This window comes from Cupressus sempervirens, chromosome 6, assembly GCF_028749045.1.
Source record: "Cupressus sempervirens isolate cs-2001-9-10 chromosome 6, ASM2874904v1, whole genome shotgun sequence".
Classification (NCBI taxonomy): domain Eukaryota; kingdom Viridiplantae; phylum Streptophyta; class Pinopsida; order Cupressales; family Cupressaceae; genus Cupressus; species Cupressus sempervirens.
In genome coordinates this window covers 37,718,452-37,790,540 of record NC_143123.1, presented here as the reverse complement: position 1 = coordinate 37,790,540, position 72,089 = coordinate 37,718,452, and the positions used below count along the sequence as shown (strand labels likewise).

Sequence of the window (72,089 nt, the reverse complement as noted above, 5' to 3'; positions counted from 1 at the left end):
AGGGAGATCATTTGTTTGAAGTTTTGAATGGTCTTCGGCTCCAGATAACTACTAGGTACGGTCATCTCATTGCCATACATATATTCAAAGATATTAATATTTATACTTCTCATTTTCAAAATAGCTTTAAACCAAAAAGATTGTGAGGTGAAACCTCTTTTTGGATTATTTTGTGAACATGCATGATATTGATTCTAGGATAGAAGTTTGAGTTCATCTAGATGCCCAAGATTCACTTTCTGCACGCATCCATAGGGCACCAACATCTGCATCAAAATAAATCTGCTTCCAAATCCACGATAGGATGTTGCAAATCAATAACTTAGGCCTCATCCATTAATTCCACACCTACACCACTGATAACACACATCTATTGTCATATAGCCAAAATTTCTTTTGTTAAAGAATAATTTCCATTTTGGATGACTTGGGGCTAATGAATCCAGCAAGAGTGAGCTATGGTGGAATTTTTTGAACTCCACATTTTGGCTAGTTGAATAAGGACACTAGACTAAATGTATGTTAATCAGCCTTTGGTTCACTGGTAATGTCTTCTTGGCTATTTTGTCCACTAATTTCCATTAGGAATAATTCTAGACCAAGAACATGTTTAAAAGGGTTGGGCTTGTATCTTCTATCTTGTGCTAATTTTGAAGGAATAGTTACTCTTCTTGCCTTACACAGTATGAATTATCAATAATATAGCCACCTAGAAATCTATGCAATTCCCAACACTCAAAGGTATTTATACCAAAACCATTGCAAAAAAAACATCCAACCAAACCTTGAAAATGTGCAGATTATTCCCAGGATCTGGTTGTTAAAGCCTAAGGTGCATCATTCAAGACTACCCAAACAAATTTCTTGCTTGAGAATGTGCTCATGTCAATTTCTTTGTTAGCCTTGCCAAACATTTTAAAATATGATGATCCAATAGGTTAAGCTCAGACGTATACTTTCAAGCATATTCCAAAGGTAATGGATGTGTTTCTTACTTGGTGTTTATTTGAGGGAATCTGTTGTTGGTTGCTGATTTCCTATAAAATTGAATCTAGTGGAAGCTCTTTCTGTAATGTAACAATTCTTCAATTGATAATGCTATTTAAAAATTGGTGCTTTGTCAGCTTCCGTTCATAACTGTCATTTGATATTATGTTGGTCCCTTTTTATTGAAAGAATCTTGCTTAATTGACATTTCCACATAAATATAACTAATATTGGTTGTTGCTATAGAATGTCTACATCTGTTACTATAGTCTTGTTGCCTGAGAATGTGCTCATGTAAATTTCTTTGTTAGCCTTGCCAAACATTATAAAATTTGATTGTGGGTGTTCTTGGCTTGAATGCAAATGTTTTTTTTATTGTTAACATCTTGCTCTTCCCTTATCTAAAATTTCAGAGAGATGAATGAGAATTACAAAAATGTGTCATTTATTGGAGTTGCTATTTTTTCAAGAAGTTCCATTACAGATATCATTATCTCATTCAACTTTTGAGATGTTGCCTATCAAATTTCAAATGTTGTTGGGCTATTGCCCACTTGGCCAACAATGCATTTGCCTCCCAGTATTTCAATTTTGTAGTGTGTAGATTATTATTTTCCTTTTTTGTTAACCGTGTTGGTTATGGGCTTCTTGGCTTCTATTGACACTCATCAGTAATAAATGAATGGAAATGTTGCATATTGTGTCTATAATTACTTGGTTTTCACTGTCAAAGTTTTTGGGTATGATTTTAATGAAATAATCATTTATACTTGATGTTTCTTTCATATGCACTAACATGCATCTAGATAAATGATAAACTATTAGAACATACACTTGGTTTATATGTGTTTCTTTTTTTTCTCTTTTTGGTAAAAAAGTATTGGGTTATGCATTTATATTCCTATTTTTTATAGTGAACTTTGACTAATTTTATTCTCTTGCAGAGAGGAATGTTGTCTTGTGATATGACACAATTTGATGGTATTCTTCAGATAATTACTAAATTTAGTAGCACTTTGGCATCAGATGAGGTAGTACTTTTAGGAAAAAAAAGGGTCCTCATTAAAGATCATTTCTATTAGATTGAAATTAAAGTACTATACAACCTAGATGCTGAATAATAATATTGTTGTTTTTTATTGTAGTTATCTTCTTGTGAAAATGTATACTCCTTTCACATCCATTATTTTCATAAGAGAACATCTCAAAAAACAAGGCCTTGAAGTACTTTGAAACCTTTAGATTAGCCAAATCAATGCATACCACATGAGTTTCAAAGATTTGGTCTATTGATTTGGAGTCTTAAGTGGGTGTATGGAAAGATATAATGATTATAAAGGCAACATTCATCTGATTGGTTAGTGATGTGATAAGGGAAAGCAATTGTTTCCCAAGTACCATGTACCCACATTTGTAGTCCATCTGGTTGTCTATTTTAGGTCTTTTTGGCTTCTATTGGTATGCAGTTATAGGGAGATAGTTGCCAAAACATATCATGTAGTAGAGTTGTCTATTTCACAAAATATGTTAATTTAATAATTTAAAGAGCCATCTTTTACGTGTATAGGTCATTGGTTTCTTTCTTTTTTCAAGCCTTCTTCGCTATTATTGGTATTGAGTTTTGTAGTGAAGGGATAATGCAACCTAAGATTAACATCTATCTTTTAGGATAAATAATTAAAAACTCTTTTTTTGTGGACTATAGTTCTGCTTTGCATGCAATCAAAACAAACGCATTATGTATATAATATTCATTTTCCTAATCTTCTTTTCATTATGCATATGGTATCCATGAACATACCTATTTTTAAGGTTTTTACTACATTTTGTTCCCATACTAGTCTAATGGTAGTTGGTATATATGAGAAATGCATAACAAAGAGTTGATTTGTGGAATATGTGCTTCTATGGATATTTATTGTACTCAATGGGAAGATGGTGAAAGAAAATTTGGGCATGTTGAAGCTTTAGCGTGTGAGGTGAAGAGCACAAAAGAAGTATTGAGAGGGTTGTTGAAGCTTTGCATAAAGAGAGTCCTATCAATTCTTGGAGCATGTGTAAGGAGCTCAAGATTTGGCTAACTATGATTCTTCTTATCATGTGTGTACTAAGTGAGTATCCATTTGGGTATAAGTCTTCTATATATCCAGCTCTTGGAGAATATAGTTGTTGTTTTATTACTATGAATGAGTCAAGTCAAGCATATGATGTAGTAAGAGTAGATATACACAGATAAGAATTTTATTGCAGACTGGGAGGTGAAAATATACATTAAAGGAGAAATGAATGAGTTGTGTGATAGATATTATTTGATTTTGTGCATTTCATTGCAGTTGAGATGTTGTCATTGAAGATGATATTTTCAGTGCAACATTCATTTTTCTGTTATTGCTGATAAAAAAGGGGTGTTATCTAAAATGTTGAGAATATTCTAAAAAGTGGTATTAAGTTCTGCATTTGGGTTGGTGTTCACATTTTTATTTTGGGTTGTTGGTGGCCATTTTTCATTTTGTTTAATAAAAAGCTCTTGTATGTTGTGGTTTTTTACCCATGAGGGTTTTACGTGAATAAATTAATGTATGCATCTTTATGCTCACTCTCTTTATTCTTTAATACTTTATGTTTTTTAATGTGCATTGAAAAGTTCTAACAGCTCTGAAATACTAATTCACGCCCATAACAAAGATGAAGAATCACATAGGAGATAGGAGCCCACAATAAAGATGAAGACAGTTTAATTTTTTGACTCACATAGGAGATAGGAACCCACAACAAAGATGAAGATCGTCAGTCTATTGTGTAAGTTAATCAGTGATGAAGCGGACAATGAAGAAGTGCCCTCTCCACAACCTTACAACCACAATGTCAACCTCGTGGAGATTAGAAACCTTATATTAATTGGTGTCTTTGACCCCCAAAAATTTGGCTGCATCACTCACATAATTGACGGTGCCCTATGCATAAATGTCCATTTGTTCCATGTTGTATCAAGCAATTGTTTCTTATCCAAGCCATTTAATTTGCAACCTTTTAAATCTCTACAAAGATAAAGTTAGAGCAAGAGAATTTTTCTTCTCAAAGGTGTCCTCTGATTGTAAAGCATCCATTTCATTATCTATTTAACTAGATATATCTTGTTTGTTGAACAAATAATGGAATGGACGCTTTACAATTAGAGGACACCTTTGAGAAGAAATTTTTTCCTGCTCTAACTTTATCTTTGCAGAGATTTAGAAGGTTGCAAATTAAATGGCTTGGATAAGAAACAATTGCTTGATATAGTATTAAAAAAAAAAAAATTGAACAAACATTGGTGGAAATTTTGACCAACTCTTGATAGTTTTCTACCAAGAATTGGTCAAAATTTCCACCAATTATGAAACATTTTCGACCAAACATTGGTGGAAATTTTGACCAATTCTTGATAGTACCAAGACTTGGTCGAAATTTCCACCAATTCTAAAAAAAGTTGGTGGAAATTTCAACCAACAACGACAAATCAGAGCTAGCAAAAAATATAATTTTTTGACGAATGTATTGGTCGAAATATCGATCAACCTGCAGGTTGGTTGAAATTTTGACGACAAAAATTACCATGAACTACTTGGTCGAAATTTTGACCAACTTGGGTCAAAATTTTGACCAAAATTCATCGAAAATTTAGTTCAAATTTACTAGTGTGCTATTGAATGAGCCATGATATTAAGTCGTGACCTTGCTTGTTAATATCATTATGTGCCTGCTATTCTTGCTCTATTGTCCTACCATGAAACCACCCCTGGTTTCACTATGGATAGCTTTCCTGTAAGATAGATTCAAGCCACTTGCCCTACTGTCGTGCCTCCTTCTTACACTCACAGGTTATCATGCCCTATCGTGTTGTTGTGCCTCCCTACTTATCTTCTATCATGACCTTCCCCTTCCATTGTAGCCTGCTACAGCTCCTTCCTTGCATGAGTTGAGCCAAACGGCTTCCTTCCACCTCCCTTCATGTCGATGTGTCGTGCTTAGTCAGTAAACAACTACCATTTGCATTTTACCTTCCTTCTACCTTGCATGCCCTATCTCATGCCTCTTCTCAATGGTGCGGCTTGAGCCTCCCTTGGTTTAAGTTTTTTTGTGTGTTGTTTGAACAATATAAGTTGACAATTTTTTTTTTTTTGTTGTATTGATTATGCTAAGTTTGGATTTTTTTAATAATTTTTTATTAGGGTTGTTTGAAAGTTATAAGTTGACAATCACTTCTTAGTATTCATACTTAGTTGGATACGTCTACCTTTAGTTTTTTTTTTAATCATTCCTTTTTAAGTTACTATTTTAAGTTTCTTCTAGATTCTTTGCACATTTAATCATTTCATAATGTTTCTACATTTTTTTTCCATACGTTGTAGGTTAATAATTTCACTAACATTTTCTTGCAGGGTTGCATTATTTTCATTAGTTCAACATTTATTTTAAGTTATTTTCTAACAAGTTTCTTTTCACTTGAGTTTAATCTTTTAGAATCCTATTCATTATTTTAATCAAAAAGTTTTTTTTTTCAATTCACGCTAACTTTTAAGTTATATTTCTCTAAGGGGAACATTTTTCCATAAAGATGTCAACCTTAGTTCCAGAAATAAAACTTAATAGTTCTAATTACCACTCTTGGAAAACACATTTTTCATTTTAGACACATGTTAGACATAGCCACTAATCCTTCAGTTGTACCTGGTTTAGTAGCTACCCAAGATGAAAAGATGCTTGGAAAATAAAAAAATGAAGAAGCTTTAAGTTTAATTGGTATTTCTATCATTCCTGATTTATATGTATTAATTGCAAATTGTTCCAAAGCTCATGAAGACTAGACAATTCTGCAAACCACTTATGATAGTGCAAATGAATCCCACAAAATACAGTTGTAGGATCAACTTGAAGACCTCAGTTATACAGATTTCAAAACCATGGATGATTTTTTGTTAAAATTTGATGCTATTAAAAGTCATTTAGTTGGTTTAGGTTTTCAATTAGCTGACATTCATTTGATTCATATTATTCTTAAAAAGTGTCTTCCTAGACAGTTTCAGTAGTTTATAACTAATATACATGCTCAACTTGCAATTCCTACTTTAATTGCTCAATTGACGTATGTTATTTTTCAAAACTTATCGTGACAGGAAGAAGCTAATCTAATTTAATTTGGTAATCTTAAATCAAGTGAACATGCATTTATGTCTAGGGATTCAAATAATTATAACTTTCATTCAAATAATAATCATCATCATCATAATAATAACAACTCTAATCATTCAAATAATAAATCTAATGTTAAACATAACAATAATAAAAATAATCATAATAATAACTGTAATAATTCCAACTATAATAATAATAATCAAAGCAATATTTCAAATTCCAAACATCATTGTTCTTATTGTGACAAAGATGGTCATGTTGCTAATAACTGTTCTTAAAAGAAAAAAGAAAAACAACCTATCAATAACAATAATCAAAACTTAGTCACAATGTATCTAAACAATTAGAATGGATTATTGATATTGGTGCTTCTCAACATGTCACATCTCATAAAGAAGTGTTTGATTCTTTGCAACTCGATCCTTCTAATATTCCAATTCAATTAGTTGATAATCATAGTTGCGAAGTTGAAGGATTTGGTAATGTTAGTGTTTTGAATGGAAAATTACGTGATGTTCTTTATGCTCCTGATTTGAAATACAATCTTCTTTTTTGTTGTTAAATATGTCAAGATTATGAAGTTGAATTTCATAGAGACATGTGCTATGTTATTGATCCTAACACTAATGAAGTTGTTGATGATGCTAAGTTAGGCCATGGTAACTTATTTAAAATTTCTGGATTTACCTCTTTAAGACATTCTTTACATGAAAATATTGCTTTTAATATGGAGCATGAAAGGCTTGGTCATTTGAATATTGATCGTATCTCATCTAATATGTTTGAAAATTTACCTCCTATTTCCATCTAAGATTGCATGTACTGGGTGCATGAGTGAAAACATGCAAAATACCAAAGGTTATCAAGCTTATAATCTTATTACTAACAAGGTGCAAATAGCACGAAATGTTTGTATTGCAAAAAATGATGCGCATGATTCATCTAATACTCAAATTGAACAACTTAGTGGAAGAAATATTGTGTTAGTGGAGGACCAACCTCCTTCTCTAAATCCTACTCCTCGTATATCTACCTTTATTCCTCCTATTCTTTCTTATAGTGGTAATGGTAATGATGCATTTACAGATAATGGTAATAATGCTAATGTTGATGCAAATGATACATTCATACATCATGACTCTTCTTCTAGTGATAAATTTGTTAAGAGAAAAACTAAATGGTTTCAAAAATTGCTTAGTAAATGAGATCAATTTCTAGAATGGGTGGACTTCAATCTAGGAGGATTAATTAGTGCAAATATGGATGTTTTATCTTATGAATTATAATGATCTGCATTCATCATCTTTGGTATTTCTCTTTAGTATGTTGTAAAGCCTATAAATTATGTTCTATTAACTATTGACTTTATCTGACTTTGATATGATCTTAATTATATTTGCATGATTTTAGACCATGATATTTTAGGTATATTTATTCATGTATATATATGGGGGACCACATATATATCCTTATAAATATACAAATTCTTGTGTCTTTTGTGACTCGTCAATTATGAGTGCGTTCTTATATATTTCACATATGTAAATGTTTTTTTCACTCTTTCTTATTCCTTGGGATTATGAGTTATTATACACTATTCCCTTCAACATTTTTTTTGTTCTAATGATTGGCACATAGGTGCAGTTTATGCTTTTCTAGCATCATTCTATTCCCATGTTGGCACTTTATGGTTTATACAATTTATTCTTGGAGTTTCCCTCCAATTTTAGTTAATTTGACCCATCATGAAGGCATTTTACTCCTATTTGAAGGAAATTTGTTGTTAATACTCATATTCATTCCCTTTGGTATCTTTGAAATCATGTCATATTATGTCCAGCATACTTCATTGTTGAAATCATGAGTCATGCAGGTTATGGATTGATCACCCATTAACCTGCAGTGAAATGACTTATTAGTGGACTGTCTATATCCACATGATTGATGCATTGTTGATGTTGGGCTCATTATTTGGCCCTGTCTATTCATTTGTGCCTTGTATATTCCTTTCTTGAGAGCTTTGATAACATATTTTTTCTTTGAAGAATGTGATTTATCTTGATTACTTTACATTTATATTTATCACTCTATCCCAATTTAATCTATGCGAGTTTACTTATACTTACAAATTTTCTAACTTGAATATAAGGTAAAATTCTCCTCGTGGATAGTTTCCTTATTTCTTATTTCCATGTTTCAGGCAATACATCATGGCACATAGAAGACCTCTTGAAGATGTATCACACTTGAAGGACTATCCCATTCTCTTGGATCTCCAACGATGTACCCATGCTAATACAAGACCTCTTGTACGATTGAAGATGTTTCAAAACATACAGTTGTACTATTGTAAATTGGGTTTTAACTCCCTTTGATGTAAGCTCCCCAAGTCAAGAATAAGGGGGTGTGTTAGAATTATTAATCTTTCCTTGGATCCCTACATGTAGTTTGTCCCATTGTACACATGTGGAGGACATGTCATTTAAACTTGTCCTTTAGTCCACATGTGAGGACAACTCATTTTATAATTCTATTTGATAAGGAATTTAGTTTATCCTCCTTAAGAGAATCTTCACACTTTGCACACACTTATTATGATTGTAGCATTCATAGAAATGGGAGTTACACATGCGAACACATGCAACTCCTTTCTCATCTCTTTAAAATAGATGCTTATTTCTCTTTCTTAAACACACATCACCTTGATGTTATTGTATTGAGCTATTTTGCTCCACAACTTTCCTTTCTCTCTTCTCTAGGCATTTGCCTTCATTCATAATACTCACAAGGGGTTTTTTTTGCCTTCCCCTTTCAAATCCTTGTCTCCATTATTGATCTACTTTGGTGTATGCTCTTGGATCTTGTTTACCTCATGGTAACATTATTTCTTGCTTAACTCACTTGGATTGTTTTCTTTTCCTTGCTCTAGTTTATAATTTCTTACAATAATTTTCTAATTTTTCTACAGTTTTCCTTAGTTACATTTTCTTGATTAATAAGTTTTCCTTTTCAAAATCTACAACATAATTCTTTATCCAAAAATTAATACAATAAATTAATAAGAATTATGCAAGCACCCAAGAAGACACAAACTAGACATATCTTTTAATAAAATTCTACAATGAGTTTTCAAACCCTACCTCAAAACAACAACAAAAATCTAAGACAACCTATGAATGCATGCAAATCCAAACCCTCTGAAACTTTCAACAATTCTTTTGCTCCAATTCCAAATTTTGCTTCCCAAAACCCATGTGTGTAAGAATAAACTTGGATCTCTTAATAAAGAGTTTAACTCTACCTAGGGTTTCCAGTTTATGAACATGCAAAGGCCTCTACTTAAAATAAACTTTTATTATTTTAATTTATTTAGTTCCCTTGTGCATGCTTTTTGCCTTTAATTAAAATAAACTTTATTTAAATTATTCACACTTCATTTTTTAATAAGAAAGACGTTTTTAGAAAACATATTTGTTAATTTAACTAATAATAATATTTAAAGTTCATTATTTAAATGCAACTTCTAAATTTATTATTATTAAATTAAATAAACATAATTGCGCCAAATTTAGTCTTTTAATTAAATCTTTAAAAAAAAAAATCTTCCATTTTATTAATTTATTAATTAATTAAATATAATAAAATTAATTTTTCTTTATAAATTATTTGTTTAATTAAATCATTTAATAATCTCTTTGGTTGGTTTAATTATACTTGAAAATCATAACATATCCACAAACTCAATAACATAAAACTCGACCAAAAAGATAAAGTACGAATCAAACTCAAAGGTTAAAATCTTGAATTCATGTCACTTTGACGAATTCCAAAAGGTGAAGAACTTAGGTACATGTCCTTTATTCTAGTACAATTAGGCTCGGGTTTAGGATTTGGACTTGAGAACTATCTCCCCTCTTTTACTATTGAGATACTACGATAGGGCACACTCATCTTGGTAATTCAGGGAAGTCAATGTCTGGTACTTATAATTTGCATAAAAGTCGAACATGTACATATGCATATATATTTAAACTAAACATACAATGGTGGAGAGTGGTGCATCATGTAGATCCCAACTAGCAGGTGACTACAACTCCCTCCGTTAACTACATTAGATACATCAAACATAAAGTAAAACATATACGTAAACCATACACATGCAAGTATGGTTAAGTAAAAATAAAACCATATATACTTGTCATCATGAAAGTAACTAAAATCACTATATGAAGCATGAAAAATATCATCATCAAAAGAATAACCGTGAACACATCAAATATCAGACTATAAAGTAGCTCATCAAATATATAATCCAAACATGTAAATAGTATCAACCAAATCAGGTAACCAAGTGCCAGTAAATCAAATCACATAACCATGAAAATTGGACTAAAATAACTCAGCAATATGACAAAAAACAAACTAGGGATAGGGACAACATTGGAAGTGTTATTCTTAGAGAAGAAATTGATAGGAAAAGATTAGGTGGATTTGCACTAGACAATGTTTTGAGTGCAAAAAGGATAAAATCAAAGGAGTGAGAAAATAATTCTAGAAGTTGTGGGAAGTCACGAGGAAAGTTAGAGGGAAAGAGGTCTTAATCCAAAATATAGTGAGATTATATATCTCTTTACCTAGATAATGCTAATAATCTATGGAATTTAGATTCAAAGGCCTTATTTCATGCTACAATGTCACATATAAATTATTTTCATGATCATGTCCAAGGGGATTTCGGGTTGGTTTATTTAGGAGATGATGAACCTTATTAGATTGTTGGAAAGAGAAGAGTTAAGATTAAGTTGTGGAATGAGAACCATTCATTGCTACAAGAGATAACAAATGTTCCAAGGTTGATTAAGAATTTAATTGTAGTAGGACAATTAGGTGATGAAGGTTATTGAGTTGCTTTTTATGATAAAAACTAGAAAGTTTCAAAAGGTATCTTAGTTGTAGAAAAATGAGTAGAAGTAGGCACCTTTTATATTTACATAGGTCATCCTATTACTTCTACTTTAATTATTGTACAAAAAATCCAAATTTTGGGATGAATTTATAGTTGATTATGTGAAACATAGAAAAATCATTGTGAATTTTCAAACAACAATATGCCATAATAGACTTGGGCACAAGTGAAAAAAGTATGAAATTAATTCATTCAAATAATTTTTTATCATATCTAAAATGTGTGCATGGAAAACAAAAGAGAGTTAGTTTTCTAAAGGGAGGGGAGGAAAAGAAAGATTATAATTGAAGCTTGTGCATATATATGTATGAGAAATTGACTAGTTTAGGTATCTTCCTTTGGTACTTCTTTGTATTATGTTAAATTCATTACCAACACAACTAGGAAAGTGTAAATTTATTTACTTAGGTATAAATTTGATGTATTTGGAACTTTTAAAGAATATTTTTTTTGGTTGAGATTGAGAATGATAAAAGAATAAAATATCTCAAATCTTGTAATAGTGAAGGGCATTGCAACAAAGAGTTTGAATATTAGTCTTTCTCTAATGGTTATTAAGGGGAAAAAATGGTTCACAAGACTTTGCAAGTAAATGGAAAGGTTGAATGCATGAATAGATGATAATGGAGCTTGTAAAGAGTACGAGGTTGCATGTCACCCTTAAACATGTAGGAAGAGGCTATAAACATTCTTGTTTATTTAATTTATTAAAGTCCCTCTACTCTTTTGGGTCATGGTATCCCGGAGAAAATATGGATAGGTAAGAAGGCAGATTATTATTTTCCTAGAACCTTTGGTTGTAAGGCATTTACATGTAGATTTTGAAAATAGAACCAAATCGGAAGTTAAATCTATAGGATTTGAGCAATACAAATCCACAAACCTTGAAGAATACCTACATACAAGAACCTGTCCCAAAGAGGAAAAGACAAAGAGAAGGCAAGGGTTTAGCTTTGAAAATATGAAAGAATATATTATTAGACTAAAGGAAAATGAGAGATATTTACAAAAGATCAATCTTTATAGAAGGAGATCAAAAAACCTAAAGGGAAACCCTAAGAGGTAAATGGCATTTAATAATTACTATTTAATAATTAAATGGAAATGCAAGTGCATAAAGAGAAATCTTAAGAAGGGAGTAAAGGTAATTTAATAAATTAAATTAAATTAATGTTTTACTCTAACACCCCTCTTAAGATGAGCAACAATGCAACTACAAACAATGCATGGAAAAAGCAAGGAAACTACAATGCTGAAAGCAAACTTGGGTCTCAGCAAAAAGGATTGATGAGGTACCCAATCACAACCAAATCTCTATGAAACAGAGAAATAGAGAAAACCACACGGGAAAAGCCCTACTCCAAAAAGATATGGTAAGAAAAGAAGAAAGGAAGGACTCATCACTAAGACCCCCCAAGGACAACTTCCTTCACCCCAAGCATAGAATGCAACTATAGATACCACAAGGATGCAAAAGGTTTAGTGAAGATGTCTGCAACCTACTTAGTAGTGGGAATGTACTCCAAGCTCAGATAGCCATCCTGAATCAGATGCCTGATGAAGTGCATGTGAAGCTCAATGTGCTTGTTATGTTCATGCTCAACAGGGTTGCAGGAAATATTTATAGCACTCTAATTGTCACACCAAAGAAAGGTGGGCCTATTAGGAGGAAATCCAAACTTTTTCATCAATTGTCAGAGCCATAAAACCTCTTGACTAGCTAACACAGTTGCCACATACTCTAACTTTGTAGATGATAATGCGTGAGCATACTACTTCTTGCAAGACCATCTAATAGGACCATAACCAAGACAAAAAAAAAATCCACAAGTAGACTTGCAATCATCAATATCACCAACCCAATATGAGTTTGTGTAACCAACAATGTGAGGATCCTCTAATGTGTAGTGAATGCCATAACATGTAGTACCTTAAATGTACCTCAAGATACATTTGGAGGCTTGCCAATGACTCTCATGTGGATCATGTGAGAATTAAGAGATGAGGCCAACCATAAAGGAAATATCAAGACATGTGTGTGTCAGGTACAAAAAACTACCCACGAGTTGTCTGTATAAAGTGGAATCCATTGTAGGAGTAGTGAAAGTGGTAGATAAAACTACACCCAATTGAAAAGATGTGGGAGTGGGCTTGCAATCAAGCATGTTGAATCTTTGAAGCATATAAAGAGCATAATTCTGTTGGAGTATGTGTTGGTGTAAATAATTATTTACTATTTACACTTACTTAAGTTTACTTAGTTTGATGCATATTTTTTATTATTTATTTATTAGCCACCTAGGAGTATGCGTACTCTTGTGAGTTGTCATGTTGACAACACAGGAGTCCACACCTCTTTTATGCACATGGTGTTTGCAACATAGGAGTTAGCACACTAATTAAGCACGTGGTGTCTACAACCTTGTCATTCTTATTCACTCATCTAGAATGATGGATAAGGCATGTGCTTAGTTGTCATGATGCTTATCTTCTCTCCTGGTTTTTTCTAGAGACATTATAGGTGCTTCCTGAGAGGCCTTTATATACAGGCACTCCTAGTGTGTTTGCACATCATATACCGAATAGAGAAATGTATTAGGACATACTCTGATTAATTGATCATATCCATTTTTGGTTTACAGTTGTGCTTGTGTTTGAGTTCTTAGTTTATGGGTGAATTTTGCTCTAAGGCATATTTTTACATGGTATAAGAGCTCTTGGAGAATTCCTCTTCATTACCACAGCCTGACTTTGGAGTATTGCAGAAATTGGGAGTGTCTAGAGCCAGATTTGACCTCGCCATTATGTCTGGAATGTTGATTCAGTGAAAATTGGCTATAAAGTTGCCTACACTAGGCCAAAGTCGATTGTGAGGCAAAACAAATTTGCAACCCAGCACCCAAAGGGCCGATTTGCAGAATTAGTATGATCATTTCAGATCTGTACATCTAATTTCTAGATCTGCATTTTTTTTCATCTATATCTCTACTATTTTTTTCGGATCTGCATTATTTTTTGGAATTTTTTTGGTCATTGGGCCATAGGAGAGATTTTTTGCAGGTGAAAATTGAATCTTATTGGTGCAAATTATATATTTGCATCACATTCAAAAGGTCCAAAAAACTCCAAATCGGATTTTGTTTCATCCAAATTGGACATCTGAGGCAAAATCTAGAGCCATTTGTTTTTTGGAGGCGCGACAGCGATTCGGAAAAAATAACAACAGTAACGATTTTCAAACAGCGATATCTCCCTCATACGGACTCCTTTTTGCGAGCAATTTTTTTTGTTTTGGGGTAGGATTTCATGATCTACACACTGGTGTAGGAAGTTTGACATCTCTATTCCTGAATTTATCTGCAACTCACAAATCCCAAATTTTGCTACTTAAAATGCTTAGTACAGGCTCATTTGGACTCCAAATTAGGTTCTATTTTTTTTGAAAGTGCATTTTTTTTGGTCTATTTTCTAGATCTGTAATCAGATTATAGGTTCTATAGATAGAAATACCACTCTCAAAAATAGGCCCTAAATTGGCAAGTGGCTATCAAGTGCCTAAATCATACATTAGGGGGGGTTCTTTGATTCTTTGGAGGTTACATTGATTAGTCCATCATGGAAGAGGAGTTTTGTTTCACATGTCAGTATGGCATTAGACCCAAGTTGACAATCTGCAACTATTACACATGGAGGGATACACTTCTTGATCATCTTAGAAGAGAGCATAAGGAAGTATTTTCTTATTTATTTTCCAACGACTTGATCACTGATGAATCAAAGGAACCTGTTGGTAGATTGATTTGTATCATTCTTACCAGTCTCTCTTCTTCTGATTGTCATAAGTTGATTGTCAAGATATGGCCACCACATGATTTTTGGATGTATCTTTGGAAGAAGCATGGAGATCAAAACGTTCCTCCATCTCCAGAAGACATCTTACCTCTAGTTATTGTTGCATCTTCTTTAGATGAGATCACACGTCCAGGTCTTATTGCTCCTACTGATCCTGTTATAGCCACAAATGTTTTAGATTCAATGCAATAGGATTCTTTATGTCTTCCTACTCTACCTTCATGCGATGACTTCCTTTCCACCCTTGTAGGCCTATTCATGGAGTCTCATATTGAAGATGTGGGAGACACTATTGATGATATTCATCTTCTCTTTGAGGCAAATAATTCATTCATTGCCGCAGTGACAGATTCATGTACTTCAGCATAGTAGGGTACACATGGTCTTCTAGCCTCAGGTGATGACTTCTTGACTGACATTTCAGCTTTGTTCGTAGAGTCACACATAATAGATTTGGAAGACTTCTTTGATGATCTATCACTTCTCTTTGTTGAGGATGATCCTTCTATAGTTGTTGTGAGGGCTTACTCTAACCCTCATGTCCATTCTCTACATGATCAGTCTTTACAGGCTGATGTAATTGTGGATACTTATGTACAACATCTGCAGGAGGTCTCTTTGTCATTTGAGAAGATTGTTGGTTTTTTGAAATAGGTTCTACATCACTCCTTGTTTGATCTACACTTCTTCTCAGTAGTTTTGGAGGAAGCCATCATTAGCATCGACATAGGGACACTTGAACATGTTTCAGAGATATCGTTCATCATAGAGATTCCTTCTCCATATAGGGGACGTATCTCCTTTGTACCCTTGCATTTGTTTCTTTCAAAGGGGAGGAACATCATTCAGAGGTCATGGATTAACTTCTACATTGGAGCATTTCTCACTGATCAACACACTACTTTTAGGAGGGGACTACCTCGTCTTCTTCTTCTCCTTTTTGGGGGGGACTTTTTCCTCTTAGGGGGATTTTTCCTTCTCCATTTTTCACTTTTGTATTTAGTGGATGTATGTCGTAATGGGGGGGTCTTGATCACTCCATCCATCCATACATCTTTTCATCTCTCTTTTCAGGGGAGGATTTTTCCCATGAGGTTTTCCCTCTTTCCCCGCTTTATGAGAGATTTGCATTTCATTATGTATATGGGTACCTAACATGGCCTAGTAGCGGGGACCCATCATGTACTTCATCCTAGTTTTTGTAAGCTTAAGGGCATTCCCTTAAGTTGCACTTAAGGGGGGTTGTTGGTGTAAATAATTATTTACTATTTACACTTACTTAAGTTTACTTATGTTAATGCATATTATTTATTATTTATTTATTAGCCACCTAGGAGTATGTGTACTCTCGTGAGTTGTCTTGTTGACAACACAGGAGTTTGCACCTCTTTTATGCACATGGTGTCTACAACATACGAGTTAGCACACTAATTAAGCACATGGTGTCTACAACCTTTTCATTCTTATCGACTCATCTAGAATGATGGATAAGGCATGTGCTTAGTTGTCATGATGCTTATCTTATCTCCTGGTTCTTTCTAGAGACATTCTAGGTGCTTCCTGAGAGGCCTTTAGATATAGGCACTCCTAGTGTGTTTGCACATCATATATTGAACATATCAATGTATTAGGACATACTCTAATTAATTGATCATATACATTTTTGGTCTATAGTTGTGCTTGTGTTTGAATTCTTAGTTCCTGGGTGAATTTTGCCCTAAGGAAAATTCTTATAGTATGTCTATCCCATCCAAAGTCTGAACAACCTATAGGCCCAAAAAATAGTACAAAAGTCCAAGGTCTGTCATCTCAAACTACTCTCTCAAAGCTTTTTGAACACTCTATATCATGGAGGATGAGCTACCTGTAATGATGATATCAGCTACATAAAGAGCACATATCAATAAGTTATCCCCATGATGTTGAATGTAAACTGTAGGATCAGAATGACACTGAGTGAACTGTGAAGCAAGCAAGAAGGAATCCATCTTCTCATACCAAGCCCGAGTGCTTGTTTGAGACCATATAAAGACCACCAAAGCCTGCACACCAAAGAAGAGTCATACACAAAACCATGAAGTTGCTACATATAGATTTCCTCATGTAGGTCTCCATGCAAAAAAGCACTCTTCACATCCATCTAAAAAATTGTCCATCCCTGTGAAGCTGCAAGAGAGAGTACAAGGAAAATAGAGTTCACCTTGGAAACATGAGCAAAGGTCTCAGAGTAATCAATACCCTCAACATTTGAAAAGCCCTTTGCAACAAGACTTGCCTTGTACCTCTCAATAGAACCATCTACAACATACTTGGTATGGTACACCAACTGACATCGAACCAAAACTCTTCCTTTTGGAAGAGGACAAAGATCTCATTTGTGGTTCTTCATCATGTTAGAGTAAAGGTTAATTACCTTTATCTATACTTAAGATTTCACTATTGCAGATCATTATTCAATCACTATTGAAGCTCAACTTTTGTCACTTTATGTGGATGACATTCAAAGTGAATCATGTGGGTGACATTTAATAAAAGTTTCTTTTTATTAAATGTCATATTATCCCTTTAGGGTTAGGTCAAATTTAGGATTTTCTAAAAGTGGTTTGGTTGATTTCCTTTATAAGGAGATCATTCCTCTTCTTTTTGTAACTCTTGCATAACTTTGTATATTGCATTCCAACATCTTAAGATGCCTTATCTCTCACATTGAGAGGTTACTCTCTTGTTTTCAGTTGGTTGATTAAGGTGAATGTTTTCTTTCACTTAAAAATTTCCCTTCTCTTCTCTTGCTTCTCTCTTCCTCGTGACAAGTTATTTGATTGCAGGTGTTTCTAATGGCTCCTATGAAGTTGGGTTTTGCATATATCTTGCACACTAACTTTTACACATCAAAGAAGAGTACTCCTCATCCATACCCCTATCCCACTTCAAGTGTCTTCTTGCTTGTGAAAAAATCTGTGGATCATTTGAAATGGCATGAATCAATAGTCTAGTACTAGAAGTCTGAGCACGAGTGTGACAAGAATCTGAAGGATCACCTGCTAAAGGTCTTGCTACATCTACAGTAGCACAAGCCCACTTGGGCACTTGTTAAACAACTGGTGGAGGTGGTGAAGGGAAATCAATATCAAGATCTTCCTTAGAGGATGCATAATTCTGCAGAGAAGTATAGGAAGTACTGGGTAGTAAGGGAGAAGCTGGTGATGGAGACCCTATTTGAGGATAATGCTCATCAAACTGGACATCTCGCCGAAACAAGAAATCTCTAGAAACAAGATCAAATAACTTGTACACCTTCACATCCTCATAGTAGCCAAAAAAGATGAGTGGTCGACTCTTCCTCTCCATGGCTTTCCACTTAGCATCTAGAATAAATGCCCAAGCCCCACTACCAAAAATGTGGAATGTGGAAACATCGAGCTTGAAATGAGTCCAAGCCTCCTCAGGAGTAAAATATCGCAATGCCTTTTGAGGCATCTGATTTTGAACATATTTGGTACAATTGATAGGCTCAGCCCAAAATGAAGAACTCATAGCTTGAGACTATATCATATAATTGGCCATCTCCCATAATGTCCTATTCTTGTGCTCTATAATCTCATCCTGTTGAGGGGTATGGGGAACTATGAACTGATTTTGTAAACCATGCTCAGTGCAAAAATTTATGAAAGACTGATTCACATATTCCCCACCATTGTCAATGTGAATACGCCTAATAGAAAGACTAGATTGCTTCTCCAAAAATGTCTTAAAGATTCAAAATAAATCAAAGGCATCAAACTTGTACTTAAAAAAAATTACACTCATGTGCATCTAGAGAAGTCATATATGAAGGCAAGAACATATCAAGCACCTGAAAAGGATGGAGTGGGGAATGACATAAGATCATTGTGTATCAACTTCGATGGTGCCTTAGCATGTGTGGATCTACTTAACGAAAATAGATCTCTGTGATGTTTTCCAAGTACACAACCTTGAAAAACACCATCAATACAAGAGATCTAAGGTAGCCCAACCACTAGCTCTTTTGTACTCATTTTCTATAGATATTTGTATTTGACATGGCCAAAACGCTCATGCCAAAGCTTGCTCATGCTAAAGCTTGCTCATTGTGTCTGCACAAGCAATAAGAGAAACACCTACAGAATCAAAGCTCTCAAAGCCATCAAACTGATATAAGTGAGACTAAAGATCAACACTCCTAGTAGCAACAACCAAGTCAGGATCATGAAGGTCTCAAATAACCACATCATGTGGTGAGAAATCAATGGTCTTAGTAGAGCTAGAATGATGCAGGAGCATCTTGAGCTTTCCTGCAATCCTGCATTTTTTGAGGGAATTTGGTCAAGTGTTGAGGAGCATTGAGCTTGGAGATATTTTTTCATGGTTAGGGATGTGTTGGAGACACATTTGAGAACCTTTCCTCATGATTTCATAGAGATTGGATGGATTGAGTTGAAGTTTGAACTATTTTTACCTTGTTGCTGGAATTGTGTTTTTCTAGTTTCTGGGTGCCTGTTGTAGAGTGTATTACTAATTATCCTTAATGAATTATAGGTTATTAACTTTAGGGATTAAAGAGAGCCTAGATTAATTCCTTGTCTCAAGAGCACAAGTCCTAATTCATTATAGGTTGGGAGATATGGCAATTCTCCCAAGGTATCGATTTCTAGTAGTTTCGCACGACAGTCTGCTATGTGTGGCTTTCAGGATGGATGCACACTTTTCCTTGGGGAATAAACCTTTGAAAATTTAATGGGTTGTAGAGGAACTAAATTAATATCTATGGTTCAAAGAATGAGTTCTAATTCAATCAGAGCTAGGAGATATCTTGATTTTACTTAGATATCAATTTTTGGACATTTGATTGTTGTTGCAGGCCGACTTGTGGCATTTAATTTATGTATTTGTATTTAATTTGTGTTCTAGGCTGACTTGTGGCTTAAATTGGTATAAGCAGGGGTCTTGCAGAGTCTTTTAGTCATTATTGAGTTTGGATAGAAGGAAGGATAGATATGAATTTGAAGAGCTAGAGTTGTGACTTAGGAACTAGAGGATCTCTTGGTGGACCTGCAGGTACAAGTGTGGATTCTTCTTGATGTTCTTATCTAGTTGTGTATCTAGACTAGCTGAGATTGGTTGTAAGTTGGACCTTGTTGGATCTTATAAAACTAATTGTATTTTCTAATTACTATTTGTATTTGGCCCTAACCTAGAAGGCCTTACAATAAGGCATATTGCATGTAATTAGTTATATATCTATGAATCAATTATTGTTATTTGGTATCAGATCTTGCATTGTTGTTTCTTGGTTTTATGTTTCTGTTGTGTGGTTGTATAGCCAGGGGCTAGGACATCTCCTTTGGGGATTCTCCTGCCTTGCACTACATCAAGTGGTATCAGAGCGAAGGTGTTTCCTGGGTGTGTTGATAGATCGCCAAGCTAAGGTAGTTCACACTAGGATTTGCAAAGAAGGTTGATCTTGTGGCTGATTGATCTTCTTGATTGGTGGATTTTTTGTAGAGGATTTGCTAAAATTTTGAAAGATGCCTCCAAGAAGATTGGACCCTAGGGAAATTGTTGATCTTAGTGATGCTATAGAAGAATGAATCTCAGAGAAGATGAGAGCAGAATTCAAATCTTCGATTGCATTGATGAAGAGTGACATGATTGCTGAAATTGTAAGTGCTTTAGGTGGCGTACCTAGACATGTGGGTACTGAAGGAAGTTATGAGGAAGTTGCTGAAGACTTTGAAGCTACTAGATCTAGTAGTGAGGATAGAACTAATTGTGTGGATAGACCTATTGGAACTAGGGTTGGTCAGCTTGCTAGACCTGGATCTCAGTTGAAGCTGAAGCATAAAATGGAGGTTTCTAATTTTTCAGGTACTTTGAATTCTAAAGACTTGATTGATTGGATTTATGAATTGGAAAACTACTTTGAGCTTGAGGATATAGAGGATCCATTCAGAGTAAGGTTGGCACAAACTAAGTTGAAGAGACATGCTGCTCTTTGGTGGAAAGAACTACAAAGAGATAGAGAATAGGAAGGTGAGATGAAGATCTCTAGATGGAGATTGATGGTGACTAAATTGAAGGCTAAGTTCATTCCTATTGATTATGAACTTGAGTTGTCTAAGAGGTTGCAAAATCTGAATCAGAAGGATATGATTGTGAAAGATTATACATAGGAGTTCTACAAGTTGACTATTCGATCTGGGCATAGAGAATTATCAAAAGAGAAAGTAGCGTGATACATTAATGGTTTGAGATTCAATATTCAGGATGAGGTTGGTATGCTGAATATTTCTTTAGTTGAGGATGTTTATCAATATGCTTTGAGAGCAGAGGAGAAGCTAAAAAGGATGAATCAAGGTAGTTCTCGAGGGAAGGAGAAGCAAGATAGTTTGACACAAGCTAAACCAAAAGTAGAAGGTGAACAAAAACCTATTGAATAGAAATGAAGGATGGGTGGAGGTGGGTTTAGAGGTAATTGTTTTAAATATGGTCAAGAAGGGTATAGATCGTTTGCATGTTTGATTGGTAGGACAACTGCTGTTGTGAATGAGGTTGAAGTCCAGGATAGTCAGCCTGAGCAAGGAGAAAGTTTGTTGGCTCAGCAAGTATTGATTAGTGAGAGGACATTGGATTCTTGTCAAAGGACTAGTTTGTTCAGGACTTGTTGTAAGTCTGGTGGTAAAGTCTGCAAGGTGATTGTGGATGATGATAGTACTGATAACCTTGTTGCTGAGGAGATGGTTCAGAAACTTGGTTTGAAAAGAGTAAGACATCCTTATCCTTATCAGGCTCGCTAGCTTTAAGGTGAGCATGCTTTGGAAGTGAGGGAGCAATGCCTTGTTGATTTCTAGATTCGGCAATATAAGGATCAAGTGTTGTGTGATTTTGAACAGTTGTCATGTGTTACTTGGCAGACCTTGGCAGTATTATTGTAGGGTTGTGCATGATTGTGTTAGGAATGTGTTTACTATTAAGAAAGGTGGTAGGAAATTTTCCTTGATTCCTTTACAGAATGAAGAGCCTGGTAGGAGGAACCTGAGTATTGGCAGACGAGTTGAGTTGGCAGATTTTGAGAAGGTTGGAGATCAACATGGAAAGCAAACTTATGGAACACCTATGGTGGATATGAAGAAGAAGAAGAAGAAAAATAAGAGAAAGAGTGTACAAGTTGAAGACATGGAGGACGTGTATGTGAAGAACCAATTTGATATTTATGTGCTAAATCCTAGAAGATGTTCTTCCAATTACTAGAACACCTTTTCGAACCTAGGGTGTCTGATACATGAGACTTTCCTGCAATCCTGCATGTTTGGAGGGACTATGGTCAAGTGTTGAGGAGCATCAAGCTTGGAGCTATGTTTTCATGGTTAGGGATATGTTGGAGACACATTGGAAAACCTTTCCTCATGATTGTATAGAGATTAGATGGATTGAGTTGAAGTTTGAATTGTTTTTACCTTGCTACTGGAACTGTGTTTTTCTAGTTTTTGGGTGCCTGTTGTAGAGTGTATAACTAATTATCCTTAATAAATGAGAGGCTACACACTTCAAGGATTAAAGAGAGCCTAGATTAATTCCTTTTTTCAAGAGTGCAAGTCCTAATTCATTATAGGTTGGGAGATATGGAAATTCTCTTGAAGTATCGATTTCTAGCAGTTTCACACAACAGTCTGCTATGTGTGACTTTCAGGATGGATGCACACTTTTCTTTGGGGAATCAGCCTTTGCACATTTAAGGGGTTTTAGGGACCTAAATTACTATCTAAAGTTTGAAGCACGAGTTCTAATTCAATCAGAGCTAGGAGATATTGTGATTTTACTCGGATATCAATTTTTGGACATTTAATTGTTGTTGCGGGCTAACTTGTGGCATTTAATTTATGTATTTGTATTTAATTTGTGTTCTGGGCTGACTTTTGGCTTAGATTGGTATAAGTAGGGGTCTTGTGGAGTCTTTTAGTCATTATTGAGTTTGGATAGAAGGAAGGATAGATGCAAATTTGAAGAGCTAGAGTTGCGACTTAGGAACTAGAGGATCTCTTGGTGGACTTGCGAGTACAAGTGTGGATTCTTCTTGGTGTTCTTATCCAGTTGTGTATCTAGACTAGCTGAGATTGGTTGTAAGTTGGATCTTGTTAGATCTTGCAGAACTGATTGTATTTTGTAATTGCTGTTTGTATTTGGCCCTAACTCGAAAGGCCTTTTAGTCGGGCATATTGCATATAATCAGTTATATATCTATGAATCGATTATTGTAATTTGATATCAGATCTTGCATTGTTGTTTCTTGGTGTTGTGTTTTCATTGTGTGGTTGTATAGCTAGGGGCTAGGATGTCTCCTTTAGGGATTCTCCTGCCTTCACTGCATCATAGAATGATAAATCTGAAAGACGAACATGAGGTTCATAGAAATGGCCAGAACCAAGAGAACCTGTTGTAGTGAACCACCCTCTAAAGAAATAGTTCTTGAACCTAAACTTGAAAGCTAGATAGAGTCACCAATTGCAATTTGCGTAGTAACACTCTGAGCAAGTGAGCTAACCAAACACTAGTACATTTGGACCCAAATTTTGACCAAGGTTCGTCGCTATTTTTCTTATTGAAATTTCAAAATTTGACCAACTTACAATTTGGTCAAAATTTCACCGAGAAAAATAACGACGAACATTGGTCAAAATTTGACCAAAATTCGTCAAAAATGGGTCCAAATTTACTAGTGAAATTAGGTGAGTGTATCATATGGTGGGAAGCACCTGAATCAAGAATCCAAATAGTTGTAGAAGATAATACTTGTGGAGAAAGAGCATGTCCTTTCCCTGAGGGAGGAGGTGGTGGCTTCAGAGAAGCAACATTATATTGCTGCATGACCTCCTCTAAAGCCTTAAGACATTTCCAACACCTAGAAATTGGATGTCCTTCCTTGCCACAAAAATTGCAAGGATTCCTTGTATACTTCTTAGTCTTAGAGGAAGACTCACCAAAATTAGAAGATTTATCCTTTGGAGTGGTTTTTGAGCATCTAATTTAGGAGTAGGCTCGAAGGAACTCTCACTGCCTGTTGAATCTATCTTGGGCTTTAGCTTCCCTGTACATGTTTGAGCAACCAATGCCTGTGTCTTTGAACTTGTGATAATGTCCTACTGTGTAAGATTGGATTGCTCTCTGGTAAATCGATCACAAAAAACCTCAAAAGTGGGCATGATAAATCTGGGACCAAAAGCATCCATAGTGGAATGGAAGGTAGAAGAAAAAATCTAAAAGTTTCCTTGAAGCTTTGATAAAATCAAATAGATGCACTCCTTATCTATCTTCTCTTTACCACATCCCTGTAAAAAAGTTTTTTTTTGTTTGAACCTCATGAGAAAGTCCTCAATAAAAGGAAAAGCATCTGGTACAAGTAAAGTAAGCTCCGCCTCAATGAAAAGTGCTTTGAACTCATTGATGGTACCAAACAAGTCCTTGAACTTGTCCCACATTTCTTGAGGAGTGGAACACTCATCAAGATGAAACTATAAGTTGTTTGAAACACTCGAAGAAATCAGACCCATGGCTTCATCCATCTTATTCATGTGCTACAAATTTTGATATTGACTCTGAAATATTGTTTGCATTGTATCTAAACAAGACCACAAACCCTTTGAATGGAGAAGTCATTACATAACAGATTTCCATGTGTGATAGTTATGTGGGTTTAGAAGTACTAGACAAGAAGAGGTCTCAACCATTGTTTTAAGAAAGTGCTTTGAAGTTTTTTAATATACTGATATTGTAATAGAAAATAATGAAAAAACACTCCCCTACAATGCAAAAAAATGAACCTTAACTTGTAGAAGGAATGCATATACAAGAATAGAGAAAAAAAACTTTAGTTGAGTATGGTAAATACCTGATAAAAAATACTAGTGAAATGAGAGATTATCTAGAAAGTTCTTGAGAAGAGCTCTCTGATGCTTCTTTTGGATCGAAAAGCAGAGCTAAAATAAGCAAGTTACTCACCTTGAAAGATAGAAGGCATCGTCTAACTTTGAGAAAAAAAAAAGGTACTAAATTGGAAAAAAATACAAAAATTACCTTCACCATCATGTCCATCTCTGAATCATCTTTTTGACGCTTCTTTTAGATCCTAAAAATGCCTCCACATGCTCAAGATATCACCAAAAAACTAATAGGGCCTCTGCAACAAAGACAATTTTTTATCCCTCACAAAAATTGAAAAAGGGGCTAAACTTTGAGCCCTTAACTTGTCCATATGATTGAAGGCTAGCGATGGAGGTTGGGCAAGGCATGGATGGTGCATGACCGGTGGAGGTGGTGGGCTAGAGGAGTGTGGGTGGCACGTGGGCTAGGCGTGGGCTGCTAACGCCGATGACAGTGGGGTGACACTTTTAAAAAATGTGTAGCATTTTTTAAACATGGATTTTTTTGAAAAATCTGCCTCAATTTGCATGCCATAGGTCGTATGACCCTGTTATGAAATTTTTTTTGCCTCCCCAACCAATGTTGTCCAAAATCGACAAATTTTATATGAAAATAGGGGTTTTTACATCTTCTGAATCCAATCGTGAGGTTTGTTTGGCTTCAAAGTGCCCCAAAAATTAAAGACCCCCTATTTTCACAAAAAATATACCCAAAAACTACCAGATCTATTCTGTCAAACCCTCATTCTTCTTTTCTTCAAATAAGAACAAGCTACAACAGATTAGGCTCTAATACCATGTAGGATTTGAGTGATAAAATTCACAATACCCAAAGAACACCTGCATGCAAGAATGTGTCGTAGAGAAGAAAAGACAAAGAGAAGGCAAGGGTTTGGCTTTGAAAATATGAAAGAATATATTATCAGACTAAAGGAAAATGAGAGATATTTACAAAAGATCAATCCTTATAGAAGGAGATTGAAAAAACTAAAGGGGAAACCTTAAGAGGCAAATGCCATTTAATAGTTACTATTTAATTATTAAATGGAAATGCAAGTGCATAAAGGGAAATCTTAAGAAAGGAGTAAATATAATTTAATAAATGAAATTAAATTAACACTTTACTCTAACAAAATCAAATAAATGTGTATTTGGTAGATATGAGATTGATGAATTTGGCTATATACTTCTAAATTTTGAAAACCATAAAATTGTAAGAAGCATGGATGTCATATTCAATAAGAAAGTGTTATGCAAAGATCAACTGCAACAACATGAGAAGAACAAAATTGACCATGTGGTATTGTTATGATACTCCAAAATATTATGCTATAGAGTTTTCTCATGCTTCGTAACAACAAAAAATACCACAAACTCAAGTGAATGTTAGAATATCTTCAAGGATACATAGACATCCTATAAAAATTCTACATCTAGATTACATTGTATTTCATTAGCTAATGTTCTTGAACTAAAATGTTATGATGAAGCTGTGAAACTAGATATCAAGGTTCAATGGGAGCATGGAATGATAGAAGAAATTTACTCCTTGCTGAAAATTTAGACTTCATAATTATGCAAGTTGCCTCTAGGTAAAAAGGCTTTACTAAACAAATGGGTTTGTAGGATGAGAGAGAAGGATGGAGGTAAGAAAATATTTAAAGTTAGGTTAGTAGTAAAGTGATTTTCACATAAAAAGTTAATCGTTTTGATGAGATATTTTATCTAGTTGTTAAAATAACTTCTTTTTTTCACTGTTTTGTACATATTGTGGTTGTTGAAGATTTACATTGGGAACAAATTTATGCTATTTTTTTTTCTTTCTCCAAAGTAATTTGGAAGAATAATATTAATGGATCAACCATAGGGTTTTGAGGTCAAAGCTAAGGAGAAATTGGTGTATTGATTGAAAAAAAGTTTATATCAATTAAAAAAAAACACCTTGACAATGGTATAATAAATTCAATAGTTTTATGACTAAGCGTACCTACATTCAATGTATTTTAGTCCATTGTGTTTGTTTTAAGAAGTTGGATGATGGAAACTATATGTTATAATGATTTAGAATAACCAGAGGGGGGTGAATCAATTATCCTTGAGTCCAGATGTACCAATTCAACTTTTACTAACTTCAAAGAGATTATACAATCTCAGATACCCACTCAGTCTATATAGCATATCATCAATAGTTTGACATTTCATGCAATTTCTTAACTCACTATCTCTATACATGTCAACTGCCAGTAAATAAACTATGGTAAAATATAGCATGCATAACAATAACATCCACACATGAAAATAATAGTTTGACACCAAATTTAACTTGGAAACACAATTTAGGAAAAACTACCATGTAACATGCTACCAATTGTTCACTCTTCTGAAGTGAACTTAGTTAAGAGCCAACCCTATTAGAGGTTATACAACACACTGTTAAATGTGACCCTGTTAAAGGATTTCAATCACCCAATTAGGAGTGGCCTTTTTAGAGGACTTTAGATCATTCCATTAGAATGTCACCTTGATTAAAGGATTTACAAAATGACTGTTACTTCAACCTTGATTAAAGGATTTTGACTAATATAATGATTCGAATGTAACGATAGGTTTGATCTATAAAGTGCAATTCTCTTTGCAAATTTAGATCTCCATTCACTCATCTGTTGGTTCATTGACTAGATTCCACCGATATCTTCATCATTGAGCTAATTGGCATCTCCTCAAGCAATCACACTTCACCTCTACTATTATGCTCTTCACAAATTCTCCTTAAGATCACTAATCAACAACAAACCAACCTTAGAAAATATCTCTTATGCCTCCTTAAATAGGTAATTTTGATTTTTTTTTTTTCTTAAACATCACCATTGATCTTAGGATTAGGTCAAATTCATTGAATCCTCCCATCTTTTTGTTCTCCTTCTTCTTCTAATTTTTTTTGATCAAATCCTTTCCTTTGATCATGTAACAAACTCTCCTCGTGCATTAAATATGCCAACTCAACAATCCTTATCTTCCACACACTTTGGCTCATTCAAAATTCCAACTATGTTAGCTCAAATTTGATTCTTTCACAAACTATAACTTATGTTGTCACTCAACAATCATTCTTTTCTTCTACTCGGTTGTCACAATGTAGCTCAACATACACTACACTTTCTTGCTCAACATCAATAGGCTCGCTTGACTATTCATTGACTGACCAACATTGATACTCAATCAAGCTTATCATTTTGAATTGTATCAACTCTAAACTTCATCCAACTCTCTTCTTCAATTCATGTATTGATTGGACAAAACATTATCTTGTCAATGACTTACTTATCAAGTGCCCATTGTATTTCCATGATACTTAACACATCTCAACTCACCAACACTCACTAGCTCACCTTGCTATCTCTTCTTTACAAATCCTCTTCATCAATCAAATGACATGACACTCTACACTATTAGTAAATGGGTGAAACCACACACCTGTGTCACCCTTTTATAAAGGAAAAGGCTAACAAAAGTATAACTGTTCACCTCCAATGACATAAAATTGGTATTATTATTTTGAATTTGAAAATGAACTAAACTAATGAAATGTCTAGAAATAGATGAAGTTTAGGATTATAATTTTTATTAATTATTTGGAACAAGAATTGATATGTTTTCCTAATTTTTAAAGACAATTTTTTAGCTCTTGAAAAATGCTGAAAATTGGGGGTCTAGTTTCCACCACAAAACTATAGGGAAATAAATTTATTTCCTTTTGATCTCAGACTATGTTATAGATAACATACATAGCTAGAACAATAAAAAACAAAAATCAGCTTTAGACCTATATTTTCGCTTTTATAATGATTCAAATTTGAACTCACCTATAATCGATAGTTTTCATCTCCCACCACATTTTTCAAAACAAATCTATTCTAACCAAGAGAAACATTATACATTCTAGAAGAGGACTCTCTCCTCTAGAACATCATATAATTTTTAGGTTTTTTTGATATGATTTAACATTTTTTTTTCAAAACTGACATCTTTTCGAGTGTTAAAATACGTGCTTGTAGAATTTTTTAATTACAATATACTATATCTAATTAAAAAAATATAAACTATGTATGAGAATATTCTTGAATCTAAGCTCTATAAAATGGTGGTTATATGTTATTAAAAGAAATCATAAAAAATAGTAAGAGTTATTGAAACGCCACTTTTCTGAAATAATTTTATTTTTTTAGTAATTGGATACAAACTAGTATAAAACATGCATTTAATATCCATTTCAAATTGGAAAAGTGTGAGACCATATATAACTTAGCTAGAATAAATTTATCTAGATCATATGTTTAAAAAAAAATGATTTTTAGATAGAAACACTCAAATTCAGTCCTTCTGATAAGTCAGCCTGAAAGGTGACACAACTTTATACTTTTACCCAAATGTCTCTCCTATAGGTTTGACGCACTGTCTTACCAATAGGTTTGACATCAATGACAACATAATTATTGTTGTTATTGTAGTTTCCAACACTATTTTTATAATGTTTATATGTAGATGATGTGGTTGTAGGAAGGTCTAACATGGATCACATATAGGGGTTAAAACAATAATTCGCAAATTCTTTTTCTATGAGCAAAAAAAAAATCCTTGGTATGAAAATTTGAAGATATAGATAGAACAAAAAAATGGCTCTATCTTAGGTTGACTATGTTGAAAATGTGTTACAAAGGTTCCATATGGAGAATAAATAAGTTGTCAACACACATTCACCAATTCTTTTGAAATTGACTACGGAGATGTGTCCAAAGACATAAGAGGGGGAAGATAAAATATCCAAGGTACCACAAGCTTTATTTGTAGGTAGTTTAACGTATGCCATGGTATGCACTAGACCAAATATTACACATGTTGTAGGATTTACTAATAGGTATACACGTCAACCTAGAGTTGAACATTGGAATGTAGCAAAATAAAATCTCAATTTCTTGCTTTAGGTACATCAAATAAAAGTTTATGTTTTGGAGGCTCTAATATAAGTTTAAAAGGCCATGTCAACATAGATTTGGTAATATGTGTGTGTGTGTTTATATAAACCAAAGTACCACAAGTTATGTACTTAATGTCAATAAGACCACTATGAGTTAGAATTATTAGTTGCAAAAGGTGACTTCTTTATCACCGTAGAGGTAGCGTACTTTGCTGCTACAAAGGCAATTAAGGAGATGATTTGACTATAACTTTTCATTGAAGAGTTGGAAAAATCAAAAATTGGAAATTACTTTTTTATAGATAGCTAGAGTGTCATCCATCCTTCAAAGAATTTTGTTTTGCATTTAAAGACAAAACACATATAATTGAGGCACCACTTCATTTATTTGGTGTTGGATGATGGACAATTAAATCTAGAAAAGATACATAAAAATTTCAAGCCAACGAATATATATATATATATATATATATATATATATATATATATATAAACCAAAGTACCACAAGTTATGTACTTAATGTTGGTAAGACAACTATGAGTTAGAATTATTAGTTGCAAAAGGTGACTTCTTTATCACCGTGGAGGTAGAGTACTTTGTTGCTACAAAGGCAATTAAGGAGATGATGTGACTATAACTTTTCATTGAAGAGTTGGAAAAATCAAAAGTCAACATAGATTTGGTAAGATACATACATACATACATATGTGTGTGTACACACACTCACACACACACACACACACACACACACATCTATATATATACATATATGTATGTATATGTATATATATATATATATATATATATATATATATATATATATATATATATATAGATGTTATATATATAACATCTAGACACACACACACACACACACATAAACCAAAGTACCATAAGTTATGTACTTAATATCGGTAAGACAACTATGAGTTAGAATTATTAGTTGCAAAAGGTGGCTTCTTTATCACTGTGGAGGTAGAGTACTTTGTTGCTACAAAGGTAATTAAGGAGATGATGTGACTATAACTTTTCATTGAAGAGTTGGAAAAATCAAAAGTCAACATAGATTTGGTAAGATACATACATACATACATACATATGTGCACACACACACACACACACATATGTATATGTATATGTATATGTATATGTATATGTATGTATGTATGTATGTATGTATATGTATATGTATATGTATATGTGTGTGTCTATATATATGTAAAACATCTAGACACACACACACACACACACACACACACACACACACATATATAAACCAAAGTACCATAAGTTATGTACTTAATGTTGGTAAGACAACTATGAGTTAGAATTATTAGTTGCAAAAGGTAGCTTCTTTATCACCATGGAGGTAGAGTACTTTGTTGCTACAAAGGCAATTAAGGAAATGATGTGACTATAACTTTTCATTAAAGAGGTGGAAAAATAAAAAATTGGAAATAACTTTTTTATAGATAGCTAGAGTGTCATCCATCCTTCAAAGAATTTTTTTTTGCATTTAAAGACAAAAAACATATAATTGAGGCACCACTCCATTTATTTGGTGTTGGATGATGGACAATTAAATCTAGAAAAGATACATAAAAATTTCAAGCCAACGAATATTTTTACAAAGACAATAACAAAGGAGAATTCAAACTCCTCTTCAACTTCGATTAATTTTCAAAATTGAAATAATAAAAATGAAACAATAAGGTTTAGGGTATTTCATTCTTGTGGGAGCTACAATGTTAGTAGTGTTATGACTAGTCTCCAAGTGGGATATTTTTGTTGCAGAGTATATTCAGCTTCCAAATGGGATTGTTGTTATAAAAATCCTAACTAGACTATGAGGTTAGTTTCTCCTCATTTTTGTCAATGCAAATTCCCGCCAAATTATTCAATGGGGGTTTGGACAGGGTAAGGAGTGTATTCTCTGTTGCAGTACAAGGTTAGATTGAGGGAGCAAACAAATCTTTAACATAAAATCAACATTAGTTGTATACATACCCCCTTGATACTAAGATTCACAAACTCATAATTGTAGTCTTATAGACCCACATATTTCATACTTCTTATATAAGTCAACTATCTGATTCCTCATGTCTCACCTTCTTGAGAGATCATAACATTTTGTCTTCCACTCCTCTCTCTAACATTATGAATACTCGTGGCATTTCCACATGTGAATCAAAATAAGTAGTAATAAACTAATTTGTTTCACCATTATCTCTTTTAACATGTAAACTTTTATGTTGTAAAACCTTTTTACATATTTGTCACCCTTTTTTAGCAAAATCCATTTGCCCATCCATAATCTTATCTATATATAACCATTTTTAGGTTATCCACTACAGTCTCTATTCTAATGTCACATTTCACATTGATTTGTGAACCTAAAATTAAACAAGCATGAAGATCCCAACACTTATCCTCTTTATATCCTTCCCTGTGACAATAAGAGCACTTCATTTTTTAATGCAGTTTGTGTGAACCTGCAACACATGTTACATTATTTATCCCTTGCCCATGTTTTCATAGTCCCATTTCTTTATATCCTATTTTTTGCATTACCTTTAACTCAATATTATTTTCAAAACATCTTTCACTTTTGACATCACAACTTTCACCTTCTAAATTTGGAGATTCATGAATGTCCTTACTTTTAACTTTACAATATAGGCATATCTAATTTAGAAGTTTTTTTTAAAGCTTTTACACAAAAATTATAAGGTTTTTTGAATTCATACAACATATTTTCAACAAATGTCTAAGGTTTTTAAAGATATTTCTAATATTTTCTAATAATATAGGTTTTTTTAAAGGTTTTCTCTATAATTGAAATAATCTCTTAAAAAACCAAGAATAGAAAAAACCACACAGACTTGCTTGAATAAATTGAAAAAGGTAGCATTTTTTTTAAACATACGACATATAAGCAAATATAAATGAGAAAAGGGATTTTTTATGCATGTGGTATAATAGAGCTTTCAAGTGATGAAGTGTGCTCTGAGACTTGTCAATCAAAATTACTAGTTGGGTTCACTCTAACGTAGTGTGGATCCCAAGTGAATAGTTGGAAATGAAAGACCACCTCGAGCTTATAAACATGTTTTCAAAAGTATTGGTTGAAAATAGGTTTGGTTAAAGGCCATGTTAGAGAAAAGGCATGGAATGACATATGTTTGAGAAAGGTATATGATATGTTCAATTGAACATATTTGTTTGAGTGAAGATACTTGCCATTTTTTTTTTCATCTACAATTTGTCTTCATGGGTGAAAGTGTAACCAACCATTGTGTAAATCACCCAATGCTTAAGAATCCACAAACTTACTATCCACCATTACAAACTACTTTCACAATCATGGAGCCCACCACACATCTACAAATTTGACATATACAAGTGCATATGTGATCTTTGTAAATCATTGAATGCTCACTTTCATCCTATCATAAGTTTGTAATTGTCTTCACATAAATTTCATAAATCATGGTAAATGTTGAGATTATACTAATAAATGCTTGAATGATAATAGCTAGAAAATTAACTTATAAATAATGAGTGCTAGATGGTTTCCACTTAAGTTGTGATTACAGTTTTTGAATTATAATTTCAAAGGTGATAAATACAAATGTTTCAAACATCTAGTTAGCATGCAACATTAAATAGGAAAAGTTTAGTCAACTCAAGATTAAAATTTGAACTCATAGAGACTTAAGATCATTTATACATCTAAATCAAATCAATTATTCAATTATAAACTTGGTCTTACATAAAAATAAATCAATCCAAACACAAAAACTAATTTTTAAATATATACACATTAAAAACAAGAGCTATGTTATAGCATGAGTCCGGCCTAATGGGAAAAAAAAGAAATTGAGAAAAAATAATAAAATAAATTGTATTTGAGAATTCCAAACAATTTCATGAGGGGTAATATATTTTGAGAGTTAATACTCGCTAGAATATATGTTAAAAATTTGTAAGAGTTCTTTTTTGTGCAAATAAATCATTTAATGATTTTCTGTAAAGAAAGTCTAAACACACATTGATAGGTGAACTATAAAATCAACAATACATTTTGTCAATTGATAGTGAAAAGTGATAAATCTAGTTGAAAAGACTAAAAACAATTACACCCAAAAATAAAACATTTTTTAAAGTCTAAAAATATAAGAAGAATTGCCAACTATATATTTTACTTTGTAGTTTAAAATTCCTAATAGTCTATAAAAATATATTGGTCAAATTAATAGCATCATAGAAGCATTATAGAACTCTATTAGATCATTCAAACAATAGCCTTCTCTTAAGAACACATAAGATGGACCATTTATCACATTATTAAAATAAATAAATAAAAGAACAATTATGAATCAAACTCAAAACTTTTCTAAAACCAAGCTCCATCACGAAATGTACTGTTCTATAATATAGAACTATAAGTTGTGGCATCTGTAAAAAAGTGCACATGTTACATCTTACAGTTGCTTCTAAATGTGGGACCTCCATTAATTAAAAAAATGGATATGACGACAACATCCCGGCGAGACTCCCCTTTAAGGTCGTCGTCTGAAGATAGTTGGTATTATCCTCCATAATTACATATGTTTGGATGGTCGTAGATAGATGGATTTCATGAGAAACATTATTTATACATATGCTTTGTTTTTTCTATGGTTTAATGGTTTCCTTTCCTTTCTTTGAATGAATCATCAACAAGAACACGATAGTTCATCACAGTTGATTAGGTGGGCAATTTGAGCAAAAGGCCATTTGGAAATTCCCAACGATCTATCAAAAATGCTGAAAAAGCATTGTGAGTAACAATGGCAAAACTATTTCCACCTTGATTGGGTGTCAGAGACGACACCCTTGAGCTGTAAACCACATTGCCATCGGTACTACCCTGTTGTTGAAAATCTGTAGAAGGCATATTTTTCAATCTACAAAAATGCCAACTCAAAATATCAGTTAAAATCCCCTCCTTAATTTACGAATTTTTCTATGTTCTCTTTCAATCTCTAAGAATACAGTTCATAGGGCTACCCAAAAAATATGAGAAAGACCTAAATTGATGTGACCTTACTGTGTTATGTTTGAATCCCTAATTAAAAAAAATCCTTTGCTCTATCCATATGCTAGAAGAAATGGGCCTCTCCAATTGAGATAAAGAAGGGTTTAGATAATAGTAATGAAGTGAAAAGAACAATAGGATTGTAGTTGTAGGGTAGGGCAGGGCATTAACCCTGGCCAAGGCTAAATGGGACAATCTGGTTGCCATGAAATTCTTTTGTACGATGACCTTTGATTTTTGCTGGTGTTCTTAAATTATGGATATGACCTAATCATTTTTTTTGTTGTTGCTGAGGCATTTGGACAAACAAATCGTGTGCCTTTTGAATGCTTCCACATTTACTGCACATGTCTATCAAGGCACTCAAAACTATGACATGTGACAAAAAACCACGTTCAATTACCTTTTGATGAATCTCCATACCTTGTCCTAGAGTCCCCATTTTGGCACATGTTGGCAGGGTGCTTGCAAAGGTTGCCGAGCCTACTTTTTCATCAGATAATTGCATTAGCTTAAAAACCTCCAAAGCTTTTTCACCATGGTCATTTTGCGCATATCCAACAATGATGGTAGTCCAAGAGACAATAGTTCGTTGAGGCATGTCTTCGAAAAGTTGCAGAGCCTCATCAAGCACACCCTTTTGAACGTAACCTATAATCATGGCATTCCATGAGACCACATCCGCATTAGGCATTTTGTCAAATAGTTCCCTCGATCGCTGTATGCTTCCACATTTTGCATACATGTCTATCAGGGCATTCATAACATTGACATGAGGATGAAACACACATCGAACAACTTTTCCATGAATCTGCAAACCACTTCTTAGAGATCCCAAGTGGGTGAACACAGGAAGAATTGTGGAAAATGTGAAATGATTAGGTTGGACCAGCGTTTGTTGCATTCAGTGAAATAGGGTGAATGTTTCTTGAGAAATCCCATGCTTTCGGTAAGCTGTAATCATTATATTCCATGAGGAAACATCTGGTTCAATCATGTCATCAAAAATTTTATGAGCATTCTCTAGACTTCCGCATTTTTCATACATGTTGATAAGCCTATTTTGTAAAAGTGGGTGTTTGGTGAATGTAAATTCCCTATCTTTGATGTGAGAGTGGATTTGTTCACCCTCTGAAAGGAAATTTTTACCAATGCATGCTTGCGAGAGATGATTATATGTAGAAGACTGTGCAGGAAAGCTGTGTGGATTGAGGAGAATCTTTAGCGCCTCTTTCAAGTGGCCTTCTCTATAGAATATTTTGAGATTGAGATTAAAATGGGTGGTGGATGACATTGCACATTTTTATTCTACGAAAATAAAATTGTATTCTCCTATTCCCACTTTTCAACAAATTGCCTCAGACGTGTACTTATTTGGATTTTTTTTTTTTTTTTTTAATGAAAAAAATTAAACCCCTAGCAAAAATATTAATAGCCAAATAATCTTTCAATAAATAAAAATAAAAATATAAGTACTATTTAACCACACAACAAACTTTAAGAAAATGTTTTAGATTGCACGAATTTCAAAGAAAACTAATGCATATATCTTCAACAAAAACAATAGTTCTCGCCTATAATATATAGGCGGGACTAAAAATATAAATATCAAATTTTGCACCAAATTTTTAATAAAATTATTATCACCAAGCCTTGGAGTTGGCTTGATTGGCCAAAGCCACTCTTATAAACAAAAGTTTACGAGGACCAATTCTCTCCACTTCACATGGTATAGAGAAAAAAAGTTGCTTAACTTCACCCTTACTTTATGGAAGACTGAAAATTACTGCCATTTTAATCTTTTGAATTGCGTGGAAGTAACCTATCTAAATACATGTCAAGAACACAAAAAGCAAATAAAGCAATCTAGCCTAGGCTATACTGTAAATCTACTTTTTGGGTTTTTCGAACAAATCAAATTCTATAAAAACGGGTAGCCGGCTGAATATATGTAAGAATTCTGAATATATAATAATAAAAATAGATATACAAATAAGAAAGGGTACAAATAATTAGATGACGATTATTGTCTAAAATTTATTGCTTTGATGGTATTTTTCCTTTGATTTTCCGTCGATAGCACTCTGCGCTCACGCGGAGACCGTCTTTCTTCATCGCAATTTCTTCCCTCCCTTGTTTTCTCGGCCGTATAGTCAATTTTCAAGGCAGGTATTGTTGTGTTTTTCTCAATTCCGTGGATTTCGGGACCGATCTGGCATTTGAAACAAAATTCATCCACTTCAATCTTTTTTTCTAAAAAAATATTCATGGTTTATAATAGCAATTTATGGATTGGATTTTTGTTGGGGAACTTTAATTCACCTCTTGATTTGCCAAAGAGGGTTTTTATCTATGTTCAATTTTAATATTTTGTGCAGTAGAAGCCGGGTTCCTTCTTTATTGATAGGAGTGCTGTGATATAAGGATTTATCAAAATGTTCAGCAGGATTTTTGGGCGTCCCAAACAGGACACTAGTACTCTTTCAACTCTCGACAAACTCAACGAGGTATTGAAAACTTAACTCATCTTTTTAATTTTTATGATGTAATTCTCTTATGCATGATAACTTAATTCTATTGGAAGTATGCCAATTCAATTTTGCATGATAAATTAAGGGCACTTTCGGGGAGGGCACATTTAGGTTCGGGTAGGGGATGGATTATAGAGGACAGTTCTATCTGAGAGCTTTCTAATCTTGATTAGGGGTCAAATTCAGGTTGGTGGATATAGGATTAGATTTTTGATTGGGAGGTTTCTCAATTGTGGGAAATATGCGGGTTAAGAAGCTAAAGATCCATGAGGATTTGTATTCTGTGTCAAATTTACCTAAGATTCACTCACAACTTGCCTATTCGTTTTGAATTATGTAGCATCCAAAATTTAGCGTGCTATGATACACTGTTTCACACTCGAGCATGTGACTGGGGATCTGATATGAAAGCTCCATTGTTTTTCCCATTTGAGCTTATCCATGGATTTAGAATTGTTGCTTGCAAAATTAATTAGGTTTTTTGTTATCCAGTTTTCTATATCATCCTGCAAGGTACTGTTGAAACTGAATTTTTTAGTTAAAGAATATCCGACTTCTAGTTATTTTATGGGGGTACAGTTTGAGACCAAAGTGCAATTAGATGACAAAGTAAAATAATGGAGCTTAGTTTAATTTATTGGTCGCAGTCACTAAAGTAGATTGGTCATAAGGCATTACTTGCAGTGAAAGACATGCCAGTCTGGAAGTTGAGTTTACAGGGAAAGTCCCTGGAATCTGGATGATATTGTTAGTTTTCCTCATCTCTACAGTATCAAAATTTATGGCAAGTTGTGAGTGTTCTCTAGCAGGTTAAAACTGCTTATGTGGTATAGTTTGTATGCTGTTCAGTATAAGTTGGCTGCCCGCATGAAAGGATTCTGTTCCATGCTAATACTTTGTTTTGTCTGTCAAGTCATGAGCAGATGGGTGCGGGCAGGCATTAGAATTGGTACAGATGCCCAGTGTGCGGCGAAATGGGTTTCTTCTTGAGATCACTTGAGCTATGATCCACAATCAGAAGCAATGTAGAAACTTATGTAGGGAATGTTTCTATATGGTGGACTTTAAGTATGGGGAACAATGGTCCACAAAATACGTGTGATAAATATACAAAAACTATGGTAAATTATGTATCTAAGAAATATGATTAAATAATTTATTTTTATTTTTTTGTTATTGACGAAAAATTAAAAACAATTTTTTTTTGGGGATGTAAGCAGGCTTGAGGAGCCGGTACCTATAATGAATTAGGAGAAAAGCATACAAATTTTGGCTATTCCAGAGGAGGGCCATTGTATTGTCTTTTTACAAGATTCATAGTTTTTTCTTGATAGATTCCAAAATTCTGTAAGAACAGTTACATCGGGTATCTCTAGAGAGCACATATTTCTACTATGTATTAACTTATTAACTTAATGAAAACCAAGCTTCAACTTTCTCGGTCCCCTCACTGTTCTTGTCATTTTCGGACTTTGAATCTGAAGTTAAAGCAAATGATCAATAGATGTGGTCTGGATTTGCTGCACGCGTAATGGTTAACAGGAAGTCCATACCTCTGCGAGACCAAGCTTAGTGCTTTTCCACATTGTCACCAATTTCGTCAATCATAAAAGGCATAGTTTGCAAACTCTGCGAGTACTCTCAATTTTTTTTGCTGGGCGAGTACTCTCATGTTTAACTCTCGTGCATTTATAGATGTAAAAAAGTGTAGGTAAAAATGATGTAGAGAAAATGCTGGTTAAGATGAATTTTAAACATGATGTTAGTGCTATAAAACTATGTGTTTTCTCTATTAAGATGTCAATTTCTAATTTAATACATTTTGTATTTGAATTCTACAAAATATATATGTTTGTTTAAGAGATTTTCATTTTAGTTTTTACTACTTCCCGAGTTTCCGAGTTCTTGCCGAGTTTTTGTTGAGTATATGCTGAGTTTTTACCAAGTTGAAAGTTCTGGGCTTGCTGAGTATTTTCTGAGTTTGAGTCTGCAAACTAAGATGAAAGGAACCCATAAGCAATTCGAATTTGGTTAAACTGCTGGCCAGATGCTCACATTACTTTGTATGCCTGAATGCAAGATCACCTATCTTAGAAATGATTTGAGCCCTGGTGGAATCATATGCTGTTGTTTCAAAATCTCGAACTATCAATGTCCAATGCAAACTCTAGAATAAACCTGACCCATGGGAGGTGGTTAAGCCACCTTTTATGAGTCCCCAACGAGATGCTGACCACCAAGTCAAAAATCCCCCCGTCAGCATGGACTGAGCCTTCAGCATCCACTAAAGGGAGGCTCAAACCTATGATTCAAGGCTCTAATACCAATTGTTGTAATCATTAGCATTGTACCAAAATCTCAAACTGTCAACACCTTGTACAAATGCCAGATTTAACTGACCCGTGAAGGCCGGTAAGCCATGTCACGAGTCCACAAGGAGGTGCTGATCATCGATTCAAGAAGCCCTAACTGTCATTTAGGGTGTACAAGAGCCTCAACCACCTTCACAGCTAGAGCCTTTTTTAGCTTCCAAATCCAAGATTACATCTTGAAGTCTTCATATTCTTTTAGAAGGTTTAGGCAGCTACTTAATTATCATTCAGCTTCCAATTGGATGTTTTTCTTGTCCTGAGGGTGTTGACGTGGATAGGAATTCCCCCTCATAATTTTTAAAAAAAAAATTTCTATTTTGAAATCCTTATTTAGCACATACCATTTTTAAAGTCGAAATGGTGTTGTAGGGCAATGGGTTGATCAATTTTGTTATCTGTATCATCATGAGTTTTGAGAGAGATTGAGCACTGGATTGCCCCTTGATGCCCCATCAAAGTGTATCTTTGTCCAAGCATCCTCAGGGAGGATCCAAATTGTCTTTAGTCCTGCAGCAGCAATGGACATATATCCACAAACCACATGAATGGGGGATGGTAAGGCCGACCCAAGCCAGCCTCATCCTTTTACTCTAGCATCCTCGGGAAGGGAACCAGCTCCAAACTTTTGTCCTATTTTTTAAATTTCATTCTGTCCTCAATTCCCATATTACTGTGGAGAGGGTTTGCCACCCATAAACTTGCAAACACAGATCTTTCGTGGAGGACAGCCGGGAAGTCAAAGAGGGATTTGATATCCTCCAATAGAGGATAGGGGCTGTTTAGCTTTTAAAACGAGTTTCCAGCTTTTTTCTTGAAAATTGCATTTTAACAGCATATGGTTTGTTGTATCTTAAAAAGCACATCTACGTGGTCCAATGAAACCTATTTATTAGTCTTTTGCTAGTGAGAATCATGTTCTGCAGAACCATACAGATAAATTCTCCTGCTTTGCACAGGCAATTTTTATTCTAGCATAGATGTGCAGGCTAGTCAACATTTACCTCCACACGTTCTTTTGCCACAAAGCCTAGTTTAACATTTTAGGTATCTGATTTGGCCACGCACCAAGTCTAGTTCAACATTGTATGTTTCTGATTCGGCCACACACCATATGATTTCGTCGTCCTCCTCCGAGATGCAAATTTTCCTTTTGTTTAGTTCTTTCTTCAAGTTTAAGACCTGCTGCTCTATTAGATTCAAGCTTTCCAATGACCTTCATCCTCAGCACGCATTGAGATGTAATTGCTTACATGACGTCTCCACAGTGTTTTAAGTGTATTTCGAATTTTAGAAAATTTCTAATTGTCTGCTAGAGCCGGAGCCTCTGTCAGTGAATATTGGCTTTTTTTCCATATTTCATTCCCCATGTGCAATGTTCAGTGATAATGTATCTACATTGCATTGTGAAGTTCCAAATTGCTGATCCGGTGGAGGGTTTATTGTGGTGAATTCTGTCTCGGTCTTAATCATCCAGTTACTTATTCTGTAGTATTCTCGCCCATTTGGAATTTGGTTCCGTATACAAATTCCATACTAACTTAGCCCCTAGTGCATGGTTCATGTTGTGCTAATTCCTCAGATTAACTCCATCCACCAATTGCTGAGGAAATAATCATATTGATTGGTGTGGCTTATATTACCGATTTCAACATTGTGAATTTACCAGCCAAGGAAGTCCATTTTTCTTTTCACTACCTTCTAGTGGTTACTAGTCAGAGTCTCCAACTTTCCAGTACAGCTACTAATTAGAGATTCCCAGAGCCTAACCTTGCAGGACCTCTCAAAAGTGGTATTCCCAATTTTCTCCCTGGAGATCGATTGACTTTAAAGCCTCGGACTTGCAATCTTCTGTTTCCTCTAGTCTGTGTTGAAAGAAAATACTTTCGACTTTTGCTAGATACTTTGCTGCTTTGATGCTTGATGGTGTTTATCTAGGTATTTCTGTATTGTTATATCTTCCTTGTGACTTGCTATGTTAAATAACAAAGTTCCATCAACAAATTGCTGATGTGTGACCGATTCCACATTTGGAGCAATTTTTGAATCCTTCCAATCTCCACTTGTTTAGCCTCCTTTTTTGTGTGTCTGCAGACACTATGATAAACAGAAAAGGAGATAACCATGAGGACCTCCATTAAGCAAGACTGAAAACCTTGGTGCTCCTGTGCAGCTTTTTATCCAACTACATGAATCCTCATTGAATTCCCATCATTTTTTCATTACTTTTATGAGGAAATCTTTGTTTACCAAATCATAAGCATTTCTGATGTCAATCTTTAATAATTATGCTCTCAGATCTTGCCTTTCTGATTGGGTGGATTGCCTCATGAGCAATTGCAGTACCTTCTGTTATTGACTTACCTGGGGCTAATCTACTCTGCTCATCTGAGATAATAGTTGGGAGTAGCACTTTCAGTCTATTGGCTATTGCTTTAGATGTCATTTTGTAAACAACATTAGAGAGGGAAATGATCCGAAATCTTTCATAATCCTATCTGAGCTTTCTTGTGGACGAGGCCTATGAGTGTGTTGTTCTAATCCCTAAGAATTATTGATTTCTTCTAGCATCTTTAATCACCCGATGAATGTTTGATGATGATCCAACTATATGAAAAAATAGGTTGGCAAACCATATGGGCCAGGAGCTTTATCACCATCTAATTGGAACGCACCATATCTCATTTCTTTCTTCGACAAAGAATAGGTTAAAATTTCATTTTGTTTTTGTGTGATTAATCTAGGAATCTGTTTGAGAACTTCATCTTGCACACTTGAATTGGTTTCTCTGTGACTATTTAGTAGTCCTTGAAATAATCATTGGCTATCTTCCCATTTTCTTCCCAAGTTTCTACTTTTGATTCTTATCTATTCTTGATGGATGTGATTTTATTTATTTGTCTCTTGGCTTTTGTAGCATTGTGGAAGTATTGTATGTCCCTGTCCCCCACAGCTTTCTCTAAGAAACTTCTCTGCATATTGATCTTCAAGTTTCTTGCTTTGATATATATATCTTGGTAAATACCGTCTTTGAAAACCATTTTTACTATTTCACTCAGTCCTGCCTACTTTTCTTCTAATATCTCCACTTCTTTGAAGATGTTTTTGAAATGAGTTCTGTTCCATTCTTTAAGTCTGCCCTTAGGCGATCAAGTTTCTTGAAGACCTTATATGATCTTTTTCCCATTAATGTGAATCAACTAGTTTTATTTTTTTTCTATTTCGAGATCCCACGGTCATTTTTAGTTTTTCCAAATCTGAAAGGAAATTTTAGTGGGCAGAAATCAGATTAAAATGAGAGTTGAACAGGCGAGTGGTCAGACCTATTTGGAGGTAGGCTTTCAGTTTTGCTGATGAGGGGGCACTGGCCCAATCACTGTTTAAGTAGAAAGTGTCCAATCTTTTTGCCACAGAATAACTCTCATTCCACCTATTTGACCATGTAATGATGTCTGTAAGGGGCTTGTTGCTGGTAGAATTTTGCAACTGTGCTACACCATTATTTTCATTGCTTGATATTTCATTGAAGCACCTTCCAATGATACATGTTTCCTTTTGCAATTGTTGTGAAATTTCAGTTAAACATCCCCAACTCTCTTTTTCTGCTGAAAAGCCAACTGGGCCATATATTTAATGGCTTAAAATTTACTTTGCAGAATTTCTATTTCTTTTTTCTCCTGAATTTTCTCCAGGAATACCTTTGTAGGATTCCATATTATGCTATTGCTAATAACCCTGATACCCCTCCGCAGGAAAGAAAATATCTCTCTATTGTAAACTAATGTTTTAGTCATAATATCTTTTATGTTCTTGATCACTCATCCTACACCTCATCTGAATTGTTGCAAATGTCTTTTATGCGTGGAATCACCATGATTAATAATCAGAATCCACGTTGTAACTTTTATATCTAATGTTATGCCATGACATAATATTATAATTATAGCCTTCATGCCTAACATTTATTTTTAAATGCCCCTTACGTGTTCACAACATAAAATGATATGCCATTGGATAATAAGTTGTTCTGGATTTTCAACCTTTTGTTGATAATTTTGCACACATTTTTGAATTTTTCTTGATATCACTTAAAATATTGAATATATATGATGGGAATGAATAAACCACTATATTTGGTACCCTTTGTTTGATGTGTGGCAGAAGTTTATAATGCTGCTATACTGCTAGCCTATTTGTAGAGGCTTGGTGAAGAAATTGCTATGAATATGATGTGTTCAAGCCTCGCTGGATATATTTGCCTTGTCAATTTTATCGTGTTAGGATGATTGCGACAGTTAAACTTGATGGTGTATTATGTAATTATTCTGTTGAATAATTAATTGTTTTGGATTTTCAACCTTTCGTTGAACATTTCAGGCCATTTTTTGAAGTCCTCGTGTCATAACATCAAATAATGAGTACATATGGTAGGATGTAAAACGCACCATATTAAATAATCTATGTTGAAGGCATGGCAGAAGTTTATAATGCTGTTGCACTGGCAGCCTTTTTCAAAAGGCAAGGCCAAGAAATTGCTATGGATATGATATAGGTTCAAGCCTTGCTGGACATATTCCCTTTGTCAAAGTGGTTGTGTTAAGGGTGATCTTCACAGCTAAACTTGACAGTGCATTATGTAAGAGAGAGGGTGAGTGTAGCAATTTCTCAACCAAAAATAATCTGTGTGAGAATGTGAGGGCGAGTGCAAATGTGTGTGTTTGTGTTTGCAAGTCGGTATGTATGTTCTAAATTTGATAGTTAATAATGTAAGACATGGTGATTGTTGCGATTTCTGGAGCAAAAGCAATACATACGATTGTTATGAATATTAGCCTTTTTGTGGTGGTCTTGAGACCTTTTTACCTCATTTTCATAGTTTCTGGTTGTAGTTTCTTGATAATAATGTATTTTTGGAAAAAGGGAAAATGATGTATTTACTCTTTACTTGTTGTTTGTAAGCTTTGTTGGAGGCATGGCAAAAATCTATAATTCTGTTGTCCTATCAGCCTATGTCTAGTGGTGAGGCCAATAAATTGATATGAATATGAGATGTGTTCAAGCCTTGCTGGACATATTCCCCTTGTGTTAAAGTGGCCATGTTAGGGTGATCATCACTGCTAAGTTTGGTGTGTGCATTTTGTAAACTTGATGGTGTGTTATGTGTAATGACCCATGGTGAGTATTGCTATTTCTGAAGCAAAACATTATGTGTGTATTTATATATTTATTAATTTATTTTAGGAAATAATAATTATATGGTAACATTTAATTCATTATGTACATGTATGTGTGTGTATATGTATGTATATTAGGACATAATGACTATATAGTAACATTTGATCTATTTCTAGCAAAAAACTTGTTGGACTAACTGCCAATCTTCCCCTTTGGATTCGTGACATGGCTTAACTCCCTTCTGTGTTCTATAAGTCTAGTGGTTTTTTCAAGTATTGACAAGTCATTTTTTTGGTGTAATGGCAACCCTAGATTGTTACAAGTGTTATCAAAGCATCAGGTCTTCTTTGAGAAGGAAGCTCAACAACTTGAGGAGATCTATGGCTTACGGGAAGGAAAGTTCTAAGTTCATCCACCATAGAATGTATTTGTCTTTGTAGGCCCACATAAATTTGTGTGAACCATCTCTAACTTTTCTAAAGTAGTAATGTTTTGCTCGAAAATATTTTCTTTTTTTGTTTAGTCATTACATATTCCTTACACATCATGCTAACAGGTTTCACACTCTTAGGTAGATCATCTTCACTATGTTATAAAAAATTATATGACAAAATCTTCTATGCCATGGCCAGCTGTCATTAACTTTTGCAAAAGACAACTAATCTCAATATGATTCAACTGAAATACATTATCTCTAGTCCTTGTTCTTGTGGCAATCTCATTTCCATGCTTATCCTTAGTTGAACATATCTTATTAGAAAATTGTAAATGATAACCCTTATCAACAAGTTGTCCAACATTCAACAAATTATGTTTCAATCCATCAATAAAATATATATCTTCAATGTTAGTCTTACCATCAAGAGTAATATAACCTTTTCCCTTGATAGGACAAGGTGCATTGTTACCAACTCTAACAATTTTTCCATCATAGCTCTTAAATTCAACTAACTTATCTTTGTCACCTATCATATAAATTCTCATAATATAGTGAAGGTGAGTAGTTTCAATGTAGTAAGAGATCTACCTAAGATTGTCAAACTTGCTGATATGATGTGTAAGGAATGTGTAATGACTAAACAGAAAAAGAGTACATTTCCAAGCAAAACATTTACTATTTTAGAAAAGTTGGAGACTGTTCTCGTAGATTTATGTGGACCTGCAAAGACAAGAACATTCTATAGTGAAAGGTTTACATTCTTTTCATTGATGATTTCACTAGGATAATGTGGGTTGCTTTCTTGAGAAAAAACTTTGAAGCTTTTGTTAAGTTCAAGATATTTAAAGCAAAAGTTGAGAATGAACCAGGAGTGAGGATAAAATGTTTGACATCTGATAGAGGTGGAGAGTTTACTTTTGATCAGTTCAATGCATTTTGTGAGGATAATGGTATTCACAGGCCGATTTCAGCATCTAAGACACTGTAGCAGAATGGTATAGCAGAGAGAAGAAAAACAACGAGTGAAACAACAAGAGCAATGTTACTTGAAGGTAAGGTATCACATGTACATTGGAGAGAAGCAATCAATATTGCAGTATACACCATGAACAGAGTTTAGATTAGGCAAGGAACAGGTAAAATATCTTATGAACTTTGGTTTGCTAATACCCTATTGTAAAATATTTGAGAATTTTTGGAATCAGATGTTATATCAAAAGAGAAGATGAAAAAGGGAAATTTGATCCTAGAAGTGATGAAGGCATATTCCTTAGATATTCAACTAAGAGTAAGGCCTTTAGATGCAATAATTTGAGACTAAAGAAAGTTGTTGAAAGTACAAATGTTAGAATTGATGAGTGATTTTAGGTAAATGAAAGAACTTTTGAGTATGACTCTAATGATGATTCAAATCAAGCTAGTACAAGTCGGAGATCAGCACAAAATCAGAATACAAAACAAGAGTTATTCTCTGAAATTGATGATGGAATTAAGGTACATATTGAAGAACCTAGAGAAGAGCAGAGAACACCTAAGTATGTTGCAAGAAACCATCACGATGATCAGAGTATTGGTGACACAAGCAAAGGAATATTGACAAGAAGAAAGGTAAGAGATGAAATTTGTTTGATATTTCAATTTGAACCTAAGAATACTGATGAAGCATGTGAGGATGAATCTTCGATAAAGGATATGAAAGAAGAACTTGAGCAGATTGAAAAAACAATACATGGGAATTAGTTCCTAGGCACAAGACAAAAATGTTATAGGAACAAAATGGGTTTTCAGGAATGAAAGGAATGAGCAAAGAGAAGTTGTAAAGAACACAGACTGGTATGTAAAGGCTATTCACAACAGGAAATTATAAACTTTGCAGAAACCTTTGTCCCAGTAGTTAGATTAAAGTTGTAAGATTCTTTTGGCTTATGCATCTAACAAAAATTTCAAAGTGTATCAAATGGATGTTAAGTCAGCTTTTTTGAATGACAAACTTGAGGAAGAAGTCTACATTGGTATGCAAACTAGAGAAGGCACTGTATGGATTAAAGCAAGCACCTAGAGCTTGGTATGCAAGGTTGGATAAACACTTTTTTAGGATTTAAGAAAAGTAATGCAAACAACTTGTATTCGGGAGATATTAAGAAATGTAATGCAGACAATAATTTTAATTCGAGAGTTAATTCTAATGGTTTACTGATTATTGAAGTGTTTGTAGATGATATCATTTTTGGAGGAAATGATGAGACAAGTAATGAGTTTTCTGATAAGATGAAAAATGAATTAGAAATGCCTATGATTGGTGAGATGAGGTACTTTTTAGGATTGTAAATAACATAAACAAAAGATGATATCGTCATATCTCAAACTAAGTGTCTTAAGGAGTTGTTGGTAAGATTTGGCATGGAGAATTACAAACTAGTTGGAACACCTATGGTTACATGAGTCAAATTGACTAACAATGACGATTCATGTAATACTATGCAAACTAGATATAGATCAAAGGTTGGTGGTTTACAATATTTGACTCATATAAGACCAGATATTGTTAGTGCTATTGGAATTGCAGCAAGATAGCAAGCAGATCCAAAGGAGATACACATTGCCACAATAAAAAGGATTTTCAGAGATTTGATGGGAACATTGGAATTTGGCTTATGGTATGACAGATCTAGTGATTTTACATTGTATGCATATACTGATGTTGATTGGGTAGGAAATGTAAATGACAGGAAAAGCACAAGTGGAGGTGCATTTTTGTTTGGAAGAAGTTAATATCTTAGTTGAGCAAGGAGCATGATTGTATTTCTCTGTCTATAGTAGAAGCAGAATATGTAGCAACAACAAATAACTGTAATTAGATAATGTGGATGAAACAAATGCTAAAGTTTATTGGCATTACATTTTGACAACCTGATATTATGCATTGTGACAATACAAGTACAATTAATATGTCTAAAAATTTAGTTTTACATTCTAAGACTAATTATATTGTAATTAAGTATAATTTTTTGAGAGAGAAGGTCACTGAGAAGGAAATCAGATTGGAGTATGCGAGTACAAAAGAACAAATAACAGATATATATAGTAAACCATTGGCTAAGATAGGGGTAGTGGTAGCTGTGAGAAAAGCTAATTCCAGAGCTCTGATGTAATAAATTTTTGGCATAGCCGTGTTTGTGGGCACTTGATATATTTTTGGGTGCGAATTGGCTCGATCTAGTGGAGGTACTTTGATGAAGATCATCATCAAAGGGGGAGAATTTCAAAAGGTCAGTTGATACTTGGCATATTGGCACCTTTGCCATTGATCTCAATGAGGGAAGTAATAGCAGTGAAAAACCAAGTAAGGTGAAAGGGAAAGCAATTGATCAAAGAAAAGATTATTGTAGGATTGTATCAGAGTTGAGAAGGTTGTATATGTTGAGGATATTTAGAAAATTGTATTAAGTTGTCAAGAGGATAAATATTACTTTTTGGATTGATGGTTTTTCACCATATGTTGCCATCTATGCCATAGGGGAAGATTGTTAGGAATAGAGGTGTTTGTTAGCATGTGGATGTATTGCTGTGATGTTGCATTGATGATTAGTTTGTCTCTGACGATAACATGTAATGCCCCGCTTGGAGATCCTTGGAACAAGGAGGAAATACAAGTCAAGATAATTTTTTTTAACAAGTATGAGTGCACATGACAACATCATACACGGATCACATAGATTGCAATGGAAGACTTAACCACCATCTTGGCAACCAACGAATCTCCAAATGCCACTACTCGAACTAACACATGCAACTGAAAATGGAAACCCAAAATGACAACAACACAGAATCTAAGATCTGTCAAAGTACGGAAAATTAAGTAAACCCAATGGTACTAGAATCACCAAAAATCGATCCCCGAAAACCAGTGGAGATGCCCCCTATTTTTTGTTCGAGGACCACAGATTGACGGATTCTCGCACGAGGATGTGTAGCACGCTGTGCGGGGAAATACCTTCCGCGCGAGGATGTGTACCAAACCGAGCGAAAAAGTACTTGGCCAAATAGCCAGATACCTAAAAATTGGTGTTGGGTTTCGTGCAACAAGGTGCCAAAGGCCATGCGAGGAAACCCAACACACCATGTGTGATCTTGCATTCTCGTGCGAGAATCCAAGACAACATACTAGAAAACAAAAGGGTAAAAAGCTAAGGAATAAAGTTCCTCCACATCGGGGATTACCAAATCCACATCTCGAGGCAAGGACACTCGAACAGTGACTAAAAGACAGAAAGTCGGAGTTTGAATCTAAACATGTAACCAAAGCAATGAAGGGAAAGTACAGAAGGAAACATCGCAGTGTATTAAAACATCATCTCAATAAACTGAAACAACATCGCAATGTACAAAACAACCAAACTAAGTACACGGTTCCTCCCAACCATAATAGCATCATAAAACTATCGTGGGCCCTAGCCATCCCTCGTGCGTAACATCCTGAACTACTGATCAGATTGTTGGTACTATCATATGAGGACATCACTACTAAAATGTGCTACAACATAAGTATAAGGAAATCTAACATGCTAGAAATAAGATAATCCTATAAATCAACTCATCATCTACATATGCTAAACATCCTAATAAGGAAATGTGACAATATTAACATCATCTAAACATGATATACAAGCATTCCAATGAAAGTATAAATCACAAGAAAGCATACTCTGAAATCCGAAGTACCAAGTGAAAACATCCAGCAAAGGTCGCACCAGGATAGTAGACCGTCTCTGTACATCGGTCCCCAGCAATGGTATAGGTAGCTACGCCTCCCAACCACGTGGAACCCGTAGGCCCACTGCCGCCGTATTGATGGAGATAATGATCCAACCACAAACACACATAAAGCAATCGTCCATGGCTAACACTCACGCTAGACAGTATGATGACTGAAACCAAGAACATAGACAATGCATAAGCTACAGGTCCTGGTTAGAGACTCAATGGGCTACTAAGTAGGGGTTGACATCATGGAGAGCCACTTGACATTGACAAGCCCAAGCTAGTATTCGCAGCTGCACTCCCCAACGGAAGGCGCACAATCCAGGTGGCAACTCTTCCCAATGGAAGTTACTCTCCCCAACATTTTAATTATCTTATATTTATTACCACTTTGTATTTTAATTTAGTTATCACGTATATAAAACTTCCTCTGCCAACCAATGGGAATAGTCACCAGGTTGCAAGATAGAAGCCCCTCCATGTGCTACCTTACCCTACCCATGCTCATCTAACAATGAGTGCTTGTAGGCATGCGAATTCCCAACCCAACCCCAATGATCATAGCTTCTGGAAATACCACGGAAGATCGGGCCTCACAAGTTACTCAACAAATGTATGCACATGTACTCGTGTATGGCACATCGCCATCACGAAGATCATAACACAAGGACTGGATGAGAACACAAAGCAGAAGTCGCTCAATCGAAAACAAACTCAGGAGGATGAATGTGCAATGGTGGTTTGACTAACATCCAAACAGATCCTTTAAGTCCATGACCAACATCATGCCAAGAGAACACGAGAAAATAGGGTGACATGCAAAATGAGGTAAAAACTCCAAAAATTAGAGGGCTTCGAAATTAAAAACCCATTTGGCCTTTGGGTACAAAAACCTTGAAAATCTAATAATATTTGGGTTCGAACATCGTATGCAAAAACAACTAGCATAACGGCGCGAAACCCCAAACCCCCATCCCAAAAACAGGGAAAATGTTCATACTCGACCAACCGGGCAGAACCAACAAACAAAAACGGAGGGGAACACTAGTTCTCAGCCTCCTAACAAATTGCTGCTCAGCCCATAGGTGAACAGGAAAGAAACATATAATCAATGCAAAATACTATTCATTTATCAAATGCTTTACGTACATAACAATGATATTTCATACAATCATAATGATGCCAAAATACAAAGTGTTCATGACATTTATAATGTCCGAAATGGTGCCAATGAAACGACACAACCATGTCCACACCGGTAATCGTCTAACTACCCATTTAGCCGGACAACATCATTCCCCCCAAAAAAGAAAAGTCGTCTCCTGGTGACTCAAAAAACTAACAAAATTAGGAGACAACATAGAAACAAGATAGACTAAGGAGTTTGCGTCCTTGAAGTTTTCTGCTATCGGTGCAACTCGTAAACTTGATCTGTGCGGATGTGTAAATCCTTCTGCATTCGTGTGTTAACCTCCACTGCCTCCTTCAGGAGAAGTGTTGCATCTATGGCTTGGGCCTTGGCTGTCTACAATTCTTGTTCGGCCCCCTGTAATCTTTGTTTGGCCTTCTCCTTATCTTGCAAGAGCGCTGTGCGCTCAACTGCCCATGCTATCTGTTGGTTAACCAATTCAGCATCTAACTTCTCTCTAGTTTCCCTCTCAATTGTCGTAGATCTCTCAGTTGCAATCGTTTCTGCTGCCCTATCCGCCTCTGCAAGCTATGAGCATAATAGACACCTTTATATGCCCCCACTATCTCGTGTGCCAGCTTCCCCCTAGGCGTGTTGCACGGTCCCAACTCAGGCTCTGTAGCCCAATCAGCCAACATCTCTGGTGTTTCTACTGCTGGCCATCCCCTGACCTCAAAGGACAGACCCCTCGAATATAGGCTCAGATCAAATGTAACTCCTTCCTACGAGTCAAAGCCTGATATGCAACGATGCATCCTCTCTCCATCACAACGTTCATAGCTCTAATTTATGCCTTGCATCTATCCTCATTTGACCCATAATCCTCTTTTCCCACATCATTGATATTCCACTCCTATCGGTATCCATCCCTGCCTCTCCTGCGGTAGCCACATCCACATCCGATGCCGCCTCCTCTCCGGGCGCATCCTTGGACTGTGGTATTCCCACCTCCTGTGGCTTTAATATGGCAACAGCTCCTGGGGATACCTCTTCATGCCTCAAAGGCTAAATGGAGGGACTGACCTTTGCAAGAATGAGTCGGAACTACTGTTGCAAGAATGCACTGGCTCTGTCCATCACCTCAACCTTCTTGAGTTGTGTTGCCTGCATTGTCTCAATGCTCTCGACTGGCTGTGCTGGCTAGGCCTTGGCTAACAAAGATGAAGATATGGTGACCATAGCGTCAAAGCCAATCACATCTAGTCGAACCTGAGGTTCGGGCTTTGGTGCATGCATCTCTACTATCTCTATTGCTGGTGCTGTTGGTGCAACTGGATCTGGTGAAACATTTTGCAAAGTCATAACATTTGTCGTGGCCATTGGTGGAGTCATGAATCATGATAACCAGTGCACGCCTCTGGCCAAATGGATGAATAAGCGAGGTAGTGGCTGTCAAGTGTATCGAAGTTGGTAATTAGGGAGGGGTGAAAAATGTGGACCCTTCGACTGCCACATCGCTCCCAACTTATGCCGAGGGACTCTCTTCCTCGGAGTCAGCCGCAATGCTATCTGTGGTTTCCTCCCTTCCGCTATTCGTGTCCTCGTATGCCTCCAACCCTTGCAATAACCTCTTCTGGCCGGCCGCGGTTTCACCCATATCTAAATGCCTCCAGTAGAATACTGGAGGTTCTCCTAGCGCTAATTTCCCCCTTGGTGGAACTTCAAAGTCGTCTACTGGAACTTGATGAAGGGTTGCTTCCAAAAACAAGCCGATGGCATGATGTGGCATGAAAAATGTCCAATGATGTAATGTCAAAAACTCCTCCATCCTATCAGCGAGGATCGTGGCCCAATCATACACGGTACCATTAATGATGTCGTTCATGAATGTAATCTGAGGCAGGGCGATATATGAGGCCCTACTTGCCCCCGTCAACTTGCTTTTAATTACATCCATAATACATCTCCAATGGCCCTCTCGGATGAAATCTCTTCATAGTCCTCGACTCTTGGCACCTTTCACCATAGACTCCATTTCCTTTGGTGTAAGATTGCGGCCCACCAACTTTACCCAATATTCCTTGCGTTCTTGCGGCAACTTGTGATTCTTGGTCACCATTTTACGACCTCCTTGGCTAGGAATGCCAAAAACTCTGCTGAAATCTCGCGGTTTGAAGGAGACTGCCATACACTGCTTCTTGTACAAAAATGTACTTGTTCTATTGTTCTTGTTGTAAGTTTCTATCATAGTTCTTAAGATCCATTCAAACAATCGAATGGAAAAGACCGAGAGTTGTATTGCCTAATGTACTTGTGCTCGTGTCAGAATTTGTTTGATTAAATTTGTATCTGCAGTCTCTTGCCCCCATCTCCACCTTCAAATTGAACTGTGAGCTGTGACAGGTCATCCATCACCTTCTGTTTCTCGTTGCTGGAAGCTGTCGGCCCTGCAACTCGGACTCCAGAAGCCAACACTCTGGCATTCTTTTCCATATTTGCCTTCAACTGATTTTTCCATTGTTTTCTTTTCCTTGTGGACTCCATAGTAACGATCTCTTGTTTTGTCTTTTACTGTAACCAAAAGAAACGGTTTAGGGTTTGCTCTCTCTTTTTGTCTTTTGCAACAGTGCTTCTCCGACGGCAATGGTTCCCACGTTGAATGCCTTTATTGTCCTTTACTTCCCTACGGATATTCTTCTGTTTCCCGCAGACTCTATGCTTTGAAATATGTTTCCTCTCCCTCAGAACGTGGCTTCTTTCTTTTCTCCTTTAGCGGAATCTTCTTTGCGGACACCCTTTTCTTTTTTCCTCAGCATACCCTTTTCCTTTTCTGGTACTCTTTGTCCCCTTGTAGCTTTACTTCTTTTTGTGGATTATCATCGGCAATTGTCGTGGACACTTCATGTCACCGAAGACCCTTCGCGGCATATATCTTGGTCAACTCCATGGCTTATATTTTGCATCCTTAAGGGTATATTTCTTTTTGTTGTTGTGCGGCTCCATAGTTCGCGTCCACACATCTCCCTTTGCGGAAACATATACCCGTGGGACACTTAGTGCCTGTGGAAACATATACCCACGGGACACTTAGTGTCCGTGGAGTTAGATGTTTGCAAGACCTTTGGTTGCCGCGGAAACATATGTCTGTGGACCCTTTTTTTTTTAATTTTAATTTTTAAAAAAAATTAATTTAATTTTTTTTCTTTTATTTTATTTTTTAAATTAATCTCTTAAGTCTAATTTATGATGATCCCTTACTTCGCCTCATTGTTGCCCTTGGTAAATTTTTAACTTCGATCCATTGATGGTGTCGGGAATTTCGCACCTGTCCAAGATCCATAGTTTTATGGATCCATTGTCGCCGACTTCAATCACTATATATGTTCCAAGCCATTTAACCTTGAATTTCCCTGGTTTTATCTTGTTGCAGCCGTTGTACCAAAGCACGAGTTGGTCTGGCTGAAACCTTGTTCTTTTCAAATGTTTGTTGTGCCATGCCTTTCAACGGGTTTGTGTCACCTCTGTCACCCATTGCGCTGTTACTCTGTGTTCATCCTTTTTGTTCAATTGATATAGGCGTTCATGTAAACTCTTCATATCTCCGAGTCTATTGTCAATTGCAATTCGCAAACTTGGGACCATAAATTCGGTTGGTACTATGGCTTCTTGGCCAAACATTAACTGGAACGGCGTTTGTCCAGTTGCGACTTTGAATGTAGTATGGTAGGCCCACAGCGCCGAAAGCAACTTGTCCTCCCAATCTGCCTGTTCAATGCCACATGATCTATATATAATGGCCACTAGAATTTTATTTGTGACTTTCGCCTGGCCATTGGCTCATGGGTAGTAGGGACTTGACAACGAATGAAAAATCTTGAATTCCGTTGTCAATAATTTGATCACATGGTTGACAAAGTGACCCCCTCTGTCACTTGTCTGATGATTTGTTCATACAAGAACTTAGTTGTATTCATTGCAGAGTTGTCGAGTAGCCCGTGCCTCTACCCATTTTGTTAAATACTCCATAGCCACCACTATGTATTGGCAATGCCGGGCCCTACTCACCTTCAGTGGACCCACGAAGTCTAGTCCCCAACGTTCAAACAACTCTTGGGCGTAGGACGGGTTTAATGGCATGAAGTCCCTCTTGAGTGGTTTGTCGGCTCAATACCCATTCCCATGCATCGTTGTAAAGTGTGGACCACCATAACCTAGCAAGAAAAACCTTTTGTGCTATTGTGTCGGGTCTCATGTGGCCACTTGCTGGACCTTCATGCGCTTCCCTTAGAACACTCTGCACTTCTTCTTCCATTACACATCGTTGCAACACTTGATCAAGACCCATCTTGTATAGGAGACCATTTATTAGTTGAAAAGTCCAGCTGCTTAAAACTAGCTTTCACCATTCGCCTGGTGGCATCTCTCTCGAAAATTGAGACGTTGATAGATACTCCTCGATAGACTTGTACCATCTTGAAAGAATGGTGATTTTGAATAAGTGTACATCCGAAAAATCATCATTGACCCCTTTCGATTCACCAAACTTGATTCGAGAGAGTTGGTCCGCAATGACATGACTCTTCTCGGGCTTCACAATGACGGTGAAGGTGAATTCTTGCAGTAGCAACAACCATCTGCTAATTTTGCCTTGGATAATTGGTTTGTTCACCAGGTACATCAACGCCTGGTGATCCACGTAAAAGGTAAATGGTGTAGCCAATAGGTAATGTCTGAACTTTTGTACTGAGTACACGATTCCTAGAGCCTCCCTTTCGATGGTGCTATAATTCTTCTCAGCTTTTGATAGTAATCGACTTGCAAAATACATTGGGTGATCGAGGCCATGGTCACCAGTTTGCGCCAACGTTGCACCTATGGCGAAGTTTGACCCTGTCCCAGTTTGGATACGCCAATATGGGCGCCCCCAACAATCTATTCTTCAGTTCTGTGAAGGCGGTCTCCTGCTCGGAAGTCCAGATGTATGGTTCCCCTTTTCGTGTCAACTTGTCCAGGGGCAGAGCAATTAAGGCATAGTTCTTTATAAATCATCTATAGTACCCAATGTGCCCGAGAAAAGACTTAATTCCAGAGACCTCCATCGAGGCTTCGATTTCCACTATAACCCTTTATCAGGGTCGGTCTTTAATCCTATCTTGCGAACAGTCTGCCCAAGTAGTTTTCCTTGAGGAATAATGAACCGATATTGTTTTGGATTCAATGCTAGCCTTGCCTGTCGACACCTCTCCATACATTCCTGGAGTGCCTTCAAATGGTTGTCCTGTCCACTGAAAATGGACCAACCTGTCCATTGAAAATGGATCAATCATCCAAAAATGCGCGGAAGGTTGCCTATCGACATTTTGTCAAATATTTGCAAAATGATTCTCTGAAATGTGTTAGGTGCGTTACACAATCCAAAGGGCATTTGGTTGTACGCATACACTCCATCCTCCACCACAAAAGAAGTTTTTAGTTTGTCTTCTTCAGCAATGGAGATTTGGTTATAGCCAGAGATCCATCCATGAAGGAATACATCTCATGTCTAGTCACTTCTTCCAGAATCGTGTTGGTGAACAAAATTGGGAAGGGATCTTTTATTGTGACCGTGTTGAGGCACTGAAAGTCTAGACATATCCGGATTTGGATCCTGTCCTTCATCGATATCACAATTGGTGACACCCACTCACTTGTTTGAACTTTGGAATATTATGCCGGCTTCCAGCATTCGTTGTATTTCCTCATCTACGCGGGTTGCGTAGTTTTTGTTAATTCTGTACGGTGCGCTTCCCCACAGGTGTGGCTCCAGGTACCAACTGTATGCGGTGGACGCACATGTCCGGCGGAACTCCTTTTAAATCCTTGTAAGTTCACGCAAATACATCTTTGTACTCCAAAAGGATTTTGAATGCGGCAATCTTCAATACCGGGTTCTAGTCATCTCCCACGAGTATGTTCCTTGGATTCTCTGCATCGCCAAGATTAGTAGCCTCTACTGACGGCTCTTCGTATCTTATCTCTTTTCCTTCAAAGCAATGGGCTTGACTCTCATTGATCTCCGTGGTTTCTTCTCTGTATTCCCCAAATTGTGGTGGTAATACCTTCTCATCTTCGGGCTCCTCAATGCCAAGCATGTACGTATGGAAGAGTTCATAGTCTTTCATTTGCCACTGGAAAAGTCCATTTAGTGAACTAGTCTCATCTCTTGAACACTCCTCCAATTCTAAAATGCCTTCGTCGTTTGGATCCATTTTTCCTTTATTTGTCTGATGCTCTCTATCTGACTCGGACTCCGATGACGATGCCATTTCTTCACTTACCATTTGAGTTTGGAGATCAATAGCAAACTTCCGCCCTCCGCTTTCCATTGACAAGATATTCTTCTTCCAATTGTGATTTACTTTTGTGGCCACTAGTCATCCTCTTCCAAGAATGGCGTCATATCCCTTTTTCTTCAAGGGAATCCCTACGAAATCCAACACAAATGGCTGCATCCTAACAGTTACTTGTTGAGCCACCAAGGTCCCTAGGGGCTTTATCCCCTGCTAGTTGGCGTTGAGCAAGTTGAATGTGGCAGCCATAGGGTAGGCTTGCCCAATTTCCTCCTTGTTTCCTTGGAAAGAACATTCACCCTGGACCCACCATCCACGATGGTGTCCATCAGGATGGTTCCGAGGATTCCCATCTTGACCATCGCCAAATGATAGCCGTTGCTTACCATTAGCAACATGGGATCTTCCACCAACCCTCCTGGTACTGTTGGTTGTTCCCTTGTCTTCGACAGGTTTGCATGGGCATTCAATAATGCCGTCCTTAGTTGCGGTACCATTTGTAATAGGTCTTGAACTCTAACGGGCACTTCCATTTGCAGAATCTGATTGACCAAGTTGTTCTCTCCCTCCGATCATCGAGGAATAGTATCTTTCATATCTTTCATAGCCTTCATTGCCCTTTCTACGTCTTCCCGTGCTTCTCACACCCTTTGCTTCTCCGTGTGGGGGTCAGGATAGGTGGCCTGCTTAGCTTGGTTGCGAGTGACAACCAAAGCTTTTTCCTCGTCAATGTTAATGAGGTTTACTTGTTTCAGGTAGTTAGCATCTTTGTGGTCCCTTGGACCACACCATCGACATAATTTTTGCGGAGTGTCGTTCTTCGGACACTCTTTGGCGAAGTGGCCCCATTGGTTACATCCCCGACATTGGATTATGGGCCTTCCCTTGGAATCATATTGTATCCGATTCCTGTTGTCATTCCCGCCCCGTCCTCCTCGACGATTGTTTTGGTAGCTGTCGGATGTGGCATTATTATTGCCTTGGGTCTCGTTGTTAGTGCTAGAAGTGGATGGTTGTTCCTGTGTGAATAGTATTTGTTGGCTTCTAGTCTTCATGTTGAACGGACATTCCTTTGTAGAATGACCTAGGACCTGACAGATATCACACATTGCCTTTTTGGGGCACGCTCCCTTTGAATGATCTTTCTCTTTGCAATCCGTACACCAAATTTCTCCTTCCTCCATGCAGCCAGTTCCCTTCATGAACTTGAATTCCTTCCTCATTCACTCTTAAGTCCTTTTGGAGGGCTTGTACTTTCTTACTAGACTCCTCCTCGTTGTTTGCACTGCTTCCCTCGTGAGAGGATTCATCGCTCTTAGAGGAGGATGAAGATTTACTTCTCTTCTTCTTTGCTATTTTGTTCTCACTTTCTAGATTTAAGGCACGGTCGTAGGCATCTGTATATGATGTGGGCGGAACTATCTTCATTTTCCTTCTCAATACCTCGTGGAGGCCTTCTACAAACCAACGTTTCTTTAGTTCATCCGTGGGTTGAGTACCCATCCGACTAAGAAGATCTTTGAGCCTTCGATTGTAGGTTCGAATAGTGTCCTTTTCTTGTTTACAGTTGTAGATTTCATCTAAAATCTCATTGTCGTCCTTGAGCAGTTAGAATTTTGCTTGGAATTCTTTCTTTACATCATCCCATGTGGAGATCTTTGCCTTGTCAATGTCAAAGAACCAATCCACCGACACTCCTCGTAGGCTGGCTGGAAACTGGTTCAACCATTCATTCGCATCCGTGACCGAGTTGGCAGTCCATATCGTTTCACATGTACGGCAATGCTGCATGGGATCTTCCTTCCCGTCGCCTGTGAACTTTAGACATTTTTGCTTTTGAGACATTGTGCTTCTTGTCCTTTGATTACCACTAGATCATGTTGCTGAACTATTAGAAGTTGGTCGTGGCTGGTTACTCTGACCACTGTGCAGTGTTGCTCCGACACTTCCTTTTGCCCTGGAGTCTTCTGTTGGCCTCGCCTTCTCTCCTACTTCTTCATAGGTTCCCTCTCGTAGTGGTGTACGTGGTGAATGTAAAAATTGCTCCTTTGTCTCCTCAAGCACTGCTAATCTATGCCATGTTTCCTCGAGCAACTCCTCATTGCTTTGTCTTCGCTGTTCTGGCGAACTATGACACCCTTCGTTGGTTCTTGTGAACCTCACTACGACCACCATACAAGGTAATTCCTCTAGCTGCCCCTCAATCCGTTCCCCGGCGAGTTGTCTTATTCTCCGCTATCGTTCAACTTACCCACGCACAGTTTGTAAGTTGTCGATTTCTTTCCTTAAATTCCTATTCTTATTTAAAAGATTGGGCATTTGATATATATTGTAATGTGTCAACTTATGCGACAATTACAGACTTCTAAGTGCCCTTGACACCATGGTGTGACAGCTCATGGTTGAATTTTCTGACGCCGTGCATCTCTCTCATAGAATTTTTTTAGTCTTTACCCGTAGGTGAATAGGAAAGAAACATATAATCATGCAAAATACTATTCATTTATCAAATGCTTTTCGTACACAACAATGATATTTCATACAATGATAATGATGCCAAAATACACAAGTGTTAACGACATTTATAATGTCCGAAACGGTGCCAATGAAATGACACAACTGTGTTCGGAGCGGTAACTGTCTAACTACCTATTTAGCCGGAAAACAATTGCTACTAGAAAGAGAAGCTGAAATGAAGCAGAAACAATAAAATGGGAAAGCCCTACTTGATAGCAAAAGGGGTAGAAACCGAAATCAAGTTGATAAAATAAATAACTAGTCGATACTGACGAAAGTGAGGACAAAGCAAGGTCTCCCTGAGCCAGATCCATCAAGACCGACCTCATGAAGATCCCACACTCACAGTTCTCAGAACGAACAGAAACGCAATCCTCCAGAAGAGGATTCTCAAAAAAAGCTCTCAAATTTGTATTCTCAAAAGTGAGAAGTGAGAAAACAAATACCTTTTCAATACTTATTTACTTTTCGAGTGAATAATCGATTAGGGAAAATAGCTAGTTAGACTAGCTAAACCCCGAATCGACCCAAACGAAACCAAGTTATCCCTCGTAATAGGAATTCACCTAAGGCAAAGCTGCTAGAAATTAAATAAAATAAAATTTAAAGCCCAAAAACCCAAAATCATTGAAATTAACTTAACAACTTTCAAGACAATGCGAACCTCTAAATGCATAGACATGCTTATTGCTCTAATCACATAATGCAAATGAGTTCGGATTTAATAATCACCGAAGGGTTTAATTTAAACAATTTAATAAGGATACGTCGACCATATAGGGACGACATTGATAAAATATGAACAGCTAAAATCACTAACTCCATGTGCCACTGCCAAGGGATATAATTCCTGCACACTAAAACATATGATCAAGTGCAATGGCATATAATAACATAGCCGAAGCACTAAATACATTAAATAACTAATTTAACTATTTATTCAATTATACCTAATTAATCCATTTACATCACTCACGTTCACATAAAGTATAAAGAGACAAGAATGAAGTAATTAACCATAGTACGGAATCCATCACATAACATAATCAAAAAACAAGTCCAAATACCAGAAAATCAGATATCCTTATAGACCTACTGTTATCTCAAAATGGCATCAACATGCAAATATGATAAACTGAACAGCATAGCAGTATAGCATCTATGATACTGAATCAAAGTATAACATCCGGCCCTCAGGTCATCTCGAAGTACATAATAATAAGAGTATGAAGTATCTCTCGAATAAAAAATGGACAAGGTACAGATTGCAAACACGAGAGGCACTACATAACATATGTCTATATGTTCATGACAAACACATATACTGTATATCGTAGGATGATTATTAGCACAACAAATTTGGTATATGATAGGATAAGTTATGTGAGCATAGATTTGTGTGTAAGAATGATTATAGACATCATGTCTATGTTCGTTGAGTCTTATTTTCAGTTTTGAACGAGTTATAATTTGTTTGGTGAAGACTAGTAGCAGACCACTGTACATGGATTATTGACAGAGATAGTTGATTTATTGGCAGAGATAGTTGATTGTATTTTTTCTGTATCTTATTGGATAGCTGGAATTAATGTTAGCAAGCTTGGCATATGATAAAAGTCTTGTTTGTGTACCTATCTTTGAGAGCGAAACATTTGGGATATTTTAGAAAGGTTGTTGTTGTGTATTGTGAAGTGTATTTTACTGGCCTCCAATAGTGTGGAGGGTAAATTGTAATATCTTTGTTGTAACGTGTGGGAACCTAGTTTTTATATTTGTAATAATGCTTATGAAGGCGGTTATGCCTTAGCATGGACCTATGTCATTAATTGTTCATTGGGAAAGTCTTAACAAGCCGACCTAATTAATTAATTGTAAAGGAAAGATATTTTCCTTGGTTGGAAATCATCATGTATATCTTATATGTGATCAGTTGATGTGAGCTTCAGGTTGGATCAGAGCATGGTTATAGGTTCGAATCTCCTTGGGTAATGCTAAGGGGGGGATTGTTGGACTAAGAGCCAATATTCCCCTTTGGAATTTGTGACATGGCTTAACCGCTGTCTGTGTTCTATAAGTCTAGTGGTTGTATCGGGCATTGACAGGATGAACTTTTGGTGCAATGGCAACCCTAGATTGTAACAAAACCATGATAGGCAAGTATAGGTTTAAGCTTATAGAATCACCATTATGCAAAGATCAAATAGACAAGCTACAAGATAACATCCTAGGAAAATCCTCATGAAGGAAAACGCGAGCCTTCAAAAGCACGCATAGGCCATTGTATTATTTAACCATAAATCAATACAAAGCACTTATAAAGTTACAATGAACACTTCTGAATCATCAAGCCTTCCAATACATTCCATGTGTCCAAGCATGTATTCACACACCCCATACTATGCTTCACAAATGCAGCTTTTAGGAAGACTCAATAACCACAGTCCAAACTGCCAATTAACCCAAACCACCAAAATGTGTTTTCTTTTTTAGACACTTCTAATTTTGTGTTCCTACAGATGCTGCAGCTTGAAAACTCAGGGAGTGTCAGGCCATGGTTACCATCTAATCGTAACACAATATTATCAACTCAGGAATTCTAACATTGTGACTGAATGAGACAGAAAACATAATATGAATATCTTGATCATTTGAATTACCTTTTCCATCTTTTCATTTTATATGGTAGGGGCAAATACGTTTTTGCTTGTGTCAAGAGGCAAAATTGTGAAGAGAAAAGGATTGTCTTCTTTATTTATATTTATAAATTATAATAGTAAATGGTGGATGGATACACAATTGTTTGGTTCATTCTACATAGCCAAATTGCATATTTATTCATTTTTTCGTTTCTAAATGTATATGGAAGGCTCAGTTGATTTATTGCACTCATGAATTTTTTAGACTCTGGAGATGCTGGAGAAGAAGGAAAAAGTACTACAAAAGAAGATTCAAGGAGAGGTGGAAAAGGCCAAAGAATTCACTCGTGCAAAGAATAAGAGAGGTATTCAATAAATTAGAAATCTTGAATGTGAGTTATATAAAAGTATATGGTTCGTTGTCAGAAACTGCACTTTATACTGGCTACCTTCTATGGAAAGGATCTGCATTTCATATATCTGATCATCTTCTTGTGCCTTTTAAACTTCAAAGTTAACTGCATATTTTTAGGACTGAAGACTAGTTTTCCATTATTCCTGATAAACATTCATGGGCCTTTCTCTGATTGGAGGTAAACTTGCAGAACGAAAGTGGAGTTACGAAATACAGTTTTTTTTGGCATTTCATCATTGAATTCTTAGATCATGTTTTCAAATATCTGACCGCAGAAAAGTATAGACAAGATTAGGTTGAGGCTAATAATTTGTCAAGTTGACGAGTCCTTTCACATCTATGACAGGCTGCAGGAAGCCTTGTCATATCACTCTGATAGCTGATGTTAGCTGCTTTACATTAGATCAATGAACCAGAAAATGCAAGAAGAATATACTTGATCATGTAAAAATAGTTGATAGACATACCATTGTATTTCAAGATTATACATGATGCTTTGGAAATTTAGCTGTCGGATTTTTTTATGAAATCTTATAATTAATGATTACTGACACATTTGATCTCCTTTAATTCTTGACACAACCCATTTTATATTGGCTTGGGAAATTGGGTTTTACTGTTTAGCTTTTTCTGCCATAGATTCTCCTTGATAATCTGTCAGGAGTATATACCGTCAAGCATATTAAGTTTGATAATTATTGTGTACAGCTGCAATACAATGCTTGAAGAGAAAGCGGCTTTATGAAGTGCAAGTTGAGCAACTAGGGAATTTCCAACTGAGAATTCATGATCAGGTGATCTTTTGTTCCTCTGTAATTTTTATAATTTTAGACAATGTAGGAAGTGATTTTTGTTTCTTAGTTATAACAGAAGTCCAGAAGATATAGGTTGTCATGAATTTGATTTCAGTTGTGTAACCTATTCAGATGATCATGTTGGAAGGCGCAAAAGCTACAACAGAAACTGTTGATGCATTGCGGACTGGAGCATCAGCCATGAAAGCAATGCAGAAGGCAACGTAATTGATTTCATCTTAATTAATGCCGTTGTTTATTTTGTTGCTCAATAGAAAGAGGAGTTTACAGGGACCTCTCAGTTACGAATAAAAAGGCAAAGTAGCTGCATTACATTGACAAGATTGCAGTAAATAAAACTAGATATGAATTGTGTTTTTTGGCATTTTGAAAGAATAGGCTCATATTGTAACTGTCAAGTTCACTTGCTTCCCATCCCCAAGTTTCAGCTAACATCTATTCACTGAGATAGGTACTAAACCGCAGAACCTACAGATCTTCAATTTAAAGTACCTCATTCAAAATACAATAAAATTTGAACATCTACAAGCCCAAGCCTGGGTACTTGCAGAGGCCACATACACAGGCAATCTTGGAGCAGGTTGTGCATTTTTCTTTTATTGATTTGTGATTTTCTTGACTTAAGCTCCTCTTCTACTCATTTTTGTATGATTCTTGTAGCCTTCAAATGTGCACATTACCAGGTCCACCTCCGTCTTCTTCCAGCTCAAAGATTTCTACAAGATCCATTCTGGAGATTATTGGGCCAGTGCATTACATAAGAACAGCCTCACATTGAAACTGTTTATGCCACTTGCTTCCCATCCCTAGGTTCTAGCTAACACCTGTTTACTGATCCACTAAACCACAATATCCAGCGTATTTTTAATTTATATCTCTAACAAAACTGTAAAGAAAATAAAAGTTTAACTTAAATAGGCCTAAATGATTGCACACATCAGATGTCGCCCTATGTTGCACCCTACAGTTTTATTAAGTAAAATATTGTAAGATCTTTCCAAGTTTTCTCATTTTATGACATGATTCCCTTTGTTCAAAACACAAGCATTCTAACATACCATCTTATTGTATCACTTAGAAACTTAAGGTTATCTTGTTAATACTGCGCAAACCATTTTGTCTGTTACCTTTACAACTTATATAGGTAGCGGTTCAGATGAACCCATCTCCTGTGAGAATGAATGGAAAACTTAGCACTCATTGGATCTAGGTGATGCTCACAGAGGTGAAGCACTGGTACTTCCTAGGAGCTCACCCATCCCTATACTACTCCAGCTCGAGCGCGCTTAACTACGGTGTTTCCTCCATGGTTAAACCCACTCTGCTTGCAAGCCCATTTGCAAAACCTTCACCAAGTGTTTTGCCTTATTAACCATTCATTAGAAAGCCCCTTAAGTTCATCAATTGATAAGTAGGAGATATTTTTCCATAGCCAGTCGAATTGTGATATTGCTATTATGATTTAACTGTGTAGTTTTCGAGTCAAACTCATTGACCCATATTTCATGAGTAGCGATTCACATGCACCCATCTCTCATAAGAATGAATGAAAGACTTAGCACTCATTGGATCCAGGCGATGCTCGTAGAGGTGAAGCACAAGGACTTCTCAGGAGGTCACCCATCCCAATACAACTCCAGCTCGAGCACGCTTAACTACGGAGTTTCCTCCATGGTTAAACCCACTCTGCTTGCAACCCCATTTGCAAAACCTTCACCAAGTGTTGTGCCTTATGAACTATTCATTAGAAAGCTGCTTAAGCTCATAAATTTATAAGTAGGAGATATTTTTCCACAGCAAGTCGAATTGTGATATTGCCATCAGGATTTAACTGTGTTGTTTTTTAGTCAAATTCATTGACCCATGTTTAATGAGTAGCGGTTCACTTGAACCCATCTCTCATGAGAATGAATGGGACACTTAGCACTCATTGGATGGAGGTGATGCTCGCAGAGGTGAAGCAGCGGGACTTCCCCGGTGGTCACCCATCTCAATACTACTCCAGCTTGTGCACGCTTAACTATGGAGTTTCCTCCATGGTTAAACCCACTCTGCTTGCAAACCCATTTGCATAACCTTCACCAAGTGTTGTACCTTATGACTTATACAGGCTTATTTGGCAATGCCGCACAAATTATTGTATGTCATGTTTTTATATTGGTTCACCAGGACATTGCAACATAAGTAAAATTGTCAGTGTCAACCAGATTTTGTTAAATAGAATTAACTGGTAATGTTTTCTTGGATGTTTGACGTATTGAAGATGCAAATCAGTAATGTTGATTCATAATGTTGTTGAAACAATAGTATAATACGATTACAGTTGTGTTTAACAGTAATATTGATGATGTGGACAAGACAATGGATGAGATCAATGAACAAACTGAGAACATGAAACAGATTCAGGAAGCACTGTCAACACCTATTGGTGCAGCTGCAGATTTCGATGAAGTAAGCAGAAATGTGAATTTAACAAAGTTCCATTTTTAAGAGAATTTTCACTTTATAGTATAAATACTAATTCAATATGGTTTCTCTTTTGCAGGATGAATTAGAAGCCGAACTGGAAGAATTAGAAGGTGCGGAGTTGGAGGAGCAACTACTGCAGCCTGCCACAACCGCTCCAGCAATACCTGCACAATATATTCCTGCTGGCAAGCAGCCCACTCAACCGGTACCACAGAAAATGCGTCCACATAATACAGCTGAGGAAGATGAACTTGCTGCATTGCAGGCAGAGATGGCAATGTAAAGGTGGCAGTCCATCAATTCAAGCAAGTTGTAAGAACTTTGAATACTTAATATTTGCTTATTAGTGTTCAATTTGGACATTAATAGTGCTATATGGGCTCAATAATAGTCATATTTTTGTTTTGTAATGATGTTTTCTGGAGCAGAAGGACCTACGAAAAATGCTAAGATTGTGGTTAATGTCAATGAATATCTTCTCGTCGGGTGGGTGGGACATATGCAAAAGAAAAATGTGATATTTATTCTTCTACATTAAATATGAAGTAATAGTTCGTATTGGGTTGCTGTGGGTAACAGGTACTGTTGGAGGATGACAATTTGAACACCATGGTTGAGTCACGACTTTCCATGGTGCCATCCTCTTATAAATTTGTACAAAGGAATGCTGTATTTTACATTTTTAGTGCTGAATTATTCAAGATGTCTTGGCCTGTGTTTTTGTACAATTACGTTGGTTATCATTTTTAGATGTCGTCAAGTTTGTCTTGCACAGCTTTGCAACTCAGATTATCTAGTTAGAACTGGAAGGATTATTCGTGGTTATTTTTTTAGATCTATTTGGGATGCTTCCAATCAGTCTTCTGCCTTACTAATTCATTTATGCGTGGAATGTTGTGTAGTATAAATGAGCCTATTTGGAGATGCAATTTTTGGTCTTTTTTCCCGAGATTGAGAGAAATGAAGAAAACATGGCATTTGATGAGACCAGGGTGTCCAAAATGATTGATTACTTTTATATGATGTAAGAAATGAAATGCACGAGCTACTGAATTAAAATTGGATATATTATTGTGACTAGCTTGTTTTAGATTTATTTCTTATGGTGCATTACCCATGCTCGTTCGAAAAGCGTGTGACGTGCAAATTTTTAATAGATTGCATAAATGAAATGGAACTAGTCAACGTCTTACACAAATGGCAGTCATCTAGATCCTTTGATTCATACATATTTCATTAAAGTGGGCTTTAATGCAATGCTTAGAGAGTTGAATATCTCCGATGCATATCCAATTATAACTGGGATGCACTATAACAGAATTAGAAAGGGGGCCAACACAAATGGGCAAGGGCCAGATAATTTGTTTGGAAAGCCATGCAAAAAGATATAATCATGTGCAAGGTTCCTTTTCTTAGAAATCAAAATAATGGGTTGACTTGGGTATTAAAATTAATTATATTGTCAGAATATGGGATCAAAATAGGCTCAGATTTGTGAATGCAAACTGTAAAAAAAATATTTTACGGTATATTTTCTTGGGAAGCCATAAAATTTCAAGAATTCTTTGTTTTATTTGAATACTGTGTTGGGCTACTTTCTGGGTAGGATCCCAGCCTGAACTTGCAAAACATTTTTGTTAAATGCAAAACTTTATGGAAGAAAAGCTAAAGCAGATCTACACGTTTAAAGAATATTACATGGAATGTTGGCCGAATAAATACAGAGTATCATTCTTGGAAGATTTATTCACTGTTGGCAGTCCTACTTGGTAGAGCTAGTTGATAGGATATTTCATAATCATTTCAGTTTAAATCAGAATTTTGGCTGCTTTGCACCTGTCAAAAATAGTGAAGATCATTGTTCAATATGTATATTAAATGTCCCTTCAAATCAAATAACTCTGACTCCAAATATCTGATATTCTTGGAACTGCCATAACTTTGCTCTGTTAAATACATTTGTGCTTTATACTGTAGTTCACTGCTCGTGTCTAAAAGTAGAATGAATATCTTGAAGAAAAATCCAAGAGTCGCAACAGATTACTCAAAGGACATTCTGGCAATACTAATTTGAAGAATGCGTGGTACTCTCTTCCTGTTTACTATTTTCTGTTGGACAATGTTAGTTTAATTTTTCATCTATTTGGAGAATATAAATGTCACCTTTTGTAGTTGCAAGAATGTCTCCAACCGTTATCCAGGTCATAATAAACACTTAGTAACACTTTGTTGCTAGAATACAGGCTTAGAGAATCCTCAAAGTTTATGGCTCACATGATCCCCTCAATTCCTTTCCATAGCTGTGGAAGTGATAGTTGAAAGAGGCATATAAGAGCCATTGACTTTGTTGCTAGAATAATAGCCAAGATAAAACCACAGGGCCCAGTGCCTTAATTTAACAGATAACAACAGAATAATTTTTGAATAAATGAAACCATGACAAGTGACTTACCTCAAGTTCTGCTTAAATTTTCTTCTGCTGTCAAGGATGCTAATGAGAAAAAATTGGGCAGAGTTTGTAGGAGAAATAGTACCAAAAACCAACCAAGGCATAAATATTTTTTAGGGTGGGATGAACCAAGACCACTCTTCCACAGCTGCTGCTGCAATTCATGACCACTTAATACAGCAACAAAATAACCTTTAGGGTATTGGCTAAAAGCCTAAACTAAAACGTATTGGCTAAAAAAAAAAAGTTTTCCCCCTGGTAAGAGTTACGTTATGGAGTTTCGATCAGCCATTTGCTAACTAGAATTTGACAGTACATCACATCCACGTGTAGCTATGCTCACACATTGCATTTTTATGACTACACTTCAGTAGCTTCCTTCATATATTGCATATATTAATGGTTAACGAATGATCACAATCTCTAATAGGGGGAGCATAATGAAACGGGAATAGGAAAATTGGAATAAATCTATTCCAATTTTGGCCCAAAATGAGAATAAATCGAATTCCAGGTTTTTTTAGGAATTAGATTTATTCTTGCATTGGACCAAAATTGGAATAGATTTATTCCAATTTTTCTATACCCGTTTCCATATTCCAGGTTAATTCCAGCAAACAAACGGTATCGTCTTGCATTTTATTTATTGGTCTGGTTGACATGTAGGATTTTGTGTTTGGCACATTTTCGAATTGGCTACATTTAAAAGGGATGATGTGGTAGTGTTTCATTGCAAGACAAACCCTTACTATCCCTGTTAGTTTGTTTTGATCTGCTAACGCCCGACTAAATTAATTAATTGTAGTTAATTGATCAATTATTACAATAAATAGTAGTGTCTCAGTGCTGTGCAAATGTTGCCACTATATATTAGCCTTGAACTATTCATTACCTCAACTGTGTTTAGAAGGAATTTCATCATAAACTACAAATTCAGGCAATGCTTCACTAGGTTATTTAAACTTTGGATATTCCATAGCAATATTAATATAATGAGGTGCTGAAAACTGTTCCATTCTCTTTTTCGTAGCATATGTTCTCGGTGATTCATATATCTCAACATGTTCTCATTCCTAATTCTTCATGGGAAGCTACAAATTCTAGTGGTATACCGGTTTTCTCTCAACATTTTTCTTGCCTCACTTTGATTTTTTTCATGGGGTTGGATGGCGATATCATACAAACGGGAAGAACGTCCCCGAAACAAAGGATCTTTCTCCTCATTGTGGAGGAGGAAGGAGGAAGCTGCAAGCTGCACGGATGGCTGGAACATATATGACATCCCCTGACTGTTCGGAGCTGTCCGCCGTCCCTTGCATCACGTTTGCCTCACGTTAGAAGAAGCTATAGAGATGGTTGGGACGTGGATAAGTCTCGTGACTGTCAGGAGCAGTCTGCCATCCATGCAACAATTTTGTTAGTTTAGTGTTAAAAATATAAAACCCCATCTTTATTAATAACACGAGATCTTGAGAACTAAATATGGTTTGTATGTTTTAAGGGTGAAAGGAAAGGTGTCTTCTTTTTTATAGTTGGAGTTAATGAATGAAGGAATTATTTTTAATGATGTCTATGAGATCAGCGGTCTAAGAGATTAAAAGATATCTATTAAATTTTTTTGTTGTGTCATCTTCACGTTGAACTTATTTATCAGTTTGTTAAATCTTCTCTATGTTGATCCTTCTATTGTGGATGTGAAGTAAGGAAGTTAACATTTTGTGTAAAGTTCATTCAAACTATTCACCTTTAAGTTGTCTTTGTATTGATTACAGATATCTTCATATGCTACACATTCTTTGATAAAATGCCATTCCATTTTCACTACCCCTTCGCTGCAAAATTTGTATGTTCTCTCCTTCCACACCTCATTGGATACTGCTCATCTCTACCAGTTTCACATCTCAAGTTTTGAGAGTTGGTTCCTAATTGAACAATTAAAATTTTGGCCTATCATGTATTGTGGATCTTAAATACTAGTTTTGAATTCTTCCAACTATTTGTTGTTTTGTTTCTTCTATGTATTTTCCTATATTCTAACTCCTTTTCAACCACAATCTTAGGCCAATGATGCTTATCCATATTCCCAACTTTTAAAAGTGAATTAGCAAACGAATGATAGTTGAGGCCTTGATTGGAAACAGACCACCTTCCGCAAAAAGGATCTTGTAAAGAATTTCTTAGTTGACCTCGAGATTACTAGTGATAAGATGGTTCTGAATTTTTTCTATTTGTTGCCGTTTGTGGTTTGACACTTTACACCCCCAAGTGTCACATATAAAAAAAAAACCAAAACAACCAATAGACCAAGGAGAGTCTTCTTAGTGTTCCAATCTTACAACTCAGTGTTCTTGCTCCTCTTTTGGAGAAGGTAAGAGGCCTTCCATCCCCTTTGGATCTTTTTTGATCTGCATGCATCCCAACTTAGTTTGTAGTGGAAATCAATTTTTAGATATATGTACTCATCCACAATCCTTAAAAAGCGTTACATTATAAATGCATACAAGGAAGGAAGATTTTCAGATCTTATTGGTTTGTTTATTGGCTTCAATGACCATTATTGTGTTTTGAATAGATAGCAAATGAGGACTTTTCCTTAACAAAAAAATGAAAAATAATTCAATCTATTCTTGTAGGTAGTTTGTTTAGAAGCTCAAGAAGTAGGTTTTCATGTATAAAACATATTTAACAAGCAAGTGGATGGTAAATTCCCTATGAGGCCACAATGCCACACTTTGATTGTAAGCAATAATAGCTATGCCCAAGCACTTATAGTATTGTAGTCCGCAATGCCACATTTCACCACAATGGTTAACTTTGTTTCTTGCATTTTGTTGATTTTTTATTTTCATATTTCTCTTTTTTTGGTTGGAAGTGGAGGTCATGTGCTTGACCTATTAGTCTTTTCCAAGATAACAAGATTACAGGATGAGTTTTTTAATGGGGGATAAAGGATCTAAATTTGGGAAGGACTAAGGAATGGTGGCTAAGGGTGTTGCATTCTATACAAATATTACTTGAAATGCTAGTGTTATGAAAAGATGCACAATATATTTACAAATAAAATAACAAATTGCAAATACACAC

General features: G+C 35.8%; 2 protein-coding genes across 5 annotated transcripts; one reads left to right on the top strand and one right to left on the bottom strand.

The window, feature by feature from the left end:
• Nucleotides 1-34,641: 34,641 nt before the first annotated feature.
• Nucleotides 34,642-35,875, bottom strand: LOC149550988 (pentatricopeptide repeat-containing protein At3g26630, chloroplastic-like). Its single transcript, XM_089790034.1, has 2 exons — nucleotides 35,280-35,875; nucleotides 34,642-34,840 (listed from the first exon to the last, which is right to left on the bottom strand). The coding sequence occupies exons 1-2, from the start codon at nucleotides 35,873-35,875 to the stop codon at nucleotides 34,642-34,644; spliced, it is 795 nt and encodes a 264-aa protein (XP_089646160.1).
• Nucleotides 35,876-36,989: 1,114 nt separating this feature from the next.
• LOC149550987 (vacuolar protein sorting-associated protein 32 homolog 2-like) lies at nucleotides 36,990-67,284 on the top strand. 4 transcript variants are annotated; one of them, XM_089786543.1, is made up of 7 exons: nucleotides 36,990-37,136; nucleotides 37,353-37,478; nucleotides 63,123-63,222; nucleotides 63,981-64,066; nucleotides 64,199-64,290; nucleotides 66,424-66,538; nucleotides 66,633-67,284. In XM_089786543.1, the coding sequence occupies exons 2-7, from the start codon at nucleotides 37,407-37,409 to the stop codon at nucleotides 66,837-66,839; spliced, it is 672 nt and encodes a 223-aa protein (XP_089642669.1). In that variant the 5' UTR covers nucleotides 36,990-37,136; nucleotides 37,353-37,406; the 3' UTR covers nucleotides 66,840-67,284. The 4 variants fall into 4 exon arrangements, with proteins under 4 accessions (XP_089642669.1, XP_089642667.1, XP_089642668.1 ...); XM_089786541.1 differs by having other exon boundaries at nucleotides 37,350-37,478; XM_089786542.1 differs by having other exon boundaries at nucleotides 36,990-37,140.
• Nucleotides 67,285-72,089: the final 4,805 nt, after the last annotated feature.

Coding starts and splice junctions, on each gene's coding strand:
- LOC149550987 (XM_089786543.1), top strand. CDS start 37,407: ATGTTCAGCAGGATTTTTGGGCGTCCCAAACAGGACACTAGTACTCTT. Junction 63,223..63,980: donor TCGTGCAAAGAATAAGAGAG/GTATTCAATAAA, acceptor TATTGTGTACAG/CTGCAATACAATGCTTGAAG. Junction 64,067..64,198: donor AACTGAGAATTCATGATCAG/GTGATCTTTTGT, acceptor TAACCTATTCAG/ATGATCATGTTGGAAGGCGC.
- LOC149550988 (XM_089790034.1), bottom strand. CDS start 35,875: ATGCAACAAACGCTGGTCCAACCTAATCATTTCACATTTTCCACAATT. Junction 34,841..35,279: donor ATTCAAAAGGCACACGATTT/GTTTGTCCAAAT, acceptor GCATTTTTGTAG/ATTGAAAAATATGCCTTCTA.